Consider the following 72,089-nt stretch of genomic DNA (forward strand, 5'->3'; position numbering starts at 1 on the left):
AAGTGGCCTTGGTGCCCCTGTCAAAAGTTCCAGTGTAAACAACGCTAGTAAAGTCATATTAGTGCGCGCAGTAGGATAGTCCCGTGCCTGTGGATCAGAGCGATTGCTCTGCTGTGATTGTTCCTGTCAGAAATGCCTGTAGGGGCCCGACAGCCTGCTCCTCAGCCGCGGGAGCAAGACAAGCACAGGTAAGCAAGCGGACCAAGCTGTTTTGATATGATTTAACTGAAGTATGTGGTAGTATTTGAAAGGACTTAACATTTACGTGTTTATAGAAAGTACTATTGATAGTTAATTACCATTGTATTAGCCTATTTAAAGTCGACTCGTTACATTTTGTCATGAAAACTAGCGATAGCTAGCTAGTTTGGATAGCGCTAACGTCTTCCCTTCAAGGGGTCTACATCTAGTGTTGCTTCTACAAGCTAGCAGATAGCTGTCACCTTTGAATCTAGTATTTGTCTTGCTAAGCGGTTTTGATATAATACATGACTGACTTATGTGGTTTATGGCTGAACTTAACGTATACGTTAAAGAAACACTATTGCTATTCAGCCATTTGTAAAACGACTGGTGTTGACGTTAGTGCTACACTTTTCAGTCATGTTGATTGACCAGCGTAATTTAACCAAACGGCCTTTGTGCCCTGTCATGTGGCCTTTGTGCCCTTGAAAAAAATGTGAACGGGAAGGCCAAATGTCCTTGCCCCTAAAATGACGAAATTCCAAGCCTGGAAAAAAAAAGCCTGGTTGGCAGCTCAAATTCAATGCAGCAAAGTGCAAAGTAATGCACTTAGGTTTTCTGAATCAAAAATATGAGTATAATATGGGTGATAATTCAAACACTATAAACCTATCCGAGACTCAGAATGAAAAGGACCTTGGTGTGAATGTTGACAATACCCTGACATTTAGTGACCATATCCGTCGGGCAAGTAACAAAGCGAATGGTATCCTAGCAATGATCCGCAGATCATACACTTATTTGGACTCTGACGTAGTACGTAGTTTATACATCTCTCTTGTACGGCCACTCCTCGAGTATGGGAATGTCGCTTGGTCCCCCATGTACAAAAAGGATGCTGAGCTCATCGAGAAAATACAGAGAAGGGCAACGAAGCTGGTTCCAGAACAGAAGGACCTACTATATCAAGAACGACTGCAAAGTCTTAAAATCCCTAGTATGTATTATAGAAGGGCGAGGGGAGATATGATCGAAGTTTCAAATATCAAATATCTCCACAACATCTACAAAACATCATGCCCACTACAACGAGATTATAACACCAGGACTCGTGGACAACTGCCTCAAGTTGAAGAAACAGTACTCAAGACTGGCTATCCGCCGCAACTTTTTCAGCCTGCGTGTGGTTGACTTGTGGAATGATCTGCCAGAAAGCGTTGTCACATCCAAGACGGTTAACTGTCTAAAATCCCGCCTCGACCACTACTGGTCAAACATCACCTTCACTTTGGACTATGTGACTGTTGCCAGCATCCATAGTAAATAAAGAATGAGTGATCTACTCATTTATTTATGAGCGACTAAAAGGCCTTAGGCCTATTACAGCCGTATCCTATTGATTGATTGATTGATCAACTTTGATGTTTGAGCATCAACCGTCATTGCAGATACCGGCCGCCACATCTGCATTATCATAGATGATGCAGTAATATAGTGATATTAAGCTATTAACTTTGGCTCTTTTCTTGCTGTAACAAATGCAACTTTCCCCTGTGTGGGAAGAATAAAGGTATTCTGATTCTGATTCTGAATAAGCATTGCATAAGATAGTCATAAAACAACAAAACACAAAATGGATCAGAGAGTATAAAAGTGGATTAGCTTTCAGTAGAGTGTATGGCACCGGACTGACCCAGGCAGTATTTTGCAGGTTGTTAGAAATTAAAATCAATGTTTTGATAGCATAATGCACCTTAAACATACCGTCAGTTTAAATGCTGTTTTATACTGAAAAACCAGAAGTTCTTGTGCACAACCAGTTGTTAAGCTTTTATTCTGAAAATCCTTCATCTCCGGTTAGCATGAGGCTAATATACCATTTACTATAGAGGTGAATTTAGCAGCGATATGATATGATGTTGCACACCGAAACCTACTGATTTCAACACTACAACTATAGACGTCGAGATATTATTATTGTTGGATAAGGTACAGTTTATTTGAGTACGTTATTGTTTACAGATGTGGGTAGCATGTGACAACATTCGGAACGACCGGAAACCAAACTGCTGTGAAGTATTTCCTGTATTTTTTGGAGTATTGATTACAGCGTTTAGAATGTGTTAACCCTCCTGTTACATTCAGGGTCAAATTGACCCGTTTGAAAGTTTGAAAATCTACGAAAAATACTTTCAAGTATTTTTTTTGTATGAAACTTCTTCTACTTACCTTAATTAGTGTAATAAACAAGTCAAATGAAACTGGTTCATGTCATGCATTTGGAACCCCCCCCTACATGTCTATATCACAGAGATGGTATTCGGGTCAATCTGACCCGGCAGTGAAAGTGGAGGCTAAAAGGGGTCAGAAATACACACACACACACACACACACACACACACACACCAGTGAAAGTGGAGGCTAGAAGGGGTCAGAGGGTTCAAATACGATATACAGTATATATATATCGTAATTTTCCACACACAAAAAGACAGATAGACAGACAGATTTACACAAATACACACACAAATACACACCGCACCTGTTAGTGAAAGTGGGGGTCAGAGGGTTCAAGTCTCAAATGTGTAATGGGTAAGCTCCTCCCACACTGGGATACATTATACTCTGCACTTAACGTACAGTATACTCACAATACTATCAGACAAAATGAGCAACGCAAGTGAAGAGAGGACAGCCCTGGGCTATATGGAATACATCCTTGAGGAGGATCACGACAGCGAGATAGAGGAGAACGTTTCCGAGGATGAAGACTACCTTGAGGTAAACGATGAAGATGAAGATTATGATTATGATCAATCAGATGAGGAAACTGATATTCGCCATTCATGTCCAAAAATGGTGAAATTCAGTGGTCCTCATCCCCTAATGGACGCCAGGCAACACTATCGGCAGCAAACATAATGAAGGCAGTGCCAGGGCCCACCAGGATGGCAGTCTCTCGTGTCACAGACATCAAGTCTGCTTTTGAGCTGGTCATTTCGAACACAGTGCTGAAGATTGTTCTGGATATGACCAATCTGGAAGGGAGACGTGTATATGGGGAGGAGTGGAAGGAGCTGGACGAAATGCATTTACATGCGTATTTGGGTCTCCTCATCCTGGCTGGGGTCTACAAATCCAAGGATGAATCGACAGCCAGCCTGTGGGACGCAGACACAGGCAGGAATATATTTCGAGCCACAATGTCTCTGGGGACTTTCCACATTTTCTCAAGAGTGATCCGATTTGATAATCGTGACACAAGAGCTGGCAGACGTGAGAGAGACAAGCTGGCAGCTATAAGGACAGTGTGGGGCAAGTGGGTAGAGCGGCTTCCACTTCTCTACAACCCAGGACCTAATGTCACAGTGGATGAAAGGCTGGTGGCATTCAGAGGTCGTTGCCCGTTCAAGCAATACATGCCTTCGAAACCGGCAAAATATGGCTTGAAAATATGGGCAGCATGTGATGCAAACTCCAGCTATGCACTAAACCTGCAGGTTTACACTGGAAAGCCAGTTGGAGGAGCCCCAGAGAGGAATCAGGGCATGAGGGTTGTGCTCGACATGGCACAGGGACTCAGGGGTCACAACATAACTTGTGACAATTTCTTCACGTCCTACAACCTGGGTCAGGAGCTCCTGAAGAGAAAGCTAACAATGGTTGGAACTGTACGAAAGAACAGAACGGAACTCCCTGCCGAAATGCTGGTGATCAAGAACAGGGTCCCTCAATCCTCCAAGTTTGTGTACACACACACACACACACACACACACACACACACACAACCCACACACACACACACACACACACACACACCACACACACACACACACACACACACCTACACACACACACCACACACACACACGACACACACACACACACAACACACACACACACACACACCGACACACACACACCACACACACCACACACACACACACACACCACACACACACACAACACACACACACACACACACACACACCACCACACACACACACACACACCCACACACCACACACACACACACAACACACACACACACACACTACACACACCACACACACACACACACACACACCACACACACACACACACACACACCACACACACCACACACACACACACACACACACACACACACACACACACACACACACACACACACACACACACACCACACACACACACACACCACACACACACACACACACACTCTTAATTGCTGTTACAATAAAATACTTTCAATACAAATCCTTATGAATCATTTGGCTTGATTCTAAGTGAACGGATCAATTTGACCCTGAACAGAAGAGGTGTCTCGTCTCTATTTATCAACATCAACCAATTGTAAAACAAGTTGGAACATTTTAAAATTAATTTAAAACATGTTATGTTATGCAAAACTAATGTATTTTATATCAAGGTTTTTTCCAATGTAAAAAAGAAAATAGAAAAAATGTGTTTGAATGTATATGTTTTGAGAAAAACGAGTGACTTATTCTAATGGAATCATGATCTGTGAGGGGTGAATAACACAATTGCACTAAATATTGATTTCATTGATAGTAATAAAAGGTACAAACTATGAAAATAAAAAAAAAATCTGAATTTTGGGGCTTCTGACCATTTTTGGATAATTAAACATGCACTGGGTCAAATTGACCCACGAATATTATTGCTGTTACAAAAAACGAATATTACAGGAGGGTTAAGTGAAAAGTCATGAAAGAGTTAAAGATCAAATGCAAAGCTTTTTGTATAATTGCCAGTACAATCGAAATCATATAGCTACAACACTATCTAAGATATTGCAGTATTAAAATCGGAGATAATATGAGTCTGGCAATGCGCAATATTAATTTTGTTCAACCCCCAACACCAAGTCCGACGATTTATTTTCTCCGCCGCAAGATGGCGGCGCGTGACGTCAGATGTGCCAAACATATTTCCACCTGGCTTATCAATCACAGCGGCTTCCACCGATAGTACAACTAGTTTTGTCTATCATGTCTGATTCTGAGTAGACTATAGACTAAAAGCTTTAGGAATCCAAACTATAACATATAATAAGTACCCTGTATCAAGATTGATGCAAAACAAGTGAAATTTGACCTTTTTAGAGAGGTTTAGAAAAATAAAGTCCAGGCGCTCTGAGTGAGCCTCTGAATTAGCCCCGAGCGAAAAATGCTCGCAGCGGCTCACAGCGGCTTCCGCCGATAGTACAACTTAGTTTCGTCTATCATGTCTGATTCTGAGTCGGAGGCCACCCAATATCTGGAGTATGTTGTCGACATCCAACCATATCTATACGCAGTGGCGTTTTTATATGTACAAAAGTGGTGGGGCACAAAAAACTTAGATGTCTATATATAAGCTTCTGCAGTGAGGTTCATGGCTGGTGAGGCACTGGCAGTGACTCTTCAGGTTTACAAATATTATATTTTGACCTAAATCAAAATATCATATTATTTTCAAAAGCTTTTTTTGTCTGATGCTTCAATTAATTTTAAACAGACAGTTCAACAAAAGGATACCCAAAAAATATAATTGTATCATTTAAATATTGAATTGTTCTCTCTTAGTAAGATCCCATTTTCATGGCGGTGGTAAAATTGCAGTCTTACCTTGACATGAAGATGAAGTCCATTTGCCTATCCTTCTGGACAAAAATCTCTATTACTTTTTTGTAAAAGTCCTCCTTATGTTCTTGTAGTTTCAAAAGTCTATCATAAATCTGATCTAATCAATAGATTTATGATTCGAAAATTATAAAAGTAGGGTAGACATGTGGATATTATCCGGCTGAACAAAACGTGCATTTATCTAACAGGTTTGTTTCCCACAGATCTTATTTTGAGCTATTTTCTAAAATCCTATGGAGAAATATCATTGCTTTTTTGTGGAGGGAAGCCATGCGCAGTTTATTTCCGGGTTTTAGGACGCCTCACTGCAGCTCTCTCTCCTCCTCTTCACACACCACACTTTTCGCGGCACACGTACTTACAGCCAATCAGCTCTGAATTATGTGAGATGACGTATGGTGGGGATGGCAGCACTATGCCCCTATGGTCATTATTTTTTTGCCACACACATTAAATAGGACAATACTCTGAGCATGCGCAGTGTAGTTTTTACAGTCACCATTGACTTAAACAGGGAGAGGGAGGGGCAGGATCGGGTTTTGTCCCACATGGCTCAAAACAGCTCAATAGGCACACACTGTAGACACTAATTAGAAGAACACAGACTAAAACAGCAATGTACAGACGAATCAGATGAATAAACATGATCTTAAAATATATTTTATATTTTTTTTTTTTTTTTTTTTGCATTTTTTTGTAATCATTACTTTTAATACTTTCTGCTGACACTAGGTGGGGCTGTGCCCCACCTGCCCCTAATGACCAGTCGCCACTGTCTATACGAGCCTCTGATGTCGAAGAGCAAATACAAGGAAACGTCACCTGATATCACCGATGAAAGTGCTGATGGCGATGATTCAAGTTCGCCATCTGAGGAAGAGGCCGAGGGTGCTGAGAATTGGTGTAGATGTGGAAACTGCCAGACCATGCCTACAAGCCGATAAAACAAGTGCTGCCACAACTATGGGAAAGTGAAGGAAGAGATGGGAGAAGAAGTCTGCATCACCGACTGTAGGACGTTCGACATTTTCCGTTATGAGTGGAGGAGCGATGAATGAGCTGCAGATAAACTACAATGCTAACAGTGAATTAGCCCCGAGCGAAAAATGCTAACCTATCACTCCTAGCGCCCTTATTACTTATCCTAGCTCCACATCCAACACATTGTTTATGATCGTAAAGACACAGAATCTAACGGTGCCCACCTCTATAAGCAATAAAACTGCAATTCCGTTATCTGCGTTATCTGCTGTGCTCCGTGCGCTTTGAAATCTAATCAAAAGTTGTTTACCTCAATTATTTGGCGTTTCTGCATCGCCCGGCTCTTTCGTTCTTTCAGTGGTTTCTTGTGCTGAAATATGGAGGGGACGGCTCCGGGTTTCAGCCTCCGACGTGCTATTAATGCTTCTCCACCAACAGACTTCATGATAGCAGGATCAACGTCGTATGCATCACACGCGAAGTGGTCAGAACACAACTTGCTCCATTTTGTCGGTTGCCATCCAACACGATTCACTAAAAAAATCCATTTTTTGCGGATGATTTGGTCTTTGGGAAATGCATGTAAAACTCTCCCAAATCCCGCACCGTTCGTACAACAAAAAGCTATTACGTCACGCGCGCGGAGGCTGCTGGGAATTACATGTCAGAAATTCAGACGGCTTTGGGTCGAGTTTTGGATCAATAAAAAGCTTTTTTTTGGGTGTATTATCTCGATTTAAATTTTTAAAAAAATACAGGCAGTCTTAAAAACAACATTTCTATAAAAATGTAGCATATTTGGAAGCTTTGCATTTGATCTTTAAGGAGGAGAAAAGGCGTGTTTAGATATATATTGAATGTACAATGTCTGTATCCTCTGATATGTGCGTAACAAAGGACATTGAAATGTGGAGAGCCGGCCCGCAGGGAGGAGCCAGTAGAGGATATATAAACAGCGCGACCTGAGGGGTTCGGCCTCTTTCTCCGCTAGCGAGAGCCAGAGACACAGCTGTATTTCTGTCGGACAATATCCTGTTTGTAACATTACCACGCTTTTTATTCATTAAAGTACCAATTTTGAACCTTCTCAGAGACTCAATTTAGTCTCCTTTTTAAGCTTCTCTCCTGGACGCGAGAAAAACGATCACGGTTTACAAGGTGCAGATAGACATTTTAACAATGATGCCTCTTCAACACAGTGGTATGTATGGATCATAAGCCACATGATGCTTATCTTAGCATAACAACTGGAATCAGGGAAAACAGCCTGGCTCTATTCAAAATAATGCCATCGTGTAGTGCCGAGAGATATGGAGTCAGAGGCGGTGCAAGGAAGGTGCAAGAATAGTAATTTATTCACAAGCTGTAAAGGACATGTTGTTGGGTCGAAGCCCGGGTCGACAAGAGAGAGCCAAGAGGGTACACACTATTTATAGGTAACCCATAACATGTCCGTGTGGGAACAATAACCGCAACTGTAGTTCCAAGTTTGAATTATGTCCCAGTGGTTAAATAGGTGGTCACCACACAAGCCCCCCCAGAATTCAAACATGGCAAAAAAATATGTATCCCCACGTCCGTGGAGGAAGCACCACAAGGGCCGAGGAGGGTGGGGCCGCAGGTGAGGACCGGGCCATGGAACGGGCCACGAAGAGGGGCCGCAGGAGAGGGCAGGGGCCCTAATCAGGGCGAGGGCACCCACACCGGGGGCGGGCCGTCGTAAGGGGGCCGCAGTAGGTGTCGCGGAGAACCCAGCAGGAAAGAGCGCAACCCGGCCGCAGGCAGACGCACAACGGCGGCGGGCACGAAGTCCTCGGCAGGCGTCGAGGTATCGCCGGAAGAGAGGAGCAGTCCCCCCGGGAGGAAGGAGCGCAACCCGGCCGCAGGCAGACGTGCAACGGCGGCGGGCACGAAGTCCTCGGCAGGTGTCGAGGTATCCCCGGGAAGCAGGAGAGCAACCCGGCCGCAGGCAGACGTGCCGCGGCGGCGGGCATGAAGTCCTCAGCAGATGTCGAGGTATCCCCGGGAAGCAGGAGAGCAACCCGGCCGCAGGCAGACATGCCGCGGCGGCGGGCATGAAGTCCTCAGCAGGCGCTGAGGCATGGGAAGCAGGAGAGGCCAGACAGGGTCCCGGAGCGCGCCACCCATGGGCCGATGGAGCATGGGTGACGTCCGGAACTGTCGAGGCGAGAGGGGGTCCAGGAGTGCGCCACCCAGGCGCCGATGAACGTGAGTGGCGTCTGGATATCCCCGGAAGGCAGGAGAGGCCAGATAGGCTCCGGAGCGCGCCACCCACGGGCCGATGGCAGCATGGGCGACGTCCAAAACCGTCGAGGCGAGGTCCAGGAGTGCACCACCCAGGCGACGATGAAAACGTGAGTGGCGTCTGGAACCGCCGTGGAGGTGGTGAAAAAGGTGAGAGTGTCCACATGAGGTCAACCAGCTGGTCGAACCTCCTCTCCGGCACCAGAAAAAAACAAACTCAAAAGGGCTGATAGCCGTTAGCACTAGCCGTCGTTAGCCCCACGTGGTTAGCCGCTAGCTGCCAGCCATGGGTAGCTGCCAGCCGTCGTTAGCCCCACGTGGTTAGCAGCCGGGACGTGCAGCCGCACGCCCCGAAGAACAAACCCATGAAGTAGCAATGGGGTTGCTGGTCGACCCAGCAGGTCGTGCATCGTCCCCCCGTTGGATAGAAAGCCGATGCAGGAACGGCGAGCAACGTCTCCAGCCTTCTGCGGAGCGCGCACCGAGCCTCAGTCCGCGTGCCGGTGGCAGCGACGGACGTCTCCAATCAAACCCCGGCATTTCGAGAAAGGAACTCGAGTTCCTTTTGCCGTGTTCGGCTCCGTCCCGGAAACTTCTCAAGACGTATCAGGGTCACCAGTGTAGTGCCGAGAGATATGGAGTCAGAGGCGGTGCATGGAAGGTGCAAGAATAGTAATTTATTCACAAGCTGTAAAGGACATGTTGTCGGGTCGCAGCCCGGGTCGACAAGAGAGAGCCAAGAGGGTACACACTATTTATAGGTAACCCATAACATGTCCGTGTGGGAACAATAACCGCAACTGTAGTTCCAAGTTTGAATTATGTCCCAGTGGTTAAATAGGTGGTCACCACAATCGTTTGTTTAAAGGGGACCTATCATGCAAAATGCTCTTTTTGATGTCTTTTATATATAAATGTGTCCCCGGCGTGTCAGGGAACTCACAAAGTGTCAATAAAACCCTCTCTCTTTTCCTCCGTGATTCCAAATCTCTGAAAACGGGGCTACAATGAGCTGATCGAGATTTGCCATCCGATATGACGTTATTTATGTCATATCGGATGGCACCCACGTGGTGGACCCACGGCCCTGCCAGAAACTCGCTATCAGAATCAATGCCCGACGTGTTTTGGACGTAATATGGTCTTTGTTTACATTAGCAATCATCGCTAACACTCAGAGCTAATCAGTAGGCTACTGGTGAGAGCACATGAATGAAGAAGCAGGAAATAAAAAGGAACTCACCTTGTAGTAAACCGGCAAGAGAGAAAGCCTTTGAGCTCCATACTGTTTCAGAAATAATCCTTGATGTGGTTTTGGCGTTTCATCACCGCAGCATTTATTTTAGACAGTATCTGCCGGGTCCCGCATGAGCTCAGCCCCCTCCTTTTTTTTTTTTTGTAAAGCTTTATACCCCGAATCAGCACTTTAGTAACAAGAAGTTAAATAGAGGGATACAAGGCATGGCTATGCCTCATAATGGGTGATCTGTTTGGTATTTTGAGCAAAACACTTCATAGACATGTTTTTTATACATTTGTATATATCTGAGACCTATGCTATGGCCTATAAATTGCATGATAGGTGACCTTTAAGATCTTTTTCACCTAGGTTTAGTTGTTATGCTAAGCTAGGCCTCCTGACTCTAGGCTAAACAAGTCTTGGCTGGAGTGCACACCTGCTAGTGTCGTCAGAAGGCAGATATTTTCAGAACAACCAGCAATATAAGAGTGACTTTCTCATAATGAAGCACTTTTCATTTTTATCTTTTCATCTGTTAAAGTAATCTCTGCTGTCAAATGCTGTATAGACACATAAACATAGAGTTCAGACTGATTACAGGCTTCATTTCTACTGATCCCCCAAACTGCAGCAGTGAAGCCCCTCGGGTGGGAAGACAAGACAGGTTATAATGTGTTAAGATTGATGTTCTTGTCACAACTCTGAAGAGCTAACCAAAGGATCCAGCCTATCAACAGTTTATAGGAAAAGGAACAGTGCTAGCTTTTGTTTCTTAGCGTGTTGGTGCAGGTGATTTGACTTAACTGCTGCATCTGAAACCTAAAACAATGCTCCTATTGATCAGGACGTTTATTACAGCGACATGATGGGACTCTGGGAGACTGAGAGCTGTTGCGAAACTGCTTTATGACCACAGGGTGTTGCTAGGCTAATCTATGCTAGCATTCGAATATTTTTTAGTAAGACCTACGTACAGTTAATATGGGTAACTACACTTTGCTAGCATGCAAACCATGGAGTGCATTTAACCAGTTTTGTCACTTTATTTTCACAGCTGATAAAATGCCAGGGCTCAACGCTAACTTTTGAAAGTGGTTGCCAGGCTGGCAACCAGGCATCAGCTTTTGGTTGCCAAAACTGAAAATACTAAAACACCTTATATTTTAAGGTGGACCTATCATGCTATTTTTAGGCAATAGCATAGGTCTCAAATATCTAAAAAAATATAAAAAACATGTCAATTAAGTGTTTTGCTCAAAATACCAAACAGATCAGCCATTCTAGCCATGCCTCATATCCCTCTATTTCACTTCCTGTTTCAAAAGTACTGATTTTTGGGTATAAAGCTTTAAAAACAAAAAAGGAGGGGACTGAGCTCATGCGGGACCCGGCAGATACTAAATACTGCGCTGATGAAACGCCATATCATGGATTATCAAGGATTTTCTCTGAAACAGTTTGGAGCTCAAAGGCTTTCTCTCTTGCCGGTTATACCACAAGGTGAGTTCCTTTTTATTTCCTACTTCTTCACACACATGCTCTCCTGTACAGGTTAGCTCTGAGTGTTAGCGATGCTAATGTAAACACCGACCATATTACGTCCAAAACAGTCGGGCATTGTTTCTGATAGCAACGCTGGAGATTGGAACAGTCCTTCGGCGGCACTCGATGACGTAGCATCCTTGAAATATTGTCTTGGAAGCCAGAATCCTCGAGATTGAGAAACGGCCCCTGTCTGGACCATTTGGTAAAGAGTTCAGAAAGTGTGACCTGTGCTGGTGAGGATTTGTAAGAATAGTTTGAAACTTCCTTCACATCAAACTGTGAAACATCCACTTCTTTATTCACCAAGCTTTGTTTACAGGGGCATTGTCAGGCTAAGAGTTGAACAGGTCCATTTATCAGCTAGAAACCTTTTTGGAAATCAATATAGACGGTAATAAATGACTTTCTCCATTAGGTGGAGCCGATTCACTGAAATATAAGCATGTTCTGGTCTAAAGATATTGAGTTGTATTTGTTATTAATAATAGAGCCAGATTTTTAGCAGTGATCAGAGCTTCTTTAGTTTTTTGGAGCATTTTGAAAAATATTTTAAGACTTAAAGGCCAATCTCTCTAATAGATACAGCACGTGACCAGTACAATAGGACGTCTTCCTTAAAGACACTAGAGCAGGACATTTATGAGTCATATGAGTAGATTGGTTATATTTACAGTGCATGACAACCTGTGTCTCGCATAGCTTGCACTGCGCAGAGGGTTTTGGTTGTATGTGACTTTGGGATATTTGTCTCTCCACTAGATTTCATACCACATTTTTGTTGGTAATACATATGTTTTCGGGGTATATGTGTTGCTGGATGTTGTCCTATGCTCTGAGCACCACAAATCAAATTCCAGAAATCCCTAATAGGTGGACACATACAATGAAAATAATGAGTTGCATGGATATATTCCTCTTGAGGAAAGTAACATGACCTGGTAAATCTGAAATATACCGTACATCTGTCAGACACATGCATAAATGAATGACTTCTTCATATTTATACCGTACAGTATAAACTTCTATCTTTCTGACTTGTTCAATAAATTGAGTGATACAAAAATAAATGGGTTACTTTATACGGGAAGAAGTTCACCGTCACAAGCTAAATGAATAAATAAATAAAGTATGTTTAAAATATGAAAAATTCATTGTAATTAAGACTTTTAATTTTCCTTCAGAAGAAAAAACAGAACAGTTACAACAAATTAATTACACACATTAGATTCAGTTAAAAAACAAACGAAAAACATTAAGGTATTTTATCCAGCCCTCTAAGCTTTATAAATATAAATTCACAACCCATAATTATCCAACCCACTGTGGCAATAACTCAGTTTGTGTTGTTTGCTCTCGTCTGATGCCTTTACATGCTGAACAACAGGACTCACCCTACTGTGGGTTTCATACTCTGGATTCTCTGGATTTTTCTGTAAAATGTTGTGTAAAACTTATTGTAACAAGCTTGTTTAACAGGTGCTACACAATATACTTACAAAAGAATTAGATCTATACGTCAAACAGATTTATGAAGAAAAACAGAAATAACTATTTTGACACACTGAAAGAAATCAACCAAATAATCCTGCTGGTACTTTTTTGATTGGGTAATACCTAAGGGTAAACATGATTGAGCAACATTTGTATTCATATACTATAACCATATTTATTTGATCTGGTCTCTATCTCTTGATACATTGGAGAAGCCAGAAAGAGTTCATACGATTTTCAATTCCAATCCAACTTTATTTATATAGCACATTTAAAAACAACAGAGTTGACCAAAGTGCTGCAATTGATTAAACCAAAACTCACAATTGAATGTTGTTAACTCTTTTCCAATCAAAGAAGCTAGCAGCGCTAGCTTTTAAAAGTCACATAATCTGGTGAGAAAGTGGGAAAGTTGGCATAACTGTCAGTCTTCTTAGACCTCCCTCCAAAATCAGTAACTCAACATATTCATTATGAACATCATAATAAACATGGCTGGTTAGCTTCAGTGAGCCCAAGTTGACGGGCATGTTGACTGTCCAACCATTTCATTCAGGCTGAATACATTTAACAGCCACCGATATAAATGTGTCTTTGTCATAGCTCCAAATGTATTATATGCTGTAGTGTTGTAGAGAGAATTTTTAACTAAACGTTTTTTTTTTAAAGAGGTTTACCTACCCCAGCTTTACACACTGCAGGTCTATATGGATGCTAACTTGCTTTTTTTATCAAGCATCTAGTGGTCATTAAAGGACATTATTTACTTGATACTGTTAGGTAGTAAGTCTAGAGAAACTTCACATTTCTGGCTTTATTGATCTTTACATATATGTTGACCTTCATACTTTGTGAATTGATAAAGGCAAATGGGGTTTAATGACAGTTCCTAAGGCGAAAAGCAGTAACTGCAGGTATTTTTTTATCTGAAAGCGCCACCTTTGATTTTCCTTGGAAATTTTGCCCAGCTAATAAAACTGCTAATGTAAGGGCTTTATTCAGCAGGCCATAGGCGTAACAGACATTTATAGAATGGAAATCTTTGTGATACTTAACGTCATAACAACACAAGAGACATGTGAGAAGGATTACATTTGACTGGCATATGAATGCCGTTGGTTAGTTGTCTCCTCTTGCTTCTGTGATGGGAACTGCCGTTGGAATCGTCAAGGTAAAACACTGAGTACATCCAGATGACGTGGTACCATCAGATGGGGTCGGTGTTGCTGGCAGGACTGTTTTCCCTGAATCAGTCGGCCCATCTGTGCTCCCTGTGTCTGGCTCAGGGGTCGGTGTACTCCTTTTTACATTAGTGATGGTTGTCATGGCAGTGGGGGTCACGCCCATAGTTGTCTGATCGGTGAATGGACGTTCCTCAGAGGACTCCTCCGAAGATTGACTCTCTGAAGACTGACTCTCTGAAGACTGACTCTCTGAAGACTGACTTTCTGAAGACTGACTCTCTGAAGACTGACTCTCTGAAGATTCACTAGATTCAGACTCCAGTGACTCACTCGACTCTGAAGATGAGTCACTGTAGCTCGAAGATTCTGCAGACCACGAAGACCCCCTGCGATTCATCCCCAGCCGTCCTTGCATCTGGTCATTTTCAGCGATGTCAGCATCCTGATGCCAACGCCAACCAATCTAGGGAGGGAATAGAAAATGAGAGATATGTTGTTACTGCTACTGTTGGTGTTAAAGCACACAATTTCCCATTTGACGTGCAATTACGTATCTGCCACTACGGTTTTTTGCACTACTAAATACTGTTAATATTTACATTAATTAAGTGACCGTCTATGTTTCCTGGAGATATTGAATTGCTCTTTTTACTGCACTTTTAGTGTACAGTTTTATTATTATGCTGCTGTGTTTATTGTATTTTTGTAACTCTGGCACAACAATTTCCTTCGGGGTAAATAAAGTCTTATCTTGACATCCAAACCCATGTATCCAGCTCAGTCTGTAGGGACTTGGGAACTGAAGGATTGCTGGTTCACGTCACGACTGGACAAAAAAATACGGAAAGGTGCCAGTTCACCAAAAAATACACTTCCTGGGCACTGCCGAGGTGTCGTTGAGCAAGGAATCGAACCCCCAACAGCTGCCGGAGAACCTGGCACTCTCTCTCTCTGGCACCTCTCCATAAAAAGTGCATGTGTATACATATTTGTATAGGTCCTATGCATTTGTAATGTGTGTGTACACAACAACAGAGTGGATACATGCATTTCCCCTTGGTTATTAATAAAGGGCCATCTTATGATTTTTGTTTAGTTACAATGTAAAGGGTGTCCGTTACGCTATGCATAGCAAGATGTGAAATATAGTTAGTTTAAAAACACAACGCCACCTTTTCCTCACCAATGTCATACTGAAGGTTTGATGAGCAATCATCGCAGAGCTATATTCATTTATCAACTTTGTCATAAGGTTTGTGTCCTGTGTGAAACCAAATGCTCTGGGCTTATATTAGGTTACGTATGCAAAGACAAGTATTCACAAGTCAGAGAGTCACATAGGGAGTGCTCACATTACTGTTTATTGTTACACAATTAAAACTCACAATCCTCTTGTTAATTTCCTAAATGTCTATAAGAATTGACGTGATATTGCAAACATAATTTCTCTTTTCAGGCAGATAAAGCACTTATTATTTTTGACCTAATAATTGTCAAACACAGAGGATATTAAGTATAAACTAATTAATTAAAAGGTAATTTAAGTTCTGCTTGCCAATCAGCTGATCTACTTATTTGTAAATGAATGTGGGTAACAATTAACCAAATGTAAAACCTAAAGTACATTGTGTCCTCAGAAAAGTTACATAGTTACAGCACATGACATGAATGTGTTGGGTGCAACAAACCCAACATGTAACTCATAATGTAGCAATTTTAGAGGCTTAACTGTAAAACCGACTAAATGCAAAAGTCTTGTGTTCATTGTGTAATGCAAGTATTTCATCGACAAACAAAAACATTTGATCCGCAGGGGGGATATTTTAAAAGGGAAATGCCTTAATTCGTTCACCATAGAATAATTACATTAGTAGAATACCTCAAATAGAATCGGTGCGTATTCATAATAGAGCAATAATCAGTTTTACTGTAGCACAGGGTTGAAAACCTCAGTTGTGAAAGTAATTGAAACAAAATACAACAGGCACAGTTGTTGAGAAAGAAAGATCAGTGAGGGAGGAGGAAGAAGGAAGTTGTATATGTTGCTTTGTGGTTAGCTTACCGGCTTAGCGGATGCTGTTGTAGACAGGATAGCGATGACTAAGGCTGTTGTCAGAAGCTCCATCTCTGATTGGTTCTTGTCTGCAAGGGAGGGAATCCACAAAGAACAACACATTCACATATCCTGCCAACGCACTACCAGCGACTGGGTATAGAAATATGATGTACAGTGGAGAATTACTATCCTCAAAAAGGTGTATATATAATACAAATTAAAACATGTTTTCTAACGACATACATATTCACATACCTATTATACATAGCCGTGGGAACATGTTTCAAATGGGGGGTGCTGTGGGGATGACACCAGGGCCGGTTTTGACCAATTTGCTGCCATAGGCAAGATTTTAGCTGGCAATGAAAAACCTCTACAAAAGACCACTACACTACAAACAGAGAAACGTATTGATATGGTGGACAGCTTATATAAAAAGGCTTCAAATGTATTTAGTATTGCATGAACATGTTTTAATTGGGGATGGACTTCACATCCTCTAGGGGGGTCCGGGGGTGCCCCCCCGGGAAGATTTGTTTTAACATTTTAAAGTGAAATGCTTCAATCTGGTGCACTTTGAGCGCCCAATTACTAGAGACTGATCTAGGGGATACAACTCTAAAACACCCATATGAAAAAGATCGGTGTGCATTTTAATAATCAAATAAGCATGTGAACATAACCGATAACCTACCATAGCCAATAACAAATAAATGTAGGCTAACTTGTTTTATTTTTGTGGTTCATTTATATCTTATTTTATCAGTTAACATTTATTTATTTATGCTTATTTTAAATCTCTCCAGTTTTAAACAATATTTTTGGTTTACTGTCCTATAGTATACATTGAAATGATTTAAAATCTGTTTTTATTTATCCTAATAATTATAAAGGAGTGCCTTGGAAATATTTGTTTACATCAATTGTGATCAAAACGTTTGAGACCCACTGAGATAACTTAGACTAAAGTGAACTATCTAAACACTCAGAGTCCTTTACCTCACTGAGCCTCTCAGTCTGACAGAGAGCTCTCCCTCCACATTATTGTAGAAACAGCTTCTTATATCCGTTAGCGCAGCAGAAGCTAACAACATTCCCCGCCGGTACCGGTGCCCCCCCTCTCTCTCTCTCTCTCTCTCTCTCTCTCTCTCTCCTCTCTCCTCTCTCTCTCTCCTCTCTCTCTCTCTCTCTCTCTCCTCTCTCTCTCCTCTCTCTCTCTCTCTCTCTCTCTCTCTTCTCTCTCTCTCTCTCTCTCTCTCTCTCTCTCTCTCTCTCTCTCTCTCTCTCTCTCTCTCTCTCTCACGCTGTGTGAGCTGCGAGCGCCTGATAAGCCAACATCCCCCACTTTCATCACTTACAGCGCCCATCGTACGGGGCAAATGGAAAATGTAACCGGGGTGAAAAGGGTGTTATCTTTACTTAATTATGAATGTTGTTCATCAAGGCAGAAAATTCTTTTTTTTTTTGTATTATATTTGTATTTAATCTTGTGGAAGTGCAGATCCCCTGTCCTCCACCAGGGGGTGCTGCAGCACCCTCAGCACCCCGACTTCCCACGGCCCTGCTATTATAACACAGAAAACCTTTTTAAAGATTTAAAACAGTTCATCACATTCAAATAAAACATTTAAAACAAACTTACAAGTTTTCTGTAGAACCAGATCTGTTCTTTTTCTTTCCTACTTCTCTTAAATCCTGAATATAATCAATGGGATTCTCTGTAGCTGTAATCGCTCTTGGTTTCAGTTCAGAAGGATGTCTACATGCAGGAGTGGCTGCTGCTTATATATTCTGCCTGGACGTCCCAGATGATGTGACTGGCATCGGACCCTGTGGGGAGGATTGGGCAAGACTGGGTCAGAGGGGAGGGAGAGGAGAGGAAATTTACTGCGGTAATATATCACCCAAAGGGATGCATGAATCATTGGAAAACATGTTTGTTTTGAGTCCAGAGTCAGGAATTTTCTTTGGCAAATTTGTGGATATTTGATGCCAACATGTTGTAGGAATTTTAAATATGGGACTCCAAAGGATGTACAAAATACCAGGAACAAGTGAAGTGCAACCTAGCCCAAATCTTCCTGGATTTGATCAAATATACATACAGTATATACATACACTGAAAAAACTGAACCGTTGACTTTAATTAAATGTATTATGTGAATACGTTTCACAAAACTGTATTAGGTTAGTTGAAAGCGATAATATTAAGTTGATCCTATTTAAACTGAATGTTATTGCTTTCAACTAACCTAATATAGTGTTGTGAAACTTGTTGACATAATACATTTTTATTAAAGTCAAAGTTTCAGTTTTTTCAGTGTATATATTTACCTCAGAATGTCATAGGGGTCCTTATAGTTTGTTTCCTGTAATAGCCTATGTCTGTCACAACCATCTGTATTAACGGTAACTTAAAGGTGGGGTAGGTAAGTTTGAGAAACCGGCTCGAGATACACTTTTTGTTTTATTCCATGGAATGCTCTTAACATCCCGATAGCAATGAATATCTTAAGTGCTTTGACAAAAAATCCATTAAAAAATGTCATCAGTGGAAGCCGTAGCACTGTAAAAAGCACGACCAATCATCTGAACCGGCCCGGCTAAAGTAACTGGATGGCCTACCTGCCTGTCAGCCTTCCATCTGTGCACAAACTTATCTCGTGCCCTCATTGGTCATGTGCGCGTTTGTGTGTGTTGGAGGAGGTGCTCTGTAAGGAAGTGGCAGATTTTTTCCGGCTGTGTATTTTCAAATTCTAGCGCACTCGAGCTGGTTTCTCCAAAATGACCTACCCCACCTTTAACCATAACATAATTGCAAAGGGCAAAACAAAATGAAAATGTTTGGATTGGACGTTGGTTGATGCTTTGGGTTAAAGGCTAAAGTGAAATGTGACATTGTGGCAGAAGGCAACGGAGAAATTACAAATGGCGAAGGAATTCTGCATGAGGTGAAGGATGAATGATCCAACGTTCAGGCTCTAGGTTGAGCAGCCAGTGGAGTGTAACAGTAGAGTCAGTGTGTAGCCACACTTTGATCAGACCTGCATGTGTGTGTGACACTGCTGTGTGACCGCACTACTCAGAAACTCCCCCCTCCTCTCTTACTCTCTCTTCCTCCTGTGAAAAAACACCTCAGGGTGAATTATGAACAAGATGCATCATGAAAAGGTTTCCAATGAGAAATGTAAGGATCCACATTAACATAATAAACAATTCCGAAAGAGATAAAACCTCCTGGGTAACCATATGAAACCAATGCCAACCGGCAACATTGTAAATCGTGAAACCCACTGACCCTAAGAAGACTTTTTCCTATTTCCAGAGCTGAAACCATTAATAAACTAATATATGATTTGAGTTAATCAGCAACAATTAATAAATGAGGTATTTAAAAAAATATTAGCAACCATGCCGAACTTACCCTTGTTGCCCCTTTGATGTTAGTACTTTATCTATATTGGGTTTTGGACTGTGGGTCCAACAAAACAACCCTAACCCTAACTCTTAGCCAATATGAATGAGTGGTATTTCTTAGCAACATTGTGATGTCTCTAGAGAAGGAAAGAAATGTCTTAACAACTGGTGGATTGTTTTTTTTATGAATGTTCATGTCCACCGTAGGATTGATCCTTATTCCTCAGGAACATCTCTCACTTTTTCTGTAGCACCATTATGATGACAAAATATCACTGGTTTTCTGAAAATGAATCCAAACGATTAGCTAATTTCTTGTTACTAAAGTGAGATAAAGTTCTCAATTTCCCCAACACATACTACTGTAGATATATTTGCAACAACATTCATGGTTCCCAAGAGATGAACCCTAATGACTTCAATGCTGCACAGATGTGCATCTGGTTTTGGGGTGAAACTGTTCATACAATATATAGATTATTGGATTACTGTGAAATGTGAAATGTGGTACAGACATGGTCATTTTCCCCAGAGGAAAAACTGTAATGCTTTGATTTTCTTGTAGGATCACTCGGATGATCAACCAATGCAAAGCTAAGGGAATTCCATTAGCTTCAGCTGTTATTTATGGTCACTATGGACTACAATAGCAAATGTTAGCGTGCTAAACTAAGATGGTGACCATTGAAAATATAATTTGGAAAAACACCAGTATGGAAGCAAACAAGAGACAGAAGTATTTGATCAGACACCGAATTTATAGCAGCGTGTCATTGGCCGTACTCGTTATTCGCCGGGGCATTCCATCGTTTCCAAACGTGCTTCCACTTTTCTCTTCTCCTCTGCCCTTCCCAACCACAGCTTCATCATCTATATCACCCAATCACCCAGCTGCTTCTCATTCCCTCTGATTAAATAAAGATTAGATAAATCCTTGTTTATGTTGCGACACCTGACTGATTTTGCTATTGCGGGTCACATATCATCAAACACAAGAAAACGACACTAACACAAGAAAACGACACTAACACAACTGCACTACTGCACAGAGAACTGCTACTGTAATGTATTAGTTGGTGGTAAAACACACACAGACACAAGTATATCCATCATGATCACAGCACACACAACACATGTCTCCAACAGCATGACACACACTGCTACGGTAAATACATCTTCAATCATGTAAGCACATGTAAATGACTTACAACAATCTTAGTCAGTCTATTCTGAGTCAGTAACAACAACAGCTCTGGAAACTTTATGATTACTTTTCCAGGGGAAACTCCTTAATCTGGTTAATTCTTACCGTCATCAAACCACAGTCTTTTTACAATGGTGGTGATGCACAGGAAGTTCTTACTCAGGCATGTTAGGTAAAGCTGAGATGGGTAACGTCTTTTCAAAATATGTTTTGCTGAAATGCTTTTTACACAACATCGACAATCAATCTTTGAAATGCTCTGACAGTGCCTCTTCCTGTTTCACAAAGTCGGACAGCATCTCTGTTTATCGAGCACATTGTGCCGTATTTTCTCTGAGAATTACTGCCAGCTAATGACACTCTCTCCTCAAGTTTTTCTACATCTGTATTTATCCAATCAGTAATAAAATAAAACGCATATAATGTACAGTTTATTCCCAGGCGGCACTGAATGTTACGCACTCAAAGAGAAACAGCCAGGTCACATGTTGGCCTTCTTATCATTTGAATAGAGGAATAAATTGAATGCATTTGGCATATTAATAACAAGAAGTGAGAAATAAAATGCTGAATTGATCTTATACATGCAGAAAAAATATCTTTTAGTTACACTGTACCTTAACAAAATCAAATCAAATAAAAAAGGGCTCATTTAAAGTGTTTTTCAGAACACACACACACACACACACACACACACACACACACACACACACACACACACACACACACACACACACACACACACACACACACACACACACACACACACACACACACACACACACACACACACATACACATTCACATACACACACACACACACACACACACACACACACACACACACACACGCACACACCATGTATACATCACTTCAGGGGACATTACATTGACTTACATGCATTTCCTGGAGACTTATCCTAACCTTAACCATAACCAACACATGCCTAACCCTAACCCTTACCCTTACCCTAACCCTAACCCTAACCCTAACCAAGTCTTCACCCTAACATTTATGATTATCGTCATGGGGACCTCCATTATGTCCCCATAAGGGAGGCCAGTCCCCACACGTGACTGTGTAAACAGATTTAGGTCCCCACAGGTATAGTAATGCTAGACCACACACACACACACACACACACACACACACACACACACACACACACACACACACACACACACACACACACACACACACACACACACACACACACACACACACACACACACACACACACACACACACACACACACACACACACACACACACACACACACACACACACACACACACACACACTCATATGCTGAATTCCTCACACCCTTTGCATTGAAACTCGTATGTTACTAACCATGATTAGTGACATCTACTGGTGGTAAAAGTCACTAACATTACACATGAAGAGAAACACTTCACATTGCTAACACCAAATGCCCATTTCTGAACCCATATTTAACCAGTTTTGTGTAGCTGTCTGTTAAACTGTGTAAAATGAGTCGGTCTCCCATGAGGCAGAAAGTAAAACCTATGACCACTTTCCAGATAAATGAAACATCGATGGTTTCTGTTTCCTGGTGTTTGCTAATATTTATGGTGCCATAAATGTGAATTGTTATAACTCTGGATACTTTCTTTTTCTCTAGTGCAGGTCAACTGTAGGATTTGTACCTGATGGATTATGACTAAATAACTGCAACAATTATTCTAAGTATCATTAGAAATGGGAAAAGAGGAACAGACACAAATAGATACTGTATAACTCATAGAGTACGAGGCACCATACATTACACAATATGCATTCATACATATATTAAACTACAGTATAGGGAACATACACACATTTACTTCGGCATCATATGTATAAAGAATGTAATTTCTCTATGATTATAAGAGAATCCCATTGTCTATGTAACAGACTGATTATTATTCTGATATATTATTGTTCATTTAAATGGTAAATCTTTAAAAAATAGTTTGTTTAGTTGTCACAGTAATACATATGTCATATTAAGCCGGATGTAAGCCACCTCTCTTATTGTGTTTATACTGCATGCTGTCAGACTGTGGTTTCAAACTGTTTGAGCAAGTGAAACATGATAGAGAGAAAAGGCCTCTTCCTGTTTCACAAAGTCGGACAGCATCTCTGTGTATCGAGCACATTGTGCCATATTTTCTCTAAGAATTACTGCCAGCTAATGACACTCTCTCCTCAAGTGTTGCTACATCTGTAGTTATCAAATCAGTAATCAAATATAATGTACAGTTTATTCCAAGGCGGCACTGAATGTTAAGCAACAGCCAGGTCCCAGGTTGGCCTTCTTATTATTTGAGTAGAGGATTACATTTAATACATTTGGGATATTAATAACAATAAATGAAAAATAAAATGCTGAATTTATCTTATACTGTAAATGCAGAACAAATATATTTTAGCTACGCTGTACCTTAACAAAATATCAAAGGCGAATCAATTTAAAAAAGGGCTCAGTTTTCAGAACACACACACACACACACACACACACACACACACACACACGCTCACACACACACACACCACACAACACACACACACACACACACACACCACACACACACACAACACAACACACACACACACACACACACACACACACACACACACACACACACACACACACACACACACACCACACACCACACACACACACACTCATATGTTGTATTCCTCACACTCTGCATTGAAACTCGTATGTTACTAACCATGATTAGTGACATCTACTGGTGGTAAAAGTCACTAACATTACACATGAAGAGAAACACTTCACATTGCTAACACCAAATGCCCATTTCTGAACCCATATTTAACCAGTTTTGTGTAGCTGTCTGTTAAACTGTGTAAAATGAGTCGGTCTCCCATGAGGCAGAAAGTAAAACCTATGACCACTTTCCAGATAAATGAAACATCGATGGTTTTTGTTTCCTGGTGTTTGCTAATATTGTTGTTATTGTTGTACACACACACACCACACACACACACACACACACACACACACACACACATACACACACACACACACACACACACACACACACACACACACACACACACACACACACACACACTGCTTGGAGTATTTAAGGCCTGATAATAGCTGTGCATCACAGAAATCTGCTCCCTCTATTATTACTGCTGCTGCCCAGTAACAAGGACACATACAGCGGGGCTGTAGCAGTGGTGAAGAGTAACTAAGAACATTTACACTGCTATGCTTTTGTACATCAAGTACTTGAGTATTTGATATCATTTATAATTTTTCGAAAAATGCGCTGATCAAGTTGAACATATAAGGGAGACAGAGAGAGAGGAAACAATAAATAGTGCATTGTACTTTTTGGTGCAAGTTTAATTATTTTGGTGCATTACATTATTTAATTTTAATTACATCTTAGTCCATTGCATGCATACAGTCATCAATCAAGGAAATGTATATGTTTTATATGCAATATTTAAGAAATAGAAGCAGTTTTTACATGATAGCATTTCTACTTTTACCTGAAAAGATCTGAAATGAAGACAACAGGAAGTAAACCTTAGAACAAATTAGAAAATGAAGTGTTAAACTGTAACACGAAAGAGATGAACATAACTGGATATATTCAGTTATTTCTGCACACAGTTAATGATTGTTCAGTTACAGTATTTTAGCACTAATGCCATTCTGAATGTTGTGGCCAAAAGACAACAATAGATGAGTCGCTTTCTTTAAATTACACGAGTAACAAAGCCAGAGTTGATATTGTGTGCATTTCAATTGAGATGAAAATGGGAGGTTGGACAAACAACATGAGGCGGATGGTGTTGGGTGAAATAGGGAGAGAGAAGAAGAGCGTGGGCACGAGAGGAAGATGCCTTATGAGAGGGGCTTGAGGAAGATAAAGAATGGGAGCAGATACGATGGGAGGGCAGTGATGACAGGACAGTTATTAAAGCTTCCACTAATACATGCTCTGCAGCCCATTGAGGAGCTGAAGATATTGTGCTGAACTGAACCTCAGCATCCATGTTTGTTTTAAGTAAACACTGTTTACAGTATCACATGTTTAAAGCGGCCATGCTTTTCGGTTGAGATAGCTACATTAGATATTTTGCAGAACAGAAATAAAGATCTGAACCCTAAAGATTATTTTTCATGACTCTATCATTTCTAATTGAACAAATTAATGTACCGATTTATTTTTTCTAGCCCCACTTTTATATTAACATTACTGAAGTGGCTACGTTTCCGTAGGTCAAAATGTGCAGCAAATAGAATTATGACTTAGATTATTGTTATAAATATCCCAACAAACAACCTCATGTTGTGCCAAAACACAAAGCCAGGAAGCTTCGAAAAAGATTGATTGTATGGCCATGCTAACTGCTCTCTGAGGCTGTAATTGTTAGCGCAATGCTAACTATAGCATGGTAACGTGTTCACTCCGGAAATGCTAACGTGCTAAAATCAAGCAGGTATAATGTAAACTGTGTTGCACTACACAAAGTACTGCTGTGTTGGTGGTAATGTTATTATTTGTATAGGTCATAAACTGAAGTTCTTCACAGATCCTAATTTTGATTGATGATGGTTGCTAGATGAAGACTCAAAAGTAAAATCAAATCATTTGGACAGGAAAATGAAAGTCTGCCACCAATGACTCGATCATTGTGTGTTCACAGTCGTCAACGTTTCTCCCTGAGATTCCCCTACACGGCCATCACAGGGACTTACAGTCTTTCTTAATGGCTTTATTACACAAACAATTAAATACAATCATATCTCACAATAAAATATTGTCACATTATTCTTCACCTGAATGCAAACAAACAATAATGTATTAAATATTCAAGATATCAGAAAGGCCTAAGCTCCTAAGCGAAGCAAAATCTCACTGAAAAAAACATTACACTATACACAATCAATACCTACACAATAATAAATACAATAGTTGATCAGGTATCAGGGAGCCAAATTCAATTCCCAACATTATATTTAGGCAATAGTTATTGTAAATTCACCCTCCTAACATGATTGCTGTCTTGTTGGGTTCCTCGAATGATAGGTCAAAGTTTAGGCTCAGCTGAATAGCAGGAAGGGATTCAGTGTTTCGCTCGAGGAAACTTCAGTGTCTGTGTGATATGAAAACAACTCATACTCACTTTAATGGACTGTGTGTGACTGTATGTTTGTCCTTGGATGGAATAACCCAACACTTCAATCAAACTAACCCTTTTTTTTTTTTTTACAGCATCTCCATTTTCTCAAAATACATAATTGAATTGCTTGATTATCAACATGAGTCATATTTCAACTGACTGTGAACATACGTTTGCAATGGACATCTTATCGATTCACAGTAAGTGGGAACAAATTACCTCAGTTGTTTGCCTATAAAACAATCTATGATAAATCTAAAATATTTTTGATCTGCTGTTAATTTGTTTCATAAATTGCACTTCATTTGTTTTACTGTTCAAGCATCCTGGTTGGCTTCTTATTGTTTTTATAAGTCTAGATGCCAGTATCCTGAGAAATTCATCATACCCCTGATACACATGTTTATAATGAGTTTTAGTAATATGATTCTGCGCTGTGAAAATACGGCCAGAGCTGTTTTAAAAGCTATCTGAGTACAAATGTCCTACCTTGGTTACTCAATTCAATTCAATTCAAAACCTTTATTTATCCAGGTAAAATCCCATTGAGATCAATGATCTCTTTTTCAAGGGAGACCTGCAGCAGTAGGTTCCACAAGAAGACATAAACAACAGAACAACAAAAGGACATCATACAGCAAAATGTACAGGGATTACAATTTACATATTTAACCACATGTACAGGTACCAACAGCATCTGATTGTGTAGCATCCAACCGAGCTTTAAAAACATGTAGTGGTACTAGCTTGGTAATTTTCCATTCTTTTTTCAGACTGTTCCATGTTAGTGGAGCTGCACATCTAAAAGCTTTCTTCCCTAAGACAGTCCTAGCACTTGGCACATTTAATAAAACCACAGCATGCGATCTCAGGCAATAAGTACTTTCAATTCGCAGAGAGATCAGGGGAGCAGATATAAGATGGTAGTTTATCCAACATGGCTTTGTAAATGAAAAAGTACCAGTGACTGAGCCTCCGTACAGTAAGTGATGGCATAACCGCCTTGGTATACAGTGATGTGTAAGTGCTTTACAATTTGTCAAAAATCTCAGTGCACTGTGATACGCAGCATCTAACTTGCTCAGGTAATTGGCAGGTGCATTCAAATATAACAAATCACCATAGTTACTACACCTAGCAACACAAAGTGTTTGGCTAAAAGTCATTTATTTTTGCATTTTGCATTAATCAAGGCTGCATGTCAGTTTTAAAAAGTGACCGTGCTGAACTCATTCGCCACACACTTTGCACACACTCTGATCAGAAGGTCTCCTGCGAACTTTGAGTTAATTGGATCTCTTCCGTAGTCGGAGGTCAAAGGTTCAGATCTAAGGGTCATACATGGGGTTGCTGAAGTTTACAAAAAAGTGTTCGTTGCTTTCCAAAAGATGGTTGTAAGATATTCGTCTGGAACGGAGAAGGAGAGCAGAAAACAGAGTGAGAAAAGGTTGACTTGAGAAGAAAAATACAAGAAATCCCTCTAAAATATTCTGTAGCAAAGATTTGATGACCGTAGTCTTAAGAACATGTGAAATAAAAATAATCTCATTGGTCAAATTCAATTTGGTTTTGAACAGTTTCTATTCGAAAACATTTCCCAATTGGGGATCAATAAAGTACATTATCTTATCTATTCATTTCTCTGGTATGAACAGTCAGTATGAGACCTGATCACACCATATTTACTTTATTAAACAAAACATGTTACGGCTTGGTGAGATAATTCAATCATGCGTTTGGTTCTTCAACAAACTCCATTCATCTTCATTGTGTAGGCAGAAACTTGAGAGAACAAAAACATCCACGAACAAAACCAAAACTATCCGGAAAAAATAATCTTTCATTGTGATTTGAATGAACTATGCCTGATTCACCCAAAAGGGACTGACTTTCCTCTGGGATGCTAAGAGCACTGATGCTGTTACTTTAATATGAATATGATCTTTGATGCACTACAAAAACTCGAAATCCTGCCAAGTATATTTGTCTAATATCTAATCATAATATGAATTTACACCTGATATAAGACACAATAACTTCACAAGTAACAATGCTGTGAGATATTGGGTCTTGTTTTTAGACAATGCATCATCTTGTTAAGTAAACAAATCTTATTTTGAGTTGTATCTCAGATGAAACACATATTTTTTTACATATTTATTAGAAAATCACCAACTAAAATCAGAAAACAGAATTTTTTGAGCATTTGCGGCTTAAGACAAAATGTCCTGATTCTGGTCAAATATAGTTCAAAATAAGTTCTCCCAGCTAATTACAAGATCTGATTTATCTAAATATCCCTTCTTATTTCAAGAACTCTTACCAAGCAAATGTTCTCTTGTTCTATTGGCAGATTTTTTAACTTAATTCAAGTGAAAACAGCTTGTTTTCATTTTTGTTAACTTGTTTTTGGAGCAGCATTTTTTCCAGTGTGTAACAGTTGCCAGAAAATGTCATCACTAACGTTTTAGTACATTGACGGTAGAATAATGTACTACTAATGGACTCACCGGATCCTGTAGTAGTACAGACCAACCAACACGGCTATGACGGTGATGAGGAACACACAAATAATCACTGCAATACTTCCTGAAATGAGACAAAAAGAAAGACATAGAAGATAAGTCTGAAGATATTCCTTCTGATTCAAAATCATGTTTTTATTTCACCATCTCAAATCCTGCTTCTCTTTTGCCTGTTACACTCCTCTGAAAAATGGAAGAAAAACCTATTGCTATTTAAAGACATAACTACAACAAGGAGAGCAATGTAGCTTCCATCTTTAGCCGTTCTTTAGTGTTAGTTTGGATTAATTTAACCACATTGTAAGGACCAAGCCATCGTCTAACTGCAATGTGAGCGCATCAAATTCCATGGCAATACATCTGCAACTTTATAAAAGTTGTTAAATCAATTTAATCCCAAACATGAATGTCAATCATAGTTGGGATTCAATTAGATGTACGGGTTAGGGTTAGGGTTAGGGGTTAGGGTTAGGGTTAGATCATTCGATTATAAGAATTGATCGGGTGTGAACCATTGTTCTTTTGCAATTTCTAATACTTTGGATATTTGATCGTCCTTAACAAATGGTTTACGGCAGGACTGACCAAGAGAGATTACCATTTGAGCAATGACCCTAACAAAACATGGCAACAATGTGGTTTCAGAATGAATTTGAGGCCTACAACTTCACAGAATTGTCTCCGTATTTGGAAAGGTGCGAGGTGCAATCCATGGGTTGCATGAAGTTGCAAGTCATGTCATCACGCCTTAACGTGCCTCATAGTTGAGAGAAACAAGTACAGTAAGTGAATGGCCTCAACTGTAATCGTCTCCTGCCAAATCTCTAACTGTATCAAGAACAACTTGATGGTGTCTTTGCCCAACAACGTGCCATGACCCAAAGATAATTCCTGTTCCAGGCAAAAAGTTGACCTTTGAGTTTAGGAATTAATTATTAATCTAGTTGCTGGAAACTTGGCCAAGCAGGAAGGTGCTCTATTTATATGTGCAAGATAATACCGATGAAATGACACTATAGATCACTCCTCTTATATAAAAGCAGAATTCCATCCATAAACAAAGCCATGGGAAATGATTGTAGGCAGTTTGCAGCGACTGTCTAAGGTCATTGTGTTAAGTCACTTGGCTGAAGGAACACAAGTGATGGGTAACTTTGTAAAAATGTTACAGTGATATGTGAGGAACTGTCAGATATTTGTAGACTTAGTTTACTGTAGATCATCAATCTTAGTCTCGTCATGGAATTAAAATGTCTGATCTTTGAACTCACTAAGCGTTGGTGGGTGGAGTGTTAGGTTAGATAAAGGTTTGTGTTTCTCAGTCTGGAAAACTCCCTTCTATGTTAAATGGCACAGAAACCACTTCAGACAAACTACAACTTGATGCAAATACTATATTATAACCTTAAGCATTCAAAAAGAAAAGTGAAGTTCAAAGTTTTATACAGGCCACAAGAAAACAAAAAAACAATAACATGCACTGACCAGTTGAGATTAAATCAAATATATACCAGATACAAATGAGACACCTTGGAGGCATTGGAGGTAATGATACCAGGAAACCAGGTGTCAGCTTAATGGCAAATACATTCTGACATTAAAGGACCAAGCCACCAATGAGTCTTTCATTGCAGGAATAATTCTAACAAGCATGTACTGTATGGTGGATTTTAGCGACTGTTAAGCCGATTTGTCTGTCTAGATTGAATATATCTCAAAATGTGACAATATGGGAAATGTGTTTATGGTCATAAACCAATGTAATACACATACAAAAATATTGATGGCGTGGAAAGTTCAGGGACCAACAAAGTTATTCAAATGATTAATGATGAGGGGATGTCTGTACCTAGTTGGAAATGGATCCAATATTTTGGTTATAAGAGATCACTGATTGCTCTGTATATTTAACAATATACTAATGAAAAATAATTGATATAGAGGAAGGTCTTCCAGGCACTCCAAAATGTAAAAACTGGGTACTTTAGTAAAAAGTAAGAAGCCAACATGTTAGAAAAAAATATTTTGGATGATGTAGCCACTTAAACTAAGGCTTTAAATTATTTTCCTTGCTTACAATGTATTTCTTTAGATTTTGGATTGCCTGGATTGTCTTTCTTTTAAGCCAACCCAACAATATTTAAGACATCTCATTTAAGCCAAAAAATGTCAACCTGATGCTTCTAGAGACAACGTCATGGGATCAATGTTCTCCTTACAGTACAGCAGTTGTCTACAGTATATCTCTTCCATGCAGCATGTTTTCTAGGAAATAAGGCTCTTAAGTTTCATTTCAGTTGGAGGAACCAGGGTCTTAACTCAGTCACCTCAAAGGGTGTGTCCCAACTGATACATACAAAAAGCATTGCTGTGTTTACTGTAATCAGTCTAACTGTCCTTATCTCATGGAAGCATACGTAGAAACAGTCAAGTTCAAAAACTACCGACAGAGAGAGAGAGACACCCTAAGAGTTATGAGTCATTATCAGCATCAATTTCCAATTATGTCGGGAAGGAAGTTATTTTACAACGGGGACACAGTCCAAACTTAGTTAGAGGTAAACACCTCAAACCTGCACTTGTTGGGGCTTTAGTTCCTCACTTAAGAGCAGGACAAATACACACCTTACCAAGTAGTAAGAATGGCAAGATGTGGAGAGCTGAGAGGCTGTGTATTTGAAAAGTTTAAATCAATATGATTAAAACCGACCAATGATAAAACTAACCATGTTTTCAAAGGAGTTGACAGAACATACAACAACCTGAAAAGTAAAGATAAATCACACAAGTTATTCACAAAAAACCCTGTAATGATTGGCCTGCTCTGCCACACTGAGTGATGTGGTAGCAATGAGCGGATGTCATGACAAAAATTAGGGCAGTGGTTGAGGAAAGGATTAACCGGTGCACTTCAAATAGCTGGTGTTCTTTTTCACTGATTCAACTGTTAAAGTCTCATCTGCAAAGTAAACCAGGAAGTCTGAAAAAAAAGTATTGCTTTAAAAAATTAACTATACATGTAGATCAACACAGTCACTGCTTAAAGGGGTCAAAGAGAGGCGTGAACAGATAGTGTGATGCATGGACTTTTCAATCAAAAAGGTGTGATCCCCCGTGCTTTGTTGGTTTCCAAGGTGTGTTTAGCGTTAGGCAATGTATGAAACGTGGGGTATTCAACACAGATGGAGTGTTCGCAGTTTAATGGCAATATATTTTGACTGTGCTTTTAAAAAAAAGTCTTAATTAAACAGCTAGTCTTGGTTCTGGATTATTTTTGGCTGAGCCACCTTCAAATCACTTCTTGGGAAACATTTTGTTTGAGTTTATGACCAGATACCTGTAAAAGTAACTATTACGCCCAAGACTGCATCCTCTCTTTCCTTACATGGTTCAGGTCAAGGATTCTTTTTTCGTTTCCCGCTGGGAGCTAACTTTGCAGGTTGGGTTCGTAAAATAATTAGTTTTGGTTGAAATGCTTCGAACGGTTCACTTTTCTGTGGACTACGGAAACGGAACCTATTCCGTGTTGGTTGTTATGCCTAGTATACACTTTTTTCAAAAGGTCTATTGTCTAGGGTAGCAGTTCCCAACCTGTGCGAAGGCATTGCAAGTGCGCCGCCAAATAATTTGCAAAACATTATGATTTGTGTGGAAACATTTTCATTATTAAGATTTATTTTTATTTGAAACTCTTATCCTTTCTCTTTCTTGATCCTCCTTAGCAACAGTCATTACTACTGGACTAACAACGTGTCACATGTTCTGAATTGACCAATCAGAACTTAATTTAGCCTCCATATTGTTTATGTTTTAATGTGGGCCGCAAACATATTTTTGTTATTCTTAAGTGGGCCCTGAGTTGAAAAAGGTTGGGAACCGCTGGTCTAGACTCTAGAGTGTAAAATAAAAGTAAGTATATAAATGAGTGTGCACACTGTTACTAGAGCAAATTGTAATGAAACAAACAACTTTTTATCAATGCATACCTGAGCTTAGAGCATTGGACTTGTGTTCTTCCTGTTTCAGTGTGGTGGTTTGGGTGGCGATGGTGGTGCCAGTGGTTGTTGAAGGGCTGGGGGTTTGGGTGGTGGTTGTGGGACCAGTGGTTGTTGAAGGGCTGGGGGTCTGGGTGGTGGTGGTGGGACCAGTGGTTGTTGAAGGGCTGGGGGTCTGGGTGGTGGTGGTGGGACCAGTGGTTGTTGAAGGGCTGGGGATCTGGGTGGTGGTGGTGGGGCCAGTGGTTGTTGTAGTGCTGGGGGTCTGGGTGGTGGTGTTGGTGGTGGTGGGGCCTGTGGTTGTTGAAGGGCTGGGGGTCTGGGTGGTGGTGTTGGTGGTGGTGGTGGGGTCAGTGGTTGTTGAAGGGCTGGGGGTCTGGGTGTTGGTGGTGGTGGTGGTGGTGGGGCCAGTGGTTGTTGTAGTGCTGGGGGTCTGGGTGGTGTTGGTGGTGGTGGTGGTGGTGGTGGGGTCAGTGGTTGTTGAAGGGCTGGAGGTCTGGGTGGTGCTGGTTCCCTGTGGGTCAGTTAAGATGGATGACAATGAGATAGAAGATAGAGAATACTGGCTAGTTGTTTTAAAATACAAATCAAGTGTGTGTTGTTTACCTCAGTGCTGTCTGTAATTGTCGTAGAAGCTGAAGTGAAAGGATTGGTGGAGTTTGTATGTGGGACAGTAGATGATTGAGTAGTTGTTATCAGGGGGGTGGGGGTGATGGACCCCTGTGTTGTTACTGCAGCGCACAACAAAAGACCTGCAATTCAAGACAAAAGACGTAAGTTTAAAGTACATTTCACACATTTATGGGCATACAATAGCTATTATTTAGGTATAGTCCCCACAGTCTCTTAGGACATCATGATGGCATGGTTATTATCTTAAATGGCCTTAAAGGGACACATACTGCACAGTATATTAAGGTTACTTTACTCAGCATGCTCACAAATACATATAACAAATGCAACCCGGTATCACGGAAAGACGTGAACATGTGACGATTTACCATGCTGGGAGACATGAAGATGTCACGATTTCGTCCCTTCAAACGTGACAGTTACATGGTATTGTTAACATGGCCCAACCAGTGGAGAAATACCTGGAAATGCCAAGCAAATGCTCTACCCCGACGGTCGGTTGTTATTGTCAATATTAAAGGGAACCTATCATGCAAAATGCACTTTTGTACGTCTTTTATACATGACTATGTGTCCCCGGTGTTCCAGGGAACTCACCAAGTGTCAGAAAACACAACTCTCTCTCTTTTCCTCCATACCCAAATCTCTAAAAACGGGGCTGCCACGGATCTGATACAGACTGACCCAGATTTGAATTATTTTCTACGTCACAAAAGTGGGGAATGTGGGGTTGGGCCACGGCCGGCCATTGCCGCTCCAAAGCGCTGGAGACGCTGTAGTACCTATGCCAGGCCTTTAAGTGGCGCTGTAGTCTGCCACAAAAGCAGCGAAGAAGACTTCCCTTGCATGGTTGCCATGGTTGCCCTTCTGTTTATTCTCCGCTGTGGCTCTTTTTCTCCCTCCCCGAGGCAAGCGTTTGCTCCGGCTGTTGTTATTCATTGCAATCCCTCCCTTGCTGTAATTCTCTCCGGTAATCCACCAGCAGATGACAAACACCCACCTCTCCGCCTCTTCCAAGGGACGAGGGGACTGTGTGGCAGAGTTTCAGTTAAAAAAAATTCCGCCGGTCAACATGTCCGTTAAAGTTTAAATCTTCCGGACAAAATTAGAAAAGTGCCGGTCAAAGGTCTTCTTTGTTATTTATTGAGCTTTAAAACAAATGAATAATGACTATATAATCATATAAGAATAAAACACGGAGGACGGAGATCTCTTTTTCTCCCCCTCTTCTCCCCGCTGCAGCCTAGTAGCTGATCTCAAAGCACGCTCCCCTCTCCTGCAGGGGGGCGTGGTCAGCTGCAGCTCACAGAATCAGCCCCCTGCAAAAACAGGGCTGGAAAGAGCAAATAGAGCGAAATGAGGCATGGGCTAAAATGCAGGATCTGTTTGGTATTTTAAAAAATTTTTTTAAAAAAAACTTTATTCTGAGTGTGCTTACTGTATGTAGAAAAACAAAAAGATCTTCGAAAGATCTTCAACAGGTAACAATGGGCTGGAGGTTGGACACCATGTTCCCATTGTCCAGTAGCTGGACCACTAACGCATTTATCTTCAAATCTTTCATCTTCACTTTTAGAAAGTAAAGAAATACAATACTTGAGTGGCTAACAGTTAGCAGTCATATGAAGCAGAATGCTATAGAAAAGGGAGGCAGGGTCTTTAACAGTTTTTAAATGAATAGGAAGTCAGCATGTTTGTCACTGTTCATTCAATTAAGTCTTTTTAGAAAAGTTTAGAGAGAAAGTCACTTCATAATAATAACTTGAAACCAACTTCAAAAGTCAGAACATAATATACTGTGTTGTAAAACCTCCATTACTAACCACAGGTCTCAAAACAGCACGGTGGTTAGTTCAGCGTCAAAAAGGATTTCCTGCCTCTGTGCAGCAGCAAATCTGTTTAATGATCACCAAGACACGAAAAGTACAACAACTAAATCTATCCGATGTGCATGACTTGGTTGTTAGATAACAGAGATTTTAGAGCTTGCCATCAAAGTCATCAAGACACAATATATAAGCATTCAGTTGTGTAACATTAACCCCAGCCTGGGAGATTGATTTATAACCTTTAAAGTGAGATTTATCTTGCAACACTCTCTTGCAACCGGTAGAAGAACTGTTCTTGAGAAAACCTGCAACTTAAATTGTGACAAAGTATTAGACAAACCTAACATAGTTGTAAATAGGAAAGAGGTCTCCCGCAAGCAGCAACTTAAGTAACATTTGGAGAGATTTCTAACAATTGCAAGGGTTAAGAGCTACAATAAATAGTAAGAAATACATTTTTCACACGTGGGAGTTGAGGTGTCGACATTTTAAAGTGGTCTGCATTCCCTTTACCTCCCTGACATTTCAGTAAATTATTCAATTATAATCTTGATTAACTTTAGATGTATTCATCCCCATATTCTGACATGCTTGAAACATTGACAAATCTATAAGGACAGAGATCAGATTTGAAGACTAGTCACCACGTCAAATATCATGCATTAATGTTACTCACATTTTATCAGAGTTTGCAGGCTGACTCTCATATTGTGTTCTTTTCTCTGTATAGTGTATCTCCAGGAACTGGTGTGTGGCTGCACTCTGCTCCCTGAAGACAGCTGCAGTGTGTGAGTGTGTGTGAATGTGTGTGAATATGTGTGAGTGTGGGTGACTGGAGGTGGCGGCGTGTACGAGCCTGGGGGCGAGGCTGCATGATCACTGAGTCATTCAGAAGCTCACATGGTGGCCAGGTCATGATTATTAATTAATACTCCACTATATCTCTACATCTCAGTTAAAACATGTTACTTTTACTCCACTAAATGTATAGGATTTAACACCATTATTAGTATGTATATTTAAGAACTTTATTTAGTTAAAGTTTGCAGTTTGAGACACTCAAATTAATGAGTGTATATGTATTAAAACAGTAATTGTAATAAATACATTAGCACATTAAGCTGAATTCTGTGAACAACTCCGATATTTATTTTGATCTTCAAATCGGTTTTTTTTCTGTATCAATCAATCAATCAATCAATCAATCAATGTTTATTTATATAGCCCAATATCACAAATGTTACATTTGTCTCAGTGGACTTTACAGTTTGTACAAAATATCAGTATGACAATACGACACCCTCTGTCCTTAGACCCTCACATCGTACAAGGAAAAACTTCCGGAGAAAACCCACAGTTTAAAGAGAAAAATGGGAGAAACCTCAGGGAGAGCAACAGAGGAGGGATCCCTCTCCCAGGACGGACAGACGTGCAATAGATGCCGTGTGTAAATTGAAAAGATAATACATTTGCAACATAGGTAGTCCAAATGTTTGGAAATGCATGTGTGTATAATAGGAAGATGAATCCACGAGGATATCCATCCAGGACCTATGATCCAGGACCACAGCCACGACTCAAGATCCAGGGCTCGCGATCCAGGACAGAGGAGCGCAGGATCATCCATGACTCCGGATCCCGGCGTATATAGACACCAAAAAGAAAGACATTTGGGGAAGCTGGGTTAATCGGAACATGTATATGTATACATTCCTGTGATTATAGAGACCAGCTAACACCTCAAACATGGTCTGGGGGCATATCTATACTTCTAAATGTGTTTTAATATATATTATATTGCCAAAAATGTGCGATGAAAATGTGTCATTTATGATTTACTCTTTTATTTTTTAATCTGTGTTTGTTGTTGTCAGAATTATTAAGTGTTTCATGTTGTAATGAAGTGCAAAACATGTGCAAATACCCTATGTTCCTAATGGGATTAATACAATTCATGTTTTCATCTCAGTCATTTTCAAATTCCTCTAAACACAGGGTACTTGAGTGTCATCACATTTTATAATCATGTTATCGTTGTATTAAGAGGAAGAATGACTTATTTAAATGTATTACTTCTCTAATCAGCAATAACCTTTATAGTATTTTATGGGAAGTAAAGGAAAGGTTTATATGTGAAGAACAAAAGGGAAGAAGAAAGAAGGAAGACAATCCACTACTGAAAGCCGTTAGTAATTTATTTAAATTAAATGTTTAATTTTGCATGAAATTGACCTTAAAGGGATAATTTTGAAGATTTTAATTATTTTATCAACATAATCCTTCCTAATTTACAGAGCGGGGCGACGGTCATAATCCCAGAACGAATTGAACGAATTGTAAAATGATAACTCATTTCAGGGTTTTAAGGGACTCCTCAAATGTAATGTGTACATTAAGTATTATGGGAATGAAATGCATGTGTTGGACACCTTAACAATTTACTTATGAGATCATTTGTTTTAGAAACGAGTAGTGTAAGGGATTATAATTGGAATTTTAGTCATTACATAACAGTAATGAATCCCACTGATGCTAACTTCAAAAGCTTGTGGGCATGCATGTTAAACTTTTAATCAGCGGTATATTTAATGAGCTGTGGATGTGAGTTTGATCTTTAAGTTCAATTGAAGGATTCACTAAGGATGTGTTGGCTTTGCGTTCAGGTGGGAGGTGTAGGGACAAAGTTCAAATCCTTTAATCCCCATAATTCTGTTTATATGATATGTGTGTTTTAAGCTGGTTTTGGGAAGTCTGTTCAGAGATGGATGCATTTTAAATTGTGAACATTGTCTGAAATTGTCATCATCTGTCAGTGTTTCCTGTTTGATTTTGGAAACACCCAGTGAAATGTCTGTTTTTACTTCCTGTCTCTGGGTGTTTCTCAATCTCGAGTAAATTTCTGCTCCAGAGCCACTATTTCAAGCACACTACGTCATCGAGTGCCGCCGAAGTACTGTTCCAATGTCCAGCATACTTGGAAATCTACCGAGTCCGGCGTACTTCGTTTGGAGAAATGTCGAGACTGCACATGTGTAGACTCCTCGGTCTTAAAATCCCCACAATGCTTTGCGCACGGACCAATTTCCTCAAATCTGTTGCGGAAAATGTAAGGCGGGGCCTCTCATATGAGCACACCTGCACACTTGCTAGCCTGTTCCACTCTTTATTTTCCGAATGCCAGGAAGTATTCTTGCCTCGCTTCTGAAGCAAGATGCTTGGCAGACATGTGCTACCAAGCAAGCGTACTTGAGATTGAGAAACACCCTTTGTGTTTTCATGCCTGATTGATCGATTATTTTCACCTGGTACCCTCGTGATTAGTTCTGCTGGTATTTAAGTGCTGGTCTTATGTTGGTCTTTGTCAGATTGTTGTTTGTAACATGTCACAGAAGACTTTGTTTTACCCTGTCCTACCTGGATTCAAGCATCAAAAGAGAAGAGCACTATAGGGTATGTATTATTGCAATATTTGTATTTTTCTTGTCTTTCAGAGACTCCACTGACCCTGTTTCAGGCTTCAGACTTTAGTCCTGAAGGTTAGATTTGTTCTGTGTTTCTATTTGTGGTTAACAATCTGTAGTTCATAGCAAAAGCCAGAAGAGAGCAGCATATTCATTTATAATGTGGCCTGTCATTTCAAGACCCGGAATTCATAGGAGATTAAAAACACCACTGAATCTGTCTCTATAGATTTGCTCCTAATAAGTGACTCCATAAAATATGTTGGGAATATAATAGGAATGCCAAAAATGTTAAAGGTCCCATGTCATGGCCATTTCTACTTATCATATTTCCATTGTTGAAGTCTATGGAATAGATTTAAATTGTCCAATTTTCCCAAATCACATTGGTTTCTCAAACAGCTTCTATGTGTATTCACCAGGTATTCACTCTCTGTCCTAAACGGCTTGTTGGAGCTCCTGCCCCCCCTCCCTGTGAGCCCAGTGTGCTCTGATTGGTCGGGACGTTGCGAGGCTCGTTGCTGCTCGCAACGGACAGGTTTCCGGGTCGGCGATACAGCGAGAACAAGCGAAACTCATCCTGAGCACACACAAACACTCACAGCCGAAGTAAAAACAATAAGTGTGGCTTGATATTGAGTAAGAAAAAGGTTGATAACGCTGTGAGAATGGGTCTGCGGAGAGCGTTTCTCCGCAATCCCAACTGGTCTATTACCAGCGTTCAGGGAGCTCTATGCAAGTCAATGGGGACTCCCTGTTAGTTAGCCAAGGGATCCCGGTGTGTGAGGTGCTCCCCGGATTGGTCCATTTGGGGGGACTTTACATTGATCCGGACCAGTGACCTTGTATGAAGTTCACAAGTGGACCTTTATCAAAAAAGTTTGAGTACCCCTGCTTTAGAACATATCTTGTATAGGTTCATAGTTTATGTAGTAAGAGGTTTACATGAACCTCATTGAGAGATTTGAATAATGGAAACCTCCTGCAGTGACCTCACTGTGACGAACTCCCTCTGCTCCCCAATGGCTGCCTAATTAATGGGTCTAGCTGCTAATAGCCTTGAATTAGTTTGCAAAACAAATGAGGATGGCTACCATGCCAAAGAAACCTCTGTGGGGAAGAGCAGGGAAAGAGGGGCTGAAATGAATGAATAACAAGAACTATACTTTGGTAATATTTGAAGAAAAAACGTTCTATTTCGTTACGTTTCATATCTAGGATAGATTATGTTGCATTGATATTTTTGAAAAGCAGCATTAGGCGTTTAATGGTCCTTTCCCTCAGTTTGACACAGGTGGACATTTGGGGTTTCTAAGGGTTGAACCAGCGCCCACACAGACATTACTCCTTTTTTTTTTTTAAAAAGAACTTTTTGCTTTATGCAGGATGCAAGCGGTGTTGTGGCTCTAAAATACAAAGAGGGTAAAACATTAAAGGGATTTTTCAGGTGCCTCTTCATCAATGGAATAATGGGGGTAATTATCTCTCAAGTGGAGAAAGGTCTGCAATTGAAATGGACTGTTTGATTGAGGCTGTAGCTTATCCACCACTAGATTAAGTCCAAAGCTGAGGTGTGTGTCGGTGTGTGTGTCTGGTTCTGTGCGTTCCTTAAATGCACACTTGAGGGCTGAATCCGAACAAGCCAATCTCCATAGACCCCATGTTAAAATGTCAGACTTTACAGTGGATTATAAACATGTTTAGAGCCTGGCATGAAAATATGGTTCTTTTTTCTATAGTTAATTTCCCCGATTTTATGTAACTCGTTAAAATTATATCATATCTGGAAGTTATTAATAATTTAGAGTGTGGTCACCTTGAGTGACAGGTCGGTAGCAGCCTGGAGACCAGCTGCTAGCTGCCTGCTATTTGCCACTGAACTCTGTGGGTTGTTTGTGATGATGGTGCATTTTGGATTCAAGACACTTTCACTTTGTCCAGCGGCTCCGCTCTCCGCATAGAAACACAACTGCTACGCTAGTTTAACCGCTTGTAATGTGTGTTGGCTTTTCATTTGTTCTTGTAAGCAAATCACCAACAAGCCTGACTAGTGTTAGCACTACCTTCTTACTTAGCTACTGCCATGCTAACGGACTGCACACGTCCCAGCAGGTGAAATTCTTCCATAGCTACACCCTACATTGAATGTAAACTGACATTTAAAGGTCCCCTATTATACTGTTTTTCATCAATATATTACAGGTCTCAGATATATACAAAACATGTCTCTGAAGTGTTTGGCTCCAAACACCAAACAGATCATTGCAGCATTACCCATAATCCCCTCTGTTTCAGCCCTGTTTCCAAAGTGCTGATTCTCTGTCTGTTACTTTAGATGAAAATAAGGAGCCCCTCCCCACGCCCCTCTGAGAGAGATTCGGTTAAAAAGAACTCAATGGAGCTCTAGGAGGAGATTCAGGTGATAAGGGGTTACCTTGGTTGCTGATTGGCTAATGGTTAACATCGTTATGACATCATAAAGTGGCCAAAATCTGATCAGCTCATTTTCAGACTGGTTTTTATAGAAATGGATCAGGACAAAAAGAGAGGGAATCTTTTTTCCTGACACTTTCAGAATCTCTTTACACAGAGGGGACACATGTTGATGTAGAAGAGACATGAAGAAGAGGGGACACATGTTGATGTAGAAGAGACATGAAGAAGAGGGGACACATGTTGATGGAGAAGAGACATGAAGAAGAGGGGACACATGTTGATGTAGAAGAGACATGAAGAAGAGGGGACACATGTTGATGTAGAAGAGACATGAAGAAGAGGGGACACATGTTGATGGAGAAGAGACATGAAGAAGAGGGGACACATGTTGTTGTAGAAGAGACATGAAGAAGAGGGGACACATGTTGATGTAGAAGAGACATGAAGAAGAGGGGACACATGTTGATGGAGAAGAGACATGAAGAAGAGGGGACACATGTTGTTGTAGAAGAGACATGAAGAAGAGGGGACACATGTTGATGTAGAAGAGACATGAAGAAGAGGGGACACATGTTGATGGAGAAGAGACATGAAGAAGAGGGGACACATGTTGATGTAGAAGAGACATGAAGAAGAGGGGACACATGTTGATGTAGAAGAGACATGAAAAAGTGGATTTTGCATAATAGGTGACCTTTAAATAAAAAAAAAGGAATAAATTATGTGTGTAATGAATCTACTTCATATGGCATAATCTCTGTTCACACTTGACATTTTAATGTAAGAGGGTTGCATAAGGAAGCTCATGGAGTTTTAAAAGGTTCTAGCTCTGGGGGGGCAGGATGGTCAATAACACATTTCATGGTTCAAAGTGTCATTAAAGCAAAAGCTCGTCCTGACGGTGGCTTTAGAGGAATGTTTTTAGAGGGTTACAAGAATCTCTTCAAATCATTCTCTTGGCACCACCAATGTCCATATCAAATCTGGTTACCAGCTGTACAGACATCTTGCTCCTTACTAAAATGTAGCCCAACAGACCAACTGAATGAAAAAATTAACTGTGAATGCCAAAGCAGAAAATAATGTGCACTTTATGTATGACTGGAACTAGCCTCCCATCATAGCCCTGCAATCAAAGTTGGCCAATGCTCTTACACAACTAATGCCTGAATTATACAGCGCCATTATCCTTCTCTCCTTTTAGAGAGGGTTGTTTTCGTGTTCCTGATTTCCTTGATCACTGCTTTCTTACCTGAACGTTGTCTTCTCCTTGATGGACTTGTTTGCCAGATCTTTTTTCCTACTCCCTTGGTAGCAATTCTAGCAGGTAAATAGCTTTTTTCGGAACTATAGTCTGTCTTAGTGTTGAGCTATTGAGTCCTCCTGCCAGGCTCCACCAACAGTGCAACACAATAAAACTAGGGCCGGGACTTTAACGCGTTAATTGAGATTAATTAATTACACAAAAATTAACCCGTTAAAAAAATTAACGCATTTTAATCGCACTTATTTTTGCACCGCGGAACGTTTCTCACTGGATGAGTTTCAGGCGTACCGATTATACTGGAGCACCAACTAACGTTCATGACTTCAGACAACAACAAACCACAGTGGGAAATGTTGTTTTAAAAAACGGACTGATGGAAGCGTCAATAAGAGCACGGTTGTGTGCAAATTATGCAAAAAGGAATTCGCATATCACCGCAGCACATCAAGCCTCAAGTATCACCTCAATGCAAAACATATATCAGCTAGCGTGGAAGCTAGCGTGGACGTTAGCCTCTTTTATCACGTTCACACCAAAAAGAGCCGGTACTAAAAATTAGTTCATGAGAACCTTTTTACCCCCACGAAAGTCCCTGCTAGAGAGCAGAGAGCTGCTAGAGAGCAGGGACTTTCGTACGGCTCTCTTGTGAGAAAAGAGCTATATTTCTGATTGGCTGGGCGGATTGCAAACCACGCCCCGTAAAACTCCCAAAAAGTTTGTGAAGCCGCCATTTTATTATCCTCGCATTAGCATTATTAGCATTAGCATTAGCCCAGCGCAGAAACGCAGAGAGACTAACTTATGGCAACACAAAATAAAACATGGGAGCGGTGGAGATGAGGAGGTGTCGGCGTTCTGGCGATTTACTCGGAAGGCTGCTGGGACTCCCAGCAGCTTCTACTAAAGCCAGTCCCCAACTCCGGGGACTTCCGGCCGAGGACTTTGGGCGGCAGTATACGCCGTGAAGTGGTTTGCGGTAAACCCAAAGCAGAAGAAGAAGAAGTGACGTCAGCGGCTTCATTTGCCTAATCCTCCCCCAGGTTCAAAGAGTTCTCATGAACTAAATTCTCATGAACCTTTGTGGGAAAAGTACTGCGGTGTGAATGCGCCTAATGGTATACTAAAATCCATGTGAAAAAAATTGCTTCTCACTGTTCTCAGGTCAAATATTTATATGTGATTAAAAATGCGATTAATTTCGATTAATTAATTACAAAGCCTCTAATTAATTAGATTAATTTTTTTAATCGTGTCCCGGCCCTAAATAAAACAGAAAAAATAGTGCAAGTACTGTAAATACAAAAAGTAAAATAGTGCAATAAGAGTCTACAGTATATTCAAGGTATTGGATCCAATTGTTACAGTGGGAAAACACTCAAAAAAGAACTGTAAATTACACACAAATTATCATCAAATGGAGAGCTTCAAAAATCAATACCATCCTGACATTTGTGTGACTGCATCACTAGGGGACTTATCAAAAGCCCAGTGCATGTTGTGAAATATTAATTTGCAATATGTTCTCTTGCCAACAGGACTCCTGAATAAATGCAGTGGTTATTTCTCAGTTTTTAGTCAACCGAGTAATGTGCTTTTTTTATGCACGGTCACAAAACTGTGCTCAAAGCTTTTTAACCAATATTTCCCTCTTGAATTCTTATTGCCTGATTTAGAATTTTTTTCGAGGTTCGATATACAGTATAAACTACAGGAATCCAGTCAGGACGTTCAAAGAAAGTCAAGAAGGAGAATACAATACATTTCCAATGCATATGCACGTTGAATCAAATCACAAAAGGCCACAGTTGCCTCGCGATATTTGATTTGTCACCTTACAGCTGCTCCCCAATGTAGCAGTCCTAACTCTGAACATCCTAAAAAAGATCCTGATATATTGTTGCTGCTCTTACAGCAGACAGTCGGCTCATCCCCTTATGCTCGTGTTTCCAGTCGAGCAATCGCCTCGGCTTAATGAGACAGTGACCTTTCCTCTGCATATTTTTGCACAGACAGTCTACTGCTAAGTCATAATCCACACAGCCTTACCAGATTGTTTGATTTGCATTTATATTGACGGAGGGAATGTGTTGATAGATGCAGTGGTTGGTGGCAGCCTGGACACAGTCAGATAAAAGGACGTGATGGATCATCTCGGCGTCTTTAGGTCTCCTCCCTGCCCCAGCTCCTAAAACCAGACAACTTCCTCTTATCGTCTTTCACACATCATTGTGATGAAGTCCCAAAGGTCGCCGTGAAGATTGGGGTCGATGGCAACGATCAATCAATAGCTGCCAAGAAAATAATCCAATAAGGGCGAGTGCATTGATATTATTGGAGAGTTTTGCTTTTTCTAACATTGCTTATACAATCAAAGAATGGGTTTTAATGAGTGACGCAGCACAGGGACCAATAAGAGCAATAACACAGCTTTCATTTAGCCGATAATGCCAAACTAAGTGCAGTTTCCAGCATATTCAATGAAAGTCCCCAGTTCAATCCCTTTTGAACTGAATATCTTTTGGTTTCGATATGTTGGTACTAAAGAACAACCAATTGAAAGACATAATGTTTGGCTTTGGGTTCCTGCAATGGATAATTTTTCACTACTTTCAGACATTTTATAAACTAAAGTAATATTAATAAGAAAAAAATCCTAAAGAATAATTCAAATGAAATGATGTAGGAGCATACTTAGTGTACAGAAAGTTTTAATTGTCATCAAAATTTGAAATGTATGCAATGTAAATACTTTTTTCACCACTGTCCTGTAATTTAATTCACTGTATATGTTTTTTTGTGCTACATCTTCATTAATTTGACCTCAATTATGCTAATGACCACCTTATTTTCGATATATTCCTGTGCAATTACTTATGAATATCATTATCTTTATCAATTATTTGTAATGAAGTCCCCATATCATCATATCTGTAACCCAATTACCTCTCATGGGTAACGTTGATTGACAGAATGAGACTCTTTCTATCTAAGACTGTATTAAAAAAACACAGTACGCCTACTGTACAAGTGCTGAAATACACACACACACCATTTTTAGTTTGCTATTAAATTGCTTACAGCGTACTTGCACATCTTGTAATTATTATTGACTTAATTTCAGGATGTTTCACATAGTCAAGCATGGTCAATCTGCTTCCTATCCCCCCACTGTGAACCATTTCCACTGCACCTTGGCCATTAAACACACACACCAAAAGTAAATGAATTGGAGTACTGATAAAATGGTTAATGATATCTTAAACTAAATCACCAGCACCTAAAAGGGTTTGGCCTTTTTAAAGCTAATGTTCTTTCAGGTTTCATGCAGAGTTGCATATATTGTAAGTCAACCTGTCATGTGATAAAATGCTGAGCAATCCTTCATAATGAGTTACACCTGGTAACCTAAACAGGTCTAATAATAATAATAATAAATGATATTTATATAGCGCCTTTCAAGGGACCCAAGGTCGCTGTACATGGTGGACAAACAAAACAAACAGACAATCAACGGGCAAACCAAATAAATAAATAAAGGAAGCCAGGGGACCAGAAAAGGGCTCGGGCCCGAAGGCCAGGGTGACCAGGTGTGTTTTTAGTGATAATTTGAAGATGTCCAGGGAGGCAGCATTACGGATCTCGGCAGGAAGTGCATTCCAGAGGGTGGGGGCCGCAACACTGAATGCCCTGTCACCAACAGTTCGGAGGCGAGAGCGGGGGATGGAGAGCAGGCCCGTGTCTGAGGACCGCAGACTCCGAGAAGGGGTGTAGGGATGGAGGAGGTCCGATAAGTACTGGGGGGCGAGGGTATGGAGGGACTTGTACGTGAGGATGAGTGTTTTGTATTGAATCCGGGACTTGACCGGCAGCCAATGTAGGTGGATGAGGGTGGGGGTGATATGGTGCCATGGCTTGGCATATCTGTTCGCTATGTGTTAGAAGGTTGTCTATAAACACATTCAGGGAACATCTTGAGATGATTACCCGAGTGGTTATTCTCCATATGGAAGCAGATAGGTCATGTTTGCTTCTGTAGAATGTGAAAAGCTGCCAACCCGTGTCAGAGTGGCAGATGGTAGCAGTGGGTGATGCAATCTGTTTGCCACAGCAGAAATGACTGGCAGCCAAAAAGGAGCAGGGATCTGTGAATGACAGGAACTGTGGCATTTTAAGACTATGAGGAGGTCAGGGTTTTTCTCCAGTGAAGAAAGTATTTCACTCTTCTTTCCTTTGAATCATGCATAATTTGAACGCCCGCGCAACGTAAAACATTTCAGACCGGCCAGAAGTGACTTTTATATTATTTATTTATGTCTGTGCAGGGATTCCACTTCAGGGCGATTCTGTGTCACTGTAAGTGTATGAACTTTCATTCACAAGGTGACAGAATATGAAGGAGAAATTCACAACTTGTTTGCACGAGTGGTTGATAATTGAAATTAGAAGAAACTCCAATAAACAGCAGATAATCTTACATTTCCAATTGGACCGAGATTGTGTTTGTGATTATTTCAGCAATAGCCTTTCAATATATCTATTAACTGGAGGTGCCACTGTAGTATTTATTGTTGGTGTCAAAGTGTACCTTTTGGGCGACTGTGGCTCTGAGGTCAGTATCCTTGGGCAAGAAACTTTACCATGGGTGTTTCTCAATGTCGAGTAAAGCTGCTGCAGAGCCACTATCAGCCACGGATCAGTCATTAGCCCGCATGGTTTTTCATACCACTGCTACGCTGACGACACCCAATTAATTCTGTCCTTTCCCCGCTCAGAGACCCAGGTCGTCGCACGCATCTCTGCTTGTCTAGCTGACATCTCTCAGTGGATGTCTGCTCATCACCTCAAGCTCAACCTTGACAAGACTAAACTGCTTTTCCTTCCGGGAAAAGATTGTCCCACTCTTGACCTGACTATCAACATCGGCACCTCTGTTGTTTCCCCGACTCAGACTGCAAGGAATCTGGGTGTGACCCTAGATAACAACCTGTCCTTCACTGCAAACATCGCTGCTACAACCCGTTGCTGCAGATACACGCTTTACAACATCAAGAAGATACATCCCCAGCTGACTCAGAAAGCGACGCAGGTTCTGGTCCAGGCTCTCGTCATCTCACGCCGAGACTACTGCAACTCCCTCCTGGCTGGTCTACCTGCATGTGCCATCCGACCTCTGCAGCTCACCCAGAATGCAGCGGCTCGTCTGGTCTTCAACCTTCCTAAATTCTCCCACACCACTCCGCTCCTCCGCTCCCTTCACTGGCTTCCGGTAACTGCTAGAATCCACTTCAAGACACTGGTACTTGCTTACCATGCTGCGAATGGATCTGGCCCTTCCTACATCCAGGACATGGTTAAACCGTACACCCCAGCGCGTGCACTACGCTCTGCATCAGCCAAACGACTCACTGCACCCTCGCTGCGAGGGGGACCCAAGTTCCCATCAGCGAAAACACGTGGTTTGCTATCCTGGCTCCAAAATGGTGGAATGAGCTCCCCATTGACATCAGGACAGCAGATAGCTTACACACCTTCCGGCGCAGACTGAAAACTCATCTCTTTCGACTTCACTTCGAGCGATAGAACTATTAACAAAGCACTTATATACTAATAAAGGACTGGCTTATCTATAGCCAGTTGAGTAGCACTTGAAATGTTTGGCTCTATAAAACCTGATACTGATACTTATATGATTCTGTTTTCTTCAAGGTTGTGTCTTCCTGGTCGAATGTACTTATTGTAAGTCGCTTTGGATAAAAGCGTCAGCTAAATGCAATGTAATGTAATGTAATATTTCAAGTATACTACGTCATCGAGTGGCACCGAAGGACTGTTTAAATGCCCAGCATACATGTGCTACCAAGCAAGCCTTCTCGACATTGAGAAACGGCCCATAAGTTGCTCTCAATGCCAACGTTTTGTAAATGATTGTGAATTGTTAACAATCATATAGAAGCAGTCCCTGAATGGGTGAATGCTGACTTATGTTATAGCACTTTGATGCGTCATAAAGCCTGGGGAAACGATGAATAAATGCAGTCCATTTACCATTTACCTTAAACTGCAATCTTTCTTTAACCCTGACCAAAAGTGCTACAACATTCTGTGGAAAATACAAGAAATGTCATGATCTGTCTTTGTGTTTCTTGCAGTCAATTTAAAAAAAGTCTTCACCTGTGTTATGTCTGTTGTGCATCTCTGCCCCACCCTGATTATTTTTACCAGCTGCCCTTGTGTTTTCACCTGCCGCTCCGGCTGTGTCTTGTCTGTGTGATTAGTTTTGCTTGTATTTTAGTCTCCTGTAAGAGTAAGTCTCTGAACCTTCTATGTTGTTCCCTTTGTTTTGCCCTGCTTTGATTTAACCTTAAACAAACATATTTTTCATTAAGTTCTATTCTGTCCAGTATTTGGGTCAATACTGCCCGGATTTCCCATGACAAGAACATATTCCCCCTGAACATCAGCAAGGCAGCATTTCATTCAAACTAAAACAATAAATAAATAAGTTAAAACATACTTTCTCTAAGACATGGTTTTCAGACTGTGTGGTTTAATGTTAAGTGCTGGTAGAAAACTCTTTGCACAAAGCTGAAAGTAACATCTTTTTAAAAATATGTACAGCCTCTGAAGCTGAGATACGTAGATATGAGAGGGCGGTACACCGACTTCCTGTCAGAGAGAACAACAATAACAATCTGTCCTCAGTCCTCATGTCCCCTGGACTCTCCTCACCCCAACACATAAAAGACTGTCTGTATCCAGATCAAAGCAGCACTTTACAAATGGAGATGTGTACTTCCTCTTACACGACTAGTCATTCCCATTTCCTATGAACAGGTCCATGTAAGAAGCTGAAGTTGTGTTGTATTCACCTGCATCATGATCATTATGAAGACAACTCTAGAGCCGTCTTCGTTTAGAGAAATCTGAGTCATCTAACAATCGACTATTTTGACAACCAATGGATTTCTTGATTGAAGACAGATCTTTAAAACCAGGTTTCTTCACAGAGAATCATTGGAAGCACTTTAAATCTTTTAAGTCATGAGTTTTTACGCATTTTGCAAATAGGTCATTCGGCAATCACTTATCAACAAAATAAATCTTACTGGACTAATGTCAAAACTACCATTGTTAATGTTCGGGACACCTGTCTTAAGACATATTTCACAGTACCAGAATCAACTCGTCATTTGTAAAAAAATGTGGAGTCCCTCTGTGATCTCAATCCAGTATGAATCTGCCATGTCAATAATTTTTCAATAAGAAATGTCACTACAAATGACCCACCATCTTTCGTCAAACAAGGTCATGTGCTATGTGCAATTTGGTGTTGTTTTTTCTCGCTTTCTTTTGCATTTTTAAGGTCTAAGATTAGTTTTTTAGATTAGATTTAGTTTGGCAAGTAAAAAAAAAGTGTGTTTGTACAGGATGAGTTTGAGTTGTTGCGGCTGCTGACTGGGAGTCCATCTCCTGGAGTTGCCAAGTGCTGACTGCCCCCCCTCCCTCGGGCTGCTCTCCAGGGGCCTCATTTATAAACGTTGTGTACGCTCAAAAGATGGCGTACTCCAGTTTCTAATAAATCTTTGCGATTTATAAAAAACAAACTTGACGGGAAAATGTGCGGTCCTCACCGCATACTCTGGCCCATCCTTACGCGGTACGCACAAAAACGGGAGAGGAGAAACTGCGACACCGTTGGCAGAAGGAAGAATGGAGAGAAATATGTGGAAATCATACCATAATAAAATGTTACCTCTCATTTATCATAATATGAAGAATTCATTTTCACAAATTGATTAAAGCCAATCTTAAAATGATTAAACACACGCCTGTTTGAGACTCCTCAGTGCACACAAACATAACTTGGAGAAATAAATAAATAAATAAATACTGAAATGTTATTGATCACCCCTCAATTATATTCTCTTGTTAAGAAATGTATTCTCATAAATGATGCGGTAAACAGAAGGACAGAATTACTTTAAATGGAGGCCATTTTGCTTTTCTCGTCTAGGTTGTATATCCTACGAGCATGGTTTATACTATCATGTTTAATCATGTTTGATGCCGTTCGCCAATACTTGATAAATCGCTCGTAAAACACAGGAGGTATGGAAACTAAGAACACCATGTGGTAAATTGTACAGCTGATATAACACAACACATTCGTTGTATTTCCTTTAACTGGTGGATATAGAGGGGGGGGGTTGAGATGCACAGGCTGCAGTGGAGACGCTGCGCACAGCTGATCGACAGCTGGGACACAAACCACCAAATACAAAAAAAATAATTCAGATCCAGTCGTCATGACTCCACTCCGGAGGGATTCCCCGATCATTTCTTACAGTCTCTCATCAAGGGGGGGTCTCCTGTCCCCGGTACAAACACACTGCCTGAGGAAGGCTATATGTATTTTTTTTGTCATTAACTTTTTTCGGACCACTTATTTATTTATTTTGCTCACGATCCGACCTCCATGCTGCTACTCTGGTTCAAACTGCATTCACCAAACAATATGATTTATCTCGACCTCCCCAAAAGAACCAACATCTGACACGGTGTGAGAAGTATTTTTTAGCTGTTCTGTCGTCATTTCCTGCGATCTTCTTCATGCAGTCAGTCAAAATGAATATTAATACGGGGCGTTTCTTTGACAATTTATAGGCAAATATGTTACGTGAAGCCCGCAAAAGCTGCGCCGCATGCCACCTTCCCACGTGAATCCTATACGCAAAGCTTTATAAATGAGGCCCCTGGACTCTGGTGTGGGTAATTTTCTGCCTCTGTATATTATCCAATAACCAAATTATCTGCACACTATAGGCTACAGCCCCAAGGCCGATTCCACACAAGAAGATTAGAAGACTTTAGAGTTTTGTTTGTCTCTCAGAGTTTCATGAGTTTAGTCAAATGATGTCTTTTTGCTCTGCTGCATTTTTGCTCCGCAGCATTTTTAACTAATGGCTGTACATTTTAAATAGTATGGACCCATTAGTAAAGATGAAATGCAGTCCCTATTTCTATTGATCAGGTAGCCAGGTTTTACGCATTGCAATTTTTGTGAATTGTTAATCTGATGTTATTGTTAGGGTACCATGCTAATCAGTGCTTGAATTGGAATGAAAAAGGTGCCAGTACTCTAAAATCAGCAACTTTTTCAAGTCAATTTTATATATACAGCCCACAAACAAGAATTTGGCTACTATAATGCTGGTGGGTTTGTCTCTTTACTACTGTATATTTTAGAAAGGTTCACTGTACTTAACATTTTTTATGATAGGCAGCGGATATGGCTAAAGCTCAGTAAGGTCAATATTAACTGAAAATATAGCAATCAAAGTCTAGATCTTCTGCTGAAGACACATGAAGCAGAGACCTTTCAGGTGAGAGCCCCTCTGGTGGTGTTCAACATTAATGACAAGGAAACAAAGCTCTGGTCAGAAGCATTTTTTATAAAAAGCTTTAACAAAATTAAGTATTTCTGTACATTTTGAATGCAATCTAACTTTCCAACTCAGAAAACGAAAAACGAAAAAGTGCCAAAAGTCTTCTCACATGGCTGAGCTGCTTTGCAATATACTTCACCACTGAAGAATACAAATATGTATAAAGTAAACTATGATGCAATCTAACTTTCCAACTCAGAAAAATGATAAAGAGCATGAACAAAGAACATGTAAAAACAAATGCAAAATTTGCACAATCTAAAATGAGAAACTGTAACTGCAAGTAACAAAGTCTGAGCCATGGTAAAGAGTTACATTGAACACCAAGCTGATCAGATAACTCCCTGGTTGGTCTGAAGTCCTTCTATCTCCAGGATCTGTACAAATCGGCACATTATGCCAAAAGTCTTCTCACTGGGTGAGCTGCTTTGCAATATACTTCACATTGTTAGAAAAGGCTCCAGAAGGCCTTGGGGACATCAGTATCAGGGGCTGGAGCTGGACAGGCTCTTTCATCAGCACTTCTCCTTCCCTTTGCCAGCCAGGACCTCACATACTGTTCCGGATTGAACTGTCCTAGTGATGGTCCATTACATTTAATGAAAACCAGGCTGGACAGTCGGCTGACAGAGAGAGCATTCCTTTTTGCAGTAAGGATATCGTTCATGCAGCTGAATGCCCGCTCACACTCACTAGTGGAGACAGCGATGGTTCGGACTGCTTTCAGTAGAGGCTCCATGGCAGCAGGTGTACGGAATGCCCTGGTTTCCTTGTATTCGCGAAAGCCCTGAACAGTCTCTCTTCTGTCCACTTTCAGCACTTCGCACAAACGTAGCACCTCTACGTCCCCATACTGTACGTCTAACTCCTCTTCAGGCCAACTTCCAGGATGGATAACTTTCATGTCCTGGATTAGCTGATTGTCCTGGGCCTCCCGGCCATGTAATGGGATTTCTCTTGTGCTGACATGAGAGGAGGTTGTGGAAGTCATTCTGTGTCTCAGATTCTCTACCATACTGCGGAAAAACTGACCTGCATGAATCTGTACAAGCCTGCCATTCTCACGCAGGGCAACACCCTTGAAGGACTTCTCAGCTAGAGCTGTATGAACTGTAGTCATGTGTGGGCCAGGCATGGTGACCATGGATTCAAAAACTCGTATTTCTCGAGTTAAGAGCCTATCTGCTGTAGGCAGTGTCATCTCTCTTTTTTGGAGTTGCCGAGAGAGGTCGCTGAGCTCTGTGAGCGCATCGTACATCAGTCCCAGATTGCTGACAAACGTTGCAGATGTGAGCACATCATCCAGGCCCTTGTACTTCGCTCTGTCTCTGGAATCCCTGCTCGTGTCGTTTGCAGCATTTGTGAAGTGATCATGAAGCACTCAGTAGTTTTCCCAGACTGCTCTGACGCTCCTTTCACTTGAAGCCACCCAGCGGATGGACAAAACACGCCCTATCACCAGGAGACGCTGTCCGACTGCTTGCGCACACTGCGCTAACTGCCTCTGATTTTTGGGGGAGGCATGGAACAAGGAATAGAGTTTGTCAAAAAAGATCTGGAAATGATTGAGCCCTGAGACCTCCTTGACCACATCCCCAACTGCCAGCTCTAGACGATGATTGGAGCAGTGCCACACAAACAGGCTTGGGAATTTACTACACAACTGGGTAGCAACGCCTGTTCTCTTCCCTAGCATGACTGAAGCCCCATCACATGCAAAAGAAACGAAACACTGACCTAAAAAGTCCTCGTTAAAATCTCTTCCAAGACACTCCATTAACGCCTTTGTGATGTCATCAGCCGTTGTTCCATCCAACTCGATCAGCTCCCAAAAAAAGTTTCGGGCTCAGCATCAGCTAATGCTGAGCGTAGACACACAACAAGCACCGTTTTACCACTAATAGTGGTAGATTAATCGACCAAAACACAGAGTTTTCTTTGGTTTTCTGTAATGTCTTTTGCCATTTTTTTCTTCAGCTCATGAGCTATGTGGTCGATGATTTCGCCACAGGTTTTATTGGAGTGCAAAACCCTGCCCACGTTCAGCCCATTCAGTTTCTGTACATTCAAATCAATTGGCATGTCTGTGAATGGCCGGCTATGTTTGCCAATTTTATATGCCGTTCGAAAAACTCTGATAGTGGTGTCTAATTCAGATTTATGCATAGACTGCGCTTGATGTTGAATAGTTTCACGTGAAGCAGATGTAAGGATGTCAGCAGCTTTTACATGGGCTTGTGATTCTTTATGTTCTTTGATTTTTTTTCTCAGGCTAGCTTGTTGTTTGCCCTTGTCAACACCGAAATGAGACACTGCACACTCACCCCATTCAGTTGACAGTTTCAGTCCTTGTCCAGTGTATATTCCCAAAGATTTGACATCTCTGCATATCCGACATCCTAGCTTCTTATCTTTAAGCAGTGGCGGCGCCAGAGATTTTCTCTAGGGGGTGCTGTGGGGTAGCTTGACGTTTCATAGAGGGTGCTCAAACATTTAGGGTTTCCCATTAATGCACCAGCGCTACAGTTGAATTTTCTACTGCAACACTCCCCACGCACACACACACAGTGCACCCGCGACTGTTACAATGAAGGCTCGATAATCAGCTCACGGCATATAGGCAGGGGTAAAGTGCTATTTTTACAAGGAAGATTTTTTGTTACATATTTAAGTTAAAAGCATCAATCTGGTGCACTTTGAGAGCAACATTAAGAGATCTATGGATACATCTCAACACCCATACGAAACAGAACTGTCAACAGATTTTCTATTTCTTTATAGATATTTTACAAATCACTCCCCTTTTAAAACAAACCGTTTGAGACCCACTGAGATAACTAGACTAAAGTTAACTATCTAAACACTGAGAGAGTCCTTTACTTCACCTGAGTTGAGGTTACCTGAGACTCTCCGTCTGACAGGAGAGAGTTCTCCCTCCACCTTGTTGTTGAAAAAGCTCCTTATATCCATTAGCTTGGCTAGCTAGCACCAGATGCTAACCACAACGATCTCCGGTAGATACCCACAGGTGCGCGAGGCGAGCTCTCTCGCTCGCTCGCGCACGCACGCACACAAAATGGCTCGTGCCACACACACACACACACACACACACACACACACACACACACACACACACACACACACAGAGAGCAGGGCTTGAATGAAACACAGAGACCCAGAAGTAAGCTACTTGTACTCACGAGGCCTATTATGTGCAGAATCCCTCTCGCTTTCAGTTGGTTTTGATTGAGTGTCCACACGTGGTCGTTTAAGGACTAAAAAACGATCAATTTTTCACTTTGCTGTTAGCAAATCATTTGGGGCTCCAGCTAACAGGAAGTCAATCAAGTGTCACAAAGTAATTTAGCCTATGGGTAGGTCAAAAATCGAATGGGTGCTGACCATTGGCCTAATCATATCACCTGTGTTGGCTTTATGTTTTTGGTCAAAAATGTGTTTGTTTCACATATGCATTGATGTAATCAATAATATTTCTAATTTAATTTAATAAAAATAATAATAATAATTTTCGAAAAAAAAAAAAAAAACACATATTTCTTGGGGGTGCTTAGGGGGTGCTTCAGCACACCCTAGCTCCCCCCTGGCGCCGCCCCTGTCTTTAAGAAGGAGCCATGCATTGGTCTTGCAAACATATTGCACCTGGTCCGTTGTCCAGCAGTCAGGTGCATCGCTTTGCCCGGTGTTGGTGGTGGCAGTTGCGCCAGCAGCAGCTAACGTTAGAGGCTCTGGAGGAGGTGGCGGAGCTAGTGCTAATGCTAATGCACTAGAACTTGGAGCAGGAGGATCAACCAAAGAAAGCTCCCCATCAGACACAATTTCCAACACAGGCACAGCATTCTCTGTATTTGAAGTTTCTTCCGGCGACAACCGCTGTCTTTTTGCACTTTTATTAATCCACGCTAACATTTTAGAAATGCTAATTTGTGACGTGAGTTGCTTTCCTTCTCTCGGGGGCGTGCCTGCTCTGTTCTATCACTCTACATAGCCACCCACTGGGTGGGAGTTGCACTGCATAAACACAACACACGTGCATCTAGGTATGTAAATTGTAAAGCATTAAAACATGGTTTTACTAACAGTTTTCAGTATGTTGTTACTTCGGCATTATTATTATTATTATTTTGAAACGTGTATTACTATTAAATCACGGTCAAATAGGTTAATTTTGACATAGTCGTTTCCACCACAGTATTTACATGGAGAAGATAAGCCCCGCCCCCTCTCCAGCACGTTCTGTTTGAATGACAGGAGTAAACAGCTGACAGCCGCTGTGAAACTCCAGCGGTTACGGTGTGTCCACACAGCAGCTTTGACCAAATCTTGAAAATCCTGGAGCTGGGCGTGTCTGACAGCTTGGGGATTTCGCGACCAACAACCAATCACATGAATATCACATGAATATCCCGCCCCCGACATACAAAGCAAAAAAACCCGGTTCTTCTACACTATTGTCAAATAGGAAGGGCTATGATGAACATTTATTTTTTTAACATTTTGAACATTTATGAGATTAATGTTTATGGTGCTATTTTATGCTACATTCCATGCTGGCTAATGATACTGTCTATGCTTGCTATCAACGAAGTAAACTAGCAACGAAGTAAACTGGATATAAAATCCCCAAACGAGCGAAAACCTACCAGTTTCACCCACTGCCTCTGCCACCTCCCCCCATGCCTGGTTCCTCCGGTTTGTATCCCGGTAAGTAAATAGGGACTGGTCATAAAGAACCGGGTGATTTGCTACCGCAATAACTAAGTTCTCCTCCATTTTTGTGGAATATAGAAATGAACTGCGGGTCTCGTTCTCCCAGCTTGCACGCGGTTTGATTGGCTAGCGCTTGAACTGTCAGATTTGCATAAACGGATCTGATTGGCTGTCGCTTCCAGCTCAGCCTCAAAAGTTGAACAATGTTCAACTTTGGAATCCTGAACATCCTGGAAATCCTGGAAATCTTCGCCTCGCCCCCCCACAATGCAGTTCGGCGACAAGCGAGGGAAAGTGACGTCATCCCCATTCAAAGTCAATGGGCGGAGACGCGCTGGAAGCGGTGGACAAATCGCCAAAAGCTGCTGTGTGGACGGGCCGTTAGAGCGATGAGAATGTCCGTTCGGCACCTCATGACGCATCTACTGAGTACCGGGCGGCTGTATATATATATATATATATGGATGTATAATAAGAACGGCGGGAGAGTGTTGAGTACTGGCACGGTGCATGAGTACCGGAGTACCGCCAGCATGCCGGTACTGAGCAAGAAGTGCCGGTACTCCATGGGTCAGAACCAGAAGTGCCGGTACTGCGTACCGGTGAGTACCGGCCCAATTCCAGCACTGATGCTAATGCTAACATGATAGGAAAGCATGCTAAACTTATTTTTACCCGAATCTGGCCATCGGGAGAACCAGGAGAATGCACGCATCAATGCAATTTTTGTCCGGTGTGTGATGCAGGCATGGCTGAGCAGGGTGGAAGACGAATGGACTGTGCAGGAGAAGAATAAGTGAGAAAGAAAAATGGTGTAGCTCAGAGGAAGTTAAATCACGTTATGTTCATAACCAAGGGATAAAGTCAGTGTTCAGAATGGTATCGGAGATAAACGTAATGTGTACTGAATTTTCCGTTACCTATAGCAGAGTTTTATAATCTCCAGTCCTAAAGTCAAGTCAAAGCTCTCAGGAAAAGCCAGGTGAAATAGGCAAAATAATCATTCCCAAAGTACACAAAATGATACCGATGATGAGTATATGTATTTTTGTAGCTCTAATTATTGAAAACTTGGGACTTAGAAAGGATTTGTACGGAGCCCTCCTGGTGACATTGGTGAGAAACATATTAATACGTGGCCACGTATTAATAATGCGTGGCCACAAATTAGTTATTATGTTCCCACGCATTAGTAATTCGTGGGAACACAATAATTATTACGCAATAACTAAATCCAGATAGTCTATAGAAACTGATGACTGAGTGACAACACTACAGATGTAGCACCTCATTTCAGACAGTTTGAACCGTGAGGGCGGTGGCCGGCACGGGGTCTGCCCTCGCTCAAAGGAAAACCTCCAGCGTGACTTGAGACCGCCCCCTTGATAAATACATTTAATTATAATGAAGCCAGCTGTAATGGATCATGGACTCTGATATAGTACGGTAGATTTGTGTCTGGTAGGCTACTCCTGTATGGCGGATCTTTGTTAAGATCCATATGTCACGGATAGGTTCATACTCTGTGCTAAATAAGAGACATGTAATCATTTAGGCTACAAAACATCACCATGTTTTTATTTAACAAAATAATGTTGGTTAGTCCACAACTAGCTACTGTACAAAAAACATCAGGAAGCCCGCCGGCTCCTAAAACGAACGGGAGGAAATACTCTCGATTTTTAATCCTAATTTAATCATCATCTTCACCACGATCATTTATGTTTATGTTCGCCGAATTTACATGAAAGCACTGACAAATATGAATATACTGTAGTCAACTTCATTAAAACGTTATTAACGTGCCTAAACTCAGTAATTCACTAAAAATATTTATATTTTAATGGAGCATCGTCAGGCAGATCAGGGTCCCGACGCGTTGCGGAGGGATCTTGAGTTTCCTCCTTACAGAGCTCAATAATTATTGTGTGGCAACCATAGACTGGTGGCAACCATAGGTGGCAACGCATTACTAATTCGTGGGAACATAAAAACAAATTTGTGGGAACATAATAACTAATTTGTGGCCACGCATTATTAATACATGGCCACGTATTAATATTTTTCTCACCAATGTCACCAGGGGGGCTCCGTAGATTTGTAATAATAGATGTTCATATTTCTCAAAGTAGAGTATTGCACACATGGTCCAAAGAGAATAAAGCTCTGGGGGACAAGAGCCCTCGCAGGTTTATATTCCAAGGCCACAATGAGCCACTGGCTTCACTTCTCCTCCACAGGCAGAGCCCCACGATCACCAGCTGGGCTCTGACTAAAATCTGGGGGAAAATAGCTCACATGGATGTGCGAACAGGGCGGGAGCTGAAAACTGAGTGTATACAGGCTGCAGCTTTGAAGTCCATCATCCATCTACAGCAGGGGTGTCCACACTTTTTCACCGAGGGCCACATACAGAAAAATATACGAAAGGCTGGGCCACTAGAGGTGAGGTATACTGCCTCATAAGTGAGCAAAATGAATCAAATGTATATAGGTAAATTATGCTTAATACTTGAATATGCTTTAAGAAAAACAACAGCCTACATCACAGCCCTCCAGAGGGTTTCATTTATTGTGTTAGCTGCTCATTCCTTAAAACAGAAGCTTCAGGTTGCTTATAAGAAGAGGAAATAGGAAGGGTTTATTTCAAGGTTGTTATGAGAATTTGTTATTTGGATTTTTTCTTATCAACTTAGATTTGTTAGAACATGTTTTCAACTTTAATTGACTGAATTTATTTGAACATTTCACTTATTAACACATGAATAGTGTGTAATATATATTTAAGATGTACAATATAAGACAAGCAGAAGTTTATTATACTCAAAGTGGATCTATTATGCTATATTGGAAACATATATTGTAGGGCCATACCTATAAAAAACATGTCTGTGAAGTTTTTTGCTTAAAATACCAAACAGATCACCCATTGTAGCCTTGCCTCATACTGCCCCTCTTTTGCAGCCCTGTTAGAGGAACGCGGATTGTGGGTCCTTAGCTTTAAAAAAAAAAGAAAAAAGAGGAGGCGGAGCTAATGCCTGATCAGAATTCTACCGGAGATAAAGTTAAATTCTGCTGTGATAAAACACCATCCTGTTCTAAACCACATCGAGGATTATTTCTGAAACAGTATGGAGCTCAAATGCTTTTTCTCTTGCAGGTTTATCACAAGGTGAGTTCCTTTTTTAATTTCCTGCTTTTTAAACACATGTGCTCTCCAGTACAGGTTAGCTCTGAGTGTTAGCGAGGCTTGCTAATGTAAACAAAGACGAGATTACGTCCAAAACACGTCAGGCATTGTTTCTGATAGCAATTTTCTGTGGGTCCGCTTCCAATTTGACGTCAGATCGGCAGCAAATCTGTATCGTTGTACCCCTGTTTTTAAAAGATTTGGATACGGAGGAAAAGAGAGAGGGTTTTATTTTCTGATGCTGCGTGAGTTCCCTGACACACCGGGGACACATATTGATGTATAAAAGACATCACAAAGTGCATTTTGCATGATAGGTCCCCTTTAAGTCATTATACTTTATTTATTTGCGTGAGTGAGGGCCGATTCAAAATGGTCCGCGGGCCGTAGTTTGGACATCCCTGATCTACAGTAACACCCATCATGTCCTGTTTAGCCAAGTGCTACAGCTCCACCTGGTGTAACCTGAAGAGTTCCCAAGACATATGGTACTTGATCCAACCTTGTTTCGTAATGTGAGACTATACTATTGTATAGAATGTAAAACACCTATTTTCGAACAGAAGTCAAATAATTAGGCATTAGCAGAGGTGGGAAGTAGTGGAGTACAAATACTTCGTTACTGTACTTAAGTACATTTTTCTGGTATCAGTACTTTACTCCACTACTTATTTTTCTGACACATTTTTACTTTTACTTTTACATTTTGAACACAAATACCTGTACTTTCTACTTCAGTTCTTACATTTCCCAAACAGGCTGATTCCTTTAGTTTGAATGTGTGTTTGGTGGCGTGATCATTATTCTTTAGAGTCATTGCGTGCCTATTGATTTGAACACGATCCGTGTATCCATCATTTCCTGGTCTTCTCTAAAGAAGAGGGACCAATAAAAACGTTGTCATGTTGCCGTTGTTCAGCATGGAAACATTCATTAGCTAACAATGACATTATTGTTCTATTAATATAAAGGGAGGTCAGGTACTCTTTAAAACAGCTGCTAGTTATGGGTACTTTTTACTCAAGTACATTTCAAAGCCCATACTTCTTTACTTTTACTCGAGTAAAGAAGTTTAGTCAGTACTTCTACTTTTACCAGAGTATTTTTAAACACGAGTATCTGTACTTCTACTTGAGTAAAGGATGTGTGTAGGCTACTTCTGCCATCTATGGGCATTAGTATAGTGAGTAATGCTCCAGGGAGTATGCTATAATAATTCAGCACACACTTTGAACTCCATACTTCAGATGACAACATCAGATAATTTTGGGATGGCCTTCTGCGCTGTGATTGCTTGCAGCACGCTCAGCTGGGTTGTACCTTCTACGTTTTGACAGCTCCACGATGCCAAAGAGCTTTCTGGGAAACCGGCGACATGCTCGAGTCAAAAAGTAACAGACAAGGATCATGGAAATGGAGCCCGGCAAACACTTAAAATAGATGAAAGTTGTTGGTTTGCGTGATTTTCTTTTTTTAAAAAACTTAATTCATAGAAGAACTTTGAAAGTGAAATATCCACCGAGATAAAAGTCCTGCTCTAGGAGTCGAACATGGTATGATTAAAACATTGTTGTAAAAATGTAGCAATGTGTAAATGGTTTCCTGAAAGCCAATGAACTCTAACTCCAGAGATTATTCTTGGAGCAAATGAATCTCCAGAGCAGTTTTGGGATAACAAGGTGTCAGACTACAAGCCTTTTGGCTATTTGACTATTTGGGTTTCAAAACAATGGGACATCGGGCAAATGGGCAATGCATCACCTGGATAGATATATTAAAATGGTTCATATCACTTCTTTAATGTCACTTTATTTTATTTTGAAATACTAATGTTTACTCTCATTTTAGATCACTTATCTTCCTGACCTTGCTTGTTTTCTTGCTGTTTGATTGCCTGCCCTGATTAGTTTCACCTGTCCCTCATTATCCTTCCCTTCCTAGGGTATTTCATCTGGGTGTTCCTCGTTTTTCAGTGCCATAACGTCTTTGTACTTCAATGCTGGAGAATGCAAGTCAAGTATACTCCAGAAATCTTCTGGTTGTTAAGTTTACTATGTGGTAGAGATATCTACTTCATGTTACCTGGAACTTTGCCCCTAGAATTGTTTGCCTGATCTCTAGATTGACTACATGAGGCGCATTCACACTGCGGTACTTTTCCCACAAAGGTTCATGTGAACTTAGTTCATGTGAACTCTTTTATCGCGTTCACACCAAAAAGAGCCGGTGCTAAAATTTGTTCATGTGAACCTTTTTACCCCCACGAAAGTATGGAGGACGGAACATGACTTAAGTATAAATAAATAAATGTATGAAGAAATACAGGAATAAATAAATAAATACGTAAATAAATAAATAAATACAGGAATAAATAAATACAGGAATAAATAAATGACGAAATAAATACAGAAATAAATAAATGTTGAAATGAATACACAAATAAATAAATAAAAGAATAAATGCATAAATAAATGCATAAATAAATATGGAAATAAATACATCAATGTATAAATAAATAAATAAAAGTCGAAAATAAAACAGAACACACGTTATTATATATCTTTCATTTATTTCTACATTTACGCAACATACATTTATTTATTTATGTATTTATGTGTCCGTATGCTAATGAGGTGGGCGGTCCTAACCTCAGTCTGAAGCAGGATTGGTTACAGGAGTGTGTGATCATTTCTGGCAGAGGGCTCTACTACTAACGCCTGGATAACCGCGCTGATTCGAATGCAGGAGCTTTACTGTTTAGCCCTTATCTTTATACATCCATGGTTTATCCACAGTTGTAAGGTTTATTTATGGATATTGATTTAAGAGCCATTGGAGATCATTTACGATCATTAGCGGACCATTTAGAGAACGGAGAACCAAAAGATTATGTCCAGTTTCGTGTGGAACGATGTATAGAGGACTTGGCTCAGCTCGACATGATGTGACTTGCCACAAATCTATTGCTTCTGCCTGGCTCCAACAATTGGCGAATCCTGCTTCAGACTGAGGTTAGGACCGCCCACCTCATTAGCATACGGACACATAAATACATAAATAAATAAATGTATGTCGCGTAAATGTAGAAATAAATGAAAGATATATAATAATAACGTGTGTTCTGTTTTATTTTCGACATTTATTTATTTATACATTGATGTATTTATTTCCATATTTATTTATGCATTTATTCTTTTATTTATTTATTTGTGTATTCATTTCAACATTTATTTATTTCTGTATTTATTTCGTCATTTATTTATTCCTGTATTTATTTATTTATTTACGTATTTATTTATTTATTCCTGTATTTATGTACGTAATTTATTTATTCCTGTATTTCTTCATACATTTATTTATTTATACTTAAGTCATGTTCCGTCCTCCATACGAAAGTCCCTGCTAGAGAGCAGGGACTTTCGAGCGGCTCTTTTGTGAGAAAAGAGCTATATTTCTGATTGGCTGGAAGGATTGCAAACCACGCCCCGTAAAACTCCCAAAAAAAATTGTGAAGCCGCCATTTTATTATCCTCGCATTAGCATTATTAGCATTAGCATTAGCCCAGCGCAGAAACGCAGAGAGACTAACTTATGGCAACACAAAATAAAACATGGGAGCGGTGGAGATGAGGAGGTGTCGGCGTTCTGGCGATTTACTCGGAAGGCTTCAGTAGAAGCTGCTGGGAGTCCCAGCAGCTTCTACTGAAGCCAGTCCCTAACTCCGGGGACTTCCGGCCGGGGACTCCGGGTGGCAGTATACGCCGTGAAGTGTTTTGCGGCCTGCCAGTAAACCCAAAGCAGAAGAAGAACAAGTGACGTCAGCGGTTTCATTTGCCTAATCCTCCCCCAGGGACTTTTTCCAGTGTGAACGCGATCTGTACTTAGTTCTTGCAAACTAAAGAGTTCACATGAACCTTTGTGGGAAAAGTACCGCAGTGTGAAAGCGCCTAAGGCTTAATCTGGTTCATTGAAGCCCATTCAGCTGTGATTTTAGTTTTAAGCTGCTAAATCTTTGGTACTTATAATAAAACAACAAAACAAGGGTTAAACTCCACCTGAAACAATACTATTTTCTCCATTGAAAAACACATCAGAAGTTCTCTGAGCCTAACTTCATGTTCTTTGTTTTGTCTGAACACCACCCATCTGACTGGTTGAACAATTAACAGATCATTTTTAAAATATTGAAGTACTTCATAATGTATTTTTTACTGGTAACATGGTTGAAAAAAATGTAAGTCACCCTGATGCCACTGGGGGAATACATCTCCTGTGTGGTTGGTGCGTTAGAAACAGAGATAGGCAAAACATGAGTTACGTAAAGATTCAGGTATTTTCCAAGTAAATATCAAATGAACAAGAAGAACAATTATCCCTGTGTTGATGAAGTCACTGCAGATCCCTCTAAATAGCAGTTTCAGCAGTGGAAATGAATGCTACCTCTTTTCTCAAAAGGCCTTATTTTGCATTCACATTACATCCCATATGACATTAGATCAAAGCTCTTGATGGAGGACCATGCCGTGTCTCCATTTTCCCGCACGAGTTCTTGACTTACACAAACACTCTCGCTTCTCTCACTCTTTCTTCACTCCCTCGCTCATACAAACACACGCATGAATACAAAACGTCTGCGATCCTCAGGCAATGCACCCAGACAGACACCGGCCGAGATGGCTATCATTACCGAGCATCTTCTAAGTATTCCAACTCAATCAGAAGAGACATGGAAGGCTTGATCAGAGCGGACGAGCTGACCTCTCGAGTCCCCTTCTTCCTTCTTCTGCTGATTGCATCTATCAGCGTCTGTGTGGGCGAGATGCCGCATGATTACTCTCCTCTCTCAAATGAGCCCATCTTCCATATTTTATTCCGAGAGAGGTGATGTCCCCGGTAGGTGTGATAACAAAACGCCATGTGGTGTGCACACAAACGTAACGCACTTGATAGTTGAATGTCATCCACCCTGCTGAGTTTGTGTTGTTATCATCCCATTCAAAATGAATATTATTCAGACCTGCACATTTATTGTTTTTGATGGGCAAAAAGCAATCATTCAGAGGGGAAATGCTTACCTCGGCATAATGTGTCAAAGAAACAAATACAAGCTTTGATACCAGGTTGCTCTTTGTGCTTTTTCTCAGCTTTTTCAAGTCCATGAAAAGATTTTCTGGCTTGGGACATAGTGATCAAGTTTGTTAGCCCTCATTGCGTCCATCAATTCTGTAGTATTACACTACCGTCATTAAACACTGACCAAAACAATCAGCACTCTACCGGTATAACACTTACATTTCAACGGCTTGCAACCACAGCAATAAAGAGCTTAAAGAACACGGAGTACAAACACTGGCTTGCAATGCGCACACAAACCTGGCACCTATTGCAATTTCCTTTACTGTCTTAATGAGATAAAACGTAATTTGTCTTCTTTACTTTCATGAAACATTTGAATTCAAAAGCATATTCATATTAAAACGTATTATCAACCTACACTTTCCACAACATTTCACCAGGACTCTCCCTCACCGTCACTTGAACAAATATTAAATCAGTTCCAAATGTTGATAAGTTGTTCATTAAAGGCTTGTTTCGGACTTTCAGGTATTACGTGTTATTCACTCAGGCTGAAGTGTATCTTCATCCTGAGTGAATAACACCAACGACGTGTGAGTGTTTGAATGTGACGCTACTGTCTGCTCTGCCGTGTGCCAACGTCAATGTTGCGTGTGTGTGGCATTTGGCTATTGACTGATGCGTCTTTAGTTGTAATGGGTTTTCTTTCTATTGGAGTCAGTGAAAGCTTAGATTTAGTTTTCAGCACATTTTAGCACGTAGGGTCAACATCAGATGGACTTGAAATACACAACTGATAATGCTCCTTCTGCTTGCAACCTGTTAATGTCTTTGTTAAAGAAAGAACATATTCCACATATTAACAGAGGCGTACATAATAACAGTGCACATGTTAATCGCTGTGTACATGTATTTGTCACTTCAGATGGAGACATGTGGTGTGTTATTAAGTGACAGATGCTTTCATTGGTGATGGCAGACAATTAGCAAACGGTGTAACGGCTCAGTGGGCAAAACAAGGCGCTGCGATCTTTTAACCTGAGGGTAATGAGAATTATCATCGTCATGTTGAGCAGGCAGCAGATTGGACAGGCTGGTCAAATAACCATCATCACAAACGGAGGTACCTTGATGAGAGCTGGAGGACGAACACACACATGAAATAAGCACACAGGCTTTTCATCAACTTTGTGGGTTTCGGGAAAATATTTGTTACTGACCAGAAGCTGGAAGACACACCGACAGCTGTTGGATGTATGAAATGTGTCCACTTCTTCCTGAAAAAACGTTTCATTTTTACTGATTTATTTTGAAAAGTAAGAATCTCAGTGAATGTAGGGTTAGGGTTAAGGTTAGGGTTAGGGTTAGTTCTCCATTACTGACTGCATGTTTATTAATTCAGGTGTTTGAAATGCTATTTTGAGATTCTTTCATTTTGTTTTACGAAGCGTTTTACCACCCTCTAAAGCTCTCCAATCACCCTTTTAGATTTTCTTTGATTTGGCTGATTCAACAAATGAGGCTTTAAATAAAATATTTTTTGACCATCTTATGCCTTCATCCCTTTTATTTACGCTATCTCTTCCTGCTACAAGTTTTTCTGTTGCTCGCCCTTCGCTATATTACAACATTTTATGTTTAAGTGGGGAGGTAGGTCAACATTTTCCTGCTCACACTAAATTAACTTGCTCAAATTTGCACAGTAGAAAAAATGCAATGAATGCAGTTCATTCTTAATTTGCAACATTTAAAGATATAGAAAAAGAAGAAGCCATAAGAACTCAACCAAAATAAGTAGACATACAGAAGCAAACTCAGATTTGCTATTTGAGTCGCACAAATCTAGTTTAATGTTTAAGCTTAAGTGAAAAAACGTTGTCTATCGCACTTAAGCATTGAGAGTTTACGGCAAAATCGAATTATTTTAATGGACTTACCAGGATTAGTGTATTCGCCCATGGGAAATCGAGAAGTCAATTGGCGTACATTCTTTGTATTTTGTTCAATGAAATTCAGAGAATCTAAAATGGAGGACGTTTTTTTTGTCATCATTCACCTTTACCCTCCTCAGAGTCAGAGTATAAATTGCTCCACAAAACAGGAATAGTTTGCAGACAGTTATGAAACAGGAGAGCGTATTTTTCCTCTCTAATAATAATAATCTGTATCGAAGAAACTGAAGTACCACATTCACTATTGGTTATTATACTTATTAAAAATAATGTACTGTAATGTGTCATTAACTCTCGTAATTGTAAGCCAGGCTGTGCAAGTGGTCACTAAGGTAAATTATTATAAAGAGGCAGAATGGAGGTTGGAGTGAATGTATGGATCAAACCAACCAAATGTTAATGTTAACTTACTTATATAACGTAACTTGCGCAATTAAATCAAATGATGATCTTTACCTAAACCTCTCTAAGTAGTTTTGTTGCCGGGTTCATTAATCGCTTGTGTTGCTAGTTAGGAACACACAAAAATACCTACCCTTTACATATCATCTGTTGTATGACGATACGTTACGACAAGATACACTGATCCCTAGTGTCACGACCTTTGTTTCGTTTTATTTTGAAAAGTGTTTTCTTGTTTTACTTCCTTTTGTTTTCCCGCTTTTTGTGATTGTCTCCTATCCACCTGTGTCTGATCACCTGCTGCTCTGTGTTTTAGCCTGCCCTCTCCAGCTGTGTCTTGTCAGTGTGATTCCTGTAAATGTGCATGTCTTTCCTATTTGTTCTCTTTGAGTTCATCGTCAGTCTTCCTTTGTGGGTTCCTGATGTTGTTTGTTGGCCTGATTCCATCCTCACGTTGCTGCCCTTGATCCTCGTGCCTCCCGATTTTCTTTTCTTTTCGATACTTTTCCTTTTGTTTTCATCAGCTTTAGTTAGTGAACAGCTCACTTTTGTGCCCCCCTTGTTGTTTTTGTGTTTGGGTCCAACCTCCTGCCAAATCATGACACCTAAACTTTCAAACAAAAAAAGCTTCACACTCACGGCAACATCAATCCAGTCCTCCCCCATGGTATAGCATATTAGGCACACAGAGGGGAGGGGGTTATTCAGTGGCGGCGGTTCTTGTCCTGGGGCACCACTTGTCCGAAGAACCTCTGTTGGATCCAGTCCTACGTGGCAGTCTCTTCTTTCCACTTTCATCACTGTCTGGTTTGACCCAGCAAACACACAGAACAAGAAAGTCACTCTCACATTGATCAACATATTTAAACTCCTCCCCTCTGGCACTTAAAATCATTATGAAGAAGAATTACAACCTTAGTTTATTCCCACTTGACTTTATACACATGTGTGTAGTGTGTGTTATAATGTATCTGGTGCCAGTGCAGCCTCTCTGTCTACAATAGTTAGCAATTAATTTACAGTAACTTGATAATTTAATTGACTGACTGCTTCAGCATGACTTATATGCAGGTTGTGATCCCTATTCATTATTAAATATAGCTACATATGTGGCCAAATCTATAATTAATTGTACAATCCATACAGTATTTATTCTACCCTATTATGTGACACACATCATGCCTCAGCACTTTGTAGACACTGTATAACTAAATTAAGTGCATATACTGTTGAAATTAACACATTTGCCCTAAAATAAATGTGGGTTTATTTCTCAATAATGTCAGAACATTCATTTATTCATCAAAACATCTCATTCTCATTTTTTAAGCATGTTTCAGGGTCTTCTCTCTTGATCCTCAGACTAAGACCAAACACCTAGATACTAGATGTTCCTCATACATGCTCATGTGTTGTTAAAGCCATGTTTTTTTAAGCCTCTAGTAGCTAAATTATCTAAATGGATGCACTTAACATGTTCTCTCATTCATGCATTCAAACATTTCAATCCACATTACCCAAATTTCACTACATTTCAGTTTCCACATGTTTCAGTAACAGTTACACCATTCGCTGTAACCATGGAGACTAAAAGCATTATGACATTTTCTGTCAAGAGTGTTTACATGCCCGTCCCTCCACAGGAAGGAAGGCTGTCAAGATGGAAACCACTATATTTAACTGTTCCTTTGTATAGTTTACATCGAGACACGTGGAGCCCTGAACTCCTATTGTAAGGCTTTGTTCACACTGTGGACTCTAGCATCACCCGTATGTTCCTGATGAGCCGTTGTGAAGCTTAAAGTTGGACGGCTTTGTTGATATCTTGGCAGTTATGCTGTCGTCAAAAATCCTGGCTAATCTAGAAATAGGCATTGTCGCGTGAAATTGAGCCGGGTGACACAGCAGAGCAGACAGCTAGGGGTTAGTGACCTGAGACGGCACCCACCTGTCAATCAAATCAGCCACGCCCCTAATATAATGTTACTTTGAGCCAGGTTTTTTTTAACAAACTGAGGGATGATTTTCATAGATTTAGAAATGTTTAGGCAGGTAAAGATGCGATCGTATCTCATTATTGGAAATAGGATCAAGTGTTTTTGGAAGCAGCCTTATTCTAGCCTCTGAAAGTCTGGATATCTTAGCTTCTCCAACTTCAATTTTGACAATTATTCTTTCTTTCATAAGCCCCCAAAATGTTTAGAAAGTGCAATACTAAATAGCCAAATCATCCCTGTAATTAAGCTAAAATTAAACAGTGGGTTAAGTTTTTCAATATCCCATAAGCTTGTTGTTGCTACAGGAAGTACGATTTTTACATTGCATTTATTCTAGCATCTCCCTCTTCCTCATTTTGTAAAGCCATCATCTTCTGAGGAGGTGGAGGATAAGGCACATGCTGAATTCAACACCTACGACATTCAGAGAAAATGATTCATTTTGCTCCCTTACACACCGTAATCACTCTGCTTTTGGACGGTTTCTTCCTCTGTCTTCATGTTGCCTTCAGTAAGACAAAAGCTGATATGACTCTTTTCAGCAGGAGGATATGCTGCTAAAATGTTTTTCTACGCAGTAAATGTAAAGAAGTAATAAACTTATTTTCTGAGATTTTGTGGTTGAAGACAAATTCAGATGAATGCTCTTATTATATTTGTACCTGCAGATGGGCATCTTTCTGCCGCTGAACTTGTTTGAACCCATCATAATGTAAACCGCTTGTGAATAGTTGACCAAAGATAAGGAAGTGAAACTAATGCACGGATTGCCGGGAAAACACGGGAGCGAATTATCTTTTTTCAAACGATTCTAACATGCAACAATCCTATGCAATATTCGATGTTACCGCAGAAGGAGCTGACAGGTGCTCGGCCATCAGCCTGATGTTAAGTGCAATTAAAGTCATGAGTCAGATCAGCAGAGAGTCCTTGGGTTCAGAGCTTTTCAACCCATTCAGAGAGATAGACACTTATGGCTGGAAATGAGAACACATTAATTGTTTTTTGTGGAGGTGACGGCAGGTCGGTGGACAACCTCTGTGATGTTCAGACATTTAATGGTTTTTGTTGGAGAAAAGTTGATCAGGTGGTCGGTACACAACGTAGTGAAGGCGGGAGAGTGTGGGCTTTTTTGACAGATTCTAAAATAACCCAGAGTAATTAATAATGATCCTAATAAAAGGCATTTTATTCAATGTCTGAATAACCTTTTACGGATTATAAATACATGTGCTATTAGATATGGATAACTACAAGCAGCCAATAACAAATGTTTTAATTTGTTTCTGGCTTTCTCCCTTTTACCAGATTGCTTTGCATTCCAGTGTTTATTTTATGGAAAAAACAATCTTAACAATAGTCAAGCTTAAACAAAATATATTATTCGTTGTTCAACAATTGTTCTGAAATATTTAAAGATTAAACATCTTCCTCATAGGGTTTCCAAAGCTCTTGATCAAGCTTGTAAGTAGAACTTCAATTTAGAGTAATTGTGTATGTTCATTCTTAACCGTAGGAACACTTTAGATGTCATTTTCAGAACGTTAAGATCTATTAGTAAGGTTATTTAAGGATGTGACACAAATTACATTTAAAGGGGCCCTATTATGCTCATTTTCTGTTTGTTTCTTACTGTGACATATTTCTATGCTTTATTATTCAAAAAGCTCTTTATTTTTCTCATACTGCCTGTGCAGCACCCTCTGTCTGAAAACAGAGCCCAGTCTGCTCTGCTTGGTTAGCTGGTTGACTCTGTTGTGATTGGTCAACCACTATAGATGTTCCACCCCGCTTAGACTATCATGTTCAATGTGTTGGAGCGCTAGCCAATAGAAGCGTGGGTGTTACATAGTGATTTCAATAAACAAAGGAGTCCAATGGAGGTGTTTTAGCCTTTGGAGACCATTTACATGCACAAAAACCCATATACAGGAAATAATCAAAACACAAAACGCATAAAAGGGCCTCTCTAATAGCAATGATAAACCACGTGCAATCTTCACTATAAAACCTCTTCAAAACATCTTCACAATAATTCACCTTCTACCTCGACGTCACGGACATGAGTATGGAAATAAACTTGGAAATTATGAAGTCGATTGAACCACAGCCTGATGAGTGTGAGTCATTTCTTAAGCATTTGGTTAGAGACTAATGAAAGCCTTTTAACCCACATCTCATCTCCACATTCAAGCCAAACCAAGTCTGACACTAATGTCCACTTTGAGTCACGAGGCGTGAAAAATGTTCCTCAAATGCAGGTTCACTGAGGTTTTAAACGTCAAACAAGTGGTGAAGATAGAACTTCTTTGGAGTTGTAAAGTGTTTAATAGCAAATGTGGACTCTGAGTTGATAGTGGCTTTGTAAAAGGTGTTTTCATCCCTTTTTATACTTCCACAAATCTTTTTTTTTAGGCATAACAAGCTGCCACAACAACAATAAAGCAGCAAAGAAAACAACCTAACTTCACTTTCATTTTCCCAGCATTTTTGCTACCCTGATTTCCAAAATGACTACCTGGCCTCAATATGTCAAGGTGGTGATTGATCCACTAGAGTCTTTGGCTTGTGGGATTCATTAAAGGTCACTAAAAACTTCTAAAATAGAATGACCACCCATCACAAGAGTTCTCCTGTGAATTTCACAAATAATGACCGACATTTCAGGTGTCCCCTTTCAGTTGACATTTAGATAATCTGGTAAACGTTGACAGCAAGAACAAATCATTTCATTGAATTTGCTCCCAGAGGTGAAGCT

At 40.5% G+C, this 72,089-nt stretch overlaps 2 protein-coding genes across 2 annotated transcripts; both read right to left on the bottom strand.

Moving 5' to 3' along the window:
* Window positions 1-13,016: 13,016 nt before the first annotated feature.
* LOC117542927 (osteocalcin 2-like) lies at window positions 13,017-18,342 on the bottom strand. The gene is made up of 3 exons (XM_034210811.1): window positions 18,239-18,342; window positions 16,603-16,682; window positions 13,017-15,003 (listed from the first exon to the last, which is right to left on the bottom strand). The coding sequence occupies exons 2-3, from the start codon at window positions 16,663-16,665 to the stop codon at window positions 14,476-14,478; spliced, it is 591 nt and encodes a 196-aa protein (XP_034066702.1). The 5' UTR covers window positions 16,666-16,682; window positions 18,239-18,342; the 3' UTR covers window positions 13,017-14,475.
* An 8,969-nt stretch (window positions 18,343-27,311) lies between these two features.
* Window positions 27,312-36,206, bottom strand: parm1 (prostate androgen-regulated mucin-like protein 1). The gene is made up of 5 exons (XM_034210785.1): window positions 36,053-36,206; window positions 33,521-33,666; window positions 32,906-33,428; window positions 28,905-28,983; window positions 27,312-27,801 (listed from the first exon to the last, which is right to left on the bottom strand). Exons 1-5 carry the CDS (start codon window positions 36,081-36,083, stop codon window positions 27,723-27,725), a joined length of 858 nt encoding a protein of 285 aa, XP_034066676.1. The 5' UTR covers window positions 36,084-36,206; the 3' UTR covers window positions 27,312-27,722.
* Window positions 36,207-72,089: the final 35,883 nt, after the last annotated feature.

Source organism: Gymnodraco acuticeps, unplaced genomic scaffold, assembly GCF_902827175.1.
Source record: "Gymnodraco acuticeps unplaced genomic scaffold, fGymAcu1.1, whole genome shotgun sequence".
NCBI classification, from domain to species: domain Eukaryota; kingdom Metazoa; phylum Chordata; class Actinopteri; order Perciformes; family Bathydraconidae; genus Gymnodraco; species Gymnodraco acuticeps.

Coding starts and splice junctions, on each gene's coding strand:
- LOC117542927 (XM_034210811.1), bottom strand. CDS start 16,665: ATGGAGCTTCTGACAACAGCCTTAGTCATCGCTATCCTGTCTACAACA. Junction 15,004..16,602: donor CAACAGCATCCGCTAAGCCG/GTAAGCTAACCA, acceptor TTCCCTCCCTAG/ATTGGTTGGCGTTGGCATCA.
- parm1 (XM_034210785.1), bottom strand. CDS start 36,083: ATGAGAGTCAGCCTGCAAACTCTGATAAAAT. Junction 33,667..36,052: donor CCTGCAAACTCTGATAAAAT/GTGAGTAACATT, acceptor CTTGAATTGCAG/GTCTTTTGTTGTGCGCTGCA. Junction 28,984..32,905: donor GTCCAATGCTCTAAGCTCAG/GTATGCATTGAT, acceptor GTCTCATTTCAG/GAAGTATTGCAGTGATTATT.